The 72,089-nt window shown below is 35.9% G+C and overlaps 2 protein-coding genes across 4 annotated transcripts in view; both read right to left on the bottom strand.

Annotated features, from left to right (window-relative positions):
* Positions 1–12,295: 12,295 nt before the first annotated feature.
* HELLS (helicase, lymphoid specific) lies at positions 12,296–53,130 on the bottom strand. 2 transcript variants are annotated; one of them, XM_046655325.1, is made up of 22 exons: positions 52,987–53,130; positions 52,452–52,573; positions 48,533–48,655; positions 45,502–45,558; positions 43,006–43,042; positions 42,855–42,919; positions 39,850–39,891; positions 36,760–36,984; positions 36,206–36,388; positions 35,364–35,507; positions 32,630–32,826; positions 30,463–30,559; positions 28,712–28,873; positions 27,479–27,618; positions 27,252–27,393; positions 25,813–25,896; positions 25,613–25,732; positions 23,353–23,469; positions 22,892–23,051; positions 20,987–21,083; positions 20,589–20,665; positions 12,296–15,053 (listed from the first exon to the last, which is right to left on the bottom strand). In XM_046655325.1, exons 1-22 carry the CDS (start codon positions 53,015–53,017, stop codon positions 14,959–14,961), a joined length of 2,517 nt encoding a protein of 838 aa, XP_046511281.1. In that variant the 5' UTR covers positions 53,018–53,130; the 3' UTR covers positions 12,296–14,958. The 2 variants fall into 2 exon arrangements, with proteins under 2 accessions (XP_046511281.1, XP_046511282.1); XM_046655326.1 differs by having other exon boundaries at positions 27,252–27,390.
* A 7,427-nt stretch (positions 53,131–60,557) lies between these two features.
* The window catches only part of TBC1D12 (TBC1 domain family member 12), an 80,472-nt gene continuing 68,940 nt past the window's right edge, over positions 60,558–72,089 (bottom strand). Inside the window, exons 9-13 of one of the 2 annotated variants that reach the window (XM_046654726.1) lie at positions 71,935–72,006; positions 67,604–67,732; positions 67,225–67,334; positions 63,216–63,474; positions 60,558–62,450 (exon numbers count right to left, since the gene is read on the bottom strand). In XM_046654726.1, coding sequence (XP_046510682.1) covers positions 62,382–62,450; positions 63,216–63,474; positions 67,225–67,334; positions 67,604–67,732; positions 71,935–72,006 — 639 coding nt within the window. In that variant the 3' untranslated portion in view covers positions 60,558–62,381. Of the gene's footprint in view, positions 62,451–63,215; positions 63,475–67,224; positions 67,335–67,603; positions 67,733–71,934; positions 72,007–72,089 lie in introns of those variants that run through there. The other variant, XM_046654727.1, reaches the window with a different exon arrangement.

The raw sequence follows: 72,089 nt of genomic DNA, 5'->3' as shown, positions 1-72,089 counted from the left end.
TCAAAACAGCATGCTACTCGTACAAAAATAGACACACAGAAGAACAGAACAGAATTGAAAACCCAGAAATAAAACCACGCATCTATGGACAGCTAATCTTCAACAAAGGAGTAAAGAACATACAATGGAGATAGGAAAGTCTGTTCAATAAATGGTGTGGGGGAAACTGGACAGCCACATGCAAAGGAATGAAAGTAGACCATTATTTTTTGTGATACACAAAAATTAACTCAAAATGGATAGAAGAACTCAAGGTAAGACCTGAAACCATAAAACTCCCAGAAGAAAATATAGGCAGTACACTCTTTGATATTGGTCTTAGAAGGATCTTTTGGAATACCATGTCTACTTGGACAAGGGAAACAGAAGAAAAAATAAACAAGTGGGACTTCATCAGACTAAAGAGCCTCTGCAAGGCAAAGGAAACCAGGGACAAAATGAAAAGACAACCCACCAACTGGGAGAAAATAGCTGCAAATCATATATCTGACAAGGGGTTCATCTCCAAAATATATAAAGAACTCACACAACTCAACAACAACAACAAAACAAACAAGCTGATCAAAAATATGGGTAGAGGATATGAACAGACAGTTTTACAAAAAAGATATACAGATAGCCAATAGGCACATGAAAAGATGATCAATATCACTAATCATCAGGGAAATTCAAATCAAGACTACACTAAGATATCACCTTACACCCGTTAGAATGGCTATAATCACCAAGACAAAAAATAAATGTGGGAGAGGATGTGGAGAAAAGGAAATGCTCATACAATGCCAGTGGGAATGCAAACTGATTCAGCCACTTGGAAAACACTATGGAGATTTCTCAAAAAATTAAAAATAGAAGTACCACGGGTCTGGCCCAGTGGTGCAGCGGTTAAGTTCGCACGTTCTGATTCTTGGCGGCCTGGGGTGCGCCAGTTTGGATCCCGGGTGCAGACATGGCACCACTTGGCAAAAGCCATGCTGTGGTAGGCGTCCCACATATAAAGTAGAGGAAGATGGGCATGGATGTTAGTTCAGGGCTAATCTTCCTCAAAGAAAAAAAAAGAAAGAAAAAGAAAGAAATACCATATGACCCAGCCATCCCACTACTGGGTATTTATCCAATCTTAACAATTCAAACATACGCACCTCTATGTTCATTACATTATTATTCACTATAGCCAAGAAGTGCAAGAAACCCAAGTGCCCATGGACTGATGATTGGATAAAGAAGATGTGGCATATATATACAAGGGAATACTGCTCAGCCAGAAAAAAAGATAAAATCACTCCATTCACAACAACATGGATGGACCTTGAGGGTATTATGTTAAGCAAAACAAGCCACACAGAGAAAGACAAACATCATATGATTTCACACACATGTGGAAGACAAACTCACACATGGACAAACAGAACAGTTTAGTGTTTACCAGAGGCAAAAGAGGTTCAGGGTGGGCACAAGGGGTGAAGGGGCACATATGTATGGTGACTGACAAAAAATAATGTAAAACTGAAATTTCATAATATTATAAACTATTATGACCTCAATAATGTAAAAAAAAAAAAGGATAGTTTCCTTGCACTTTTAGTCTGTTCTTTATAAAGAGATTATGGAAAGATTTGCTTTATCTTTGAATAAGTCTACCTAAAAGACAGAAATTTTACTTTTTGTCAAAATAATTTTGTATATTGTAAAGCTGAGATTTCTATTAAGAGAGGTAAGGGGATTTTCTTAACTGTTTAACTCTCTGTTTGCCTTTAACATCTTCTTTTGCCACTTTGGTTAAATGGATAACTAAGCATTGTTTCACAGTGACCTATGATCCTATTTGACCAAGTGTTTAAAAAACTTTTGATATTTTTGACAAACTTCCCAAAAATTCAAATCCTAAATAAAGTCTTTCTTTTGACGTGAAAGTAACTTTGAGAATTCCAGTGGCATCCTGGAACTTCTCAAAGAATTTGTTCTCTCCTCTTATAAAAAGGGAAATATTAAACTAATCAGGTTTATTTGGTATGTTAAAGTGCCTGGGAAGCGTTCTCAAGCAAGTGATGTTAAGCCTCCTTTATGGATATCCTTGCATGCACATATGTTATTAATATGTGTTTTAGAAATTATATGAAATTTTTAAAATTCTAATATGTTCTAGTATAATGTTATCCCTCGTGATTCTAGTTATTATCTTAAAACGTTGTATGTCATAAAAATAGCCAAGTTTGCCAATTGCATTATAATATTAAGTCTTTTGTCATCTACAAACAGTCACTGTTTTACTCTGATGCTTTTGCAAATATGTTTCATCTTCAGAGAGATTCATGGCAAGGCTTCTCACATTTATTCTAGAAGACAAATCTCTGATAAACTTTCAGATCATGAAACTGGACTGGGTAAGAAGTTACAGAACTTTAACGAAGAAACTGATGGCTTCATATAACTGTTAACACATTCTACGAGGCCAACATCACTCTGATACCAAAGCCTAAAAAGGACAACACAAAAAAGGAAAACTACAGGCCAATATCACTGATGAACACAGATGCAAAAATCCTCAACAAAATATAAGCTAGTTCGGTTCTTTTAGAGTTTAGAGCTAAGAGAGTTAGGCAGAAAATTACTGCTTCTCTTTTTCCTGGATAAAGGTTACACTGAGTCTTGAATTCACTCAAGTTTAAAGGTTACATAAGTAAATTTTATGACCCCCATTTTAATCAGCTGGTGATGTAATTATCAACTAAATTAGTATATTAGGTAAATCACTGATTGGGATGAACCAGGAAGTACTGAATCATAGTACCTATTCAGTAAGTGTGGTGAACCTAGTGAACTGAATATTGGCTTGAAGGGAAGCATGTATGACTCAGGAGATGTGAGTTGCAGTCTGAGCTCTACCACCTGCAGATACCAAGTCCTTGGCTCAAGTACTGAATCTCCAAGGCCCAGTTTCCTCATCCCTGAAATGGGAATAATTTTACCTTAGGCAAAGGTCATTGAGAGTATCAAGAGATATGATGGGTATGAAAACTCTCTATTAATTGTCAAATCCATGTAAACATGAGGAATAAAACATTTTGTAATTATATCTTGACAGACCTTATTTTTTCCTTACTAAAAGAGCTTAGAAATAACTGCACTAATCAATTTAGAATAAATATGATGGTATCTTTATAGAACGCATGTGTTTTGGAATAGCTTGAGAAGGATAGGTATTAAATCCTCTCTGAAAGTTTGGTAGAATTCCCCTGGGAAGTCTGGTCCCGGCGTTCTATTCTTTGGGATGCTTTTGATTACTCTTTCAATCTCTTTCCTTGTGATTGGTCTATTCAGATTTTCTGAATAAAAGTCCTCAGTCAAAGATCAAACCTCATACATAATGGAATTCAGAGTAGAGATAAACCCTATGAAAATAATGGACATGAAAAAACTTTCCATGATAGTTCATCCCTTACTCAAGAAGGGAAAACTTAGAGTAGCGAGAATCCCTATGAATGCCGTCAACGTGAAAAAGCCTATAGTCAGAAGTCATATCTCATTAGGCATCATAACATTCACACATTCACACAATTCTGGCTTTTTCTTTTGGTTTTGTTAGTCTGCTTCATTGACTTCTGCCCTTATTTTATTTTATTTTTTTTAAAGTTTGGCACCTGAGCTAACAACTGTTGTCAATATTCTTTTTTACTTCTTCTTCTCCCTAAAGCCCCCCAGCACGTGGTTGTATACTCTAGTTGTGAGTGCCTCTGGTTGTGCTATGTGGGATGGCGCCTCAGCATGGCCTGAGGAGCAGTGCCATGTCCACACCCAGGATCTGAACTGGCGAAACCCTGGGCCACCGAAGCAGAGCACGTGAACTTAATCGCTCTGCCACGGGGCCGGCCCCTATTTTTTTTTTTTTTTTATTAATGTTATGATAGATTACAACCTTGTGAGATTTCAGTTGTACATTTTTGTTAGTCATGTTGTGGGTACACCACTTCCCCCTCTGTGCCCTCCCCCCACCTCCCCTTTTCCCTGGTAACCACCGATCAGATCTCCTTATCAATATACTAACTTCCACCTGTGAGTGGAGTCATATAGAGTTCGTCTTTCTCTGACTGGCTTATTTCGCTTAACATAATACCCTCGAGGTCCATCCACGTTGTTGTGAATCGGCCCCTATTTTTATTATTGCTTTCCTTCCTATTTTTTTGGATTTATTCTCTTGCTCTTTTTCCAAATTCTTGACTTGAATGCTTAGGTTGTGTGCTTTAAGCCATTATTGTTTTTTATATAAGTATTATTAAAACTAAAAATTTCCATCAAAATTAAGATTTAACTCTAACATATTTTGACATAGTACATTTTAAAAACTATTTGTTAGGTATATATAGGACTTATTGTTTAATGATCTGATTCCTAACAAAAATCTATGGGGTGGAGTTTTTTTTGTTAAATCTTTTGTTGTTGGCTTCTAATTTATTCCACTATGGCCAGAAAACAGTCTTTTTGACATTGATCCTTTGTAAGTTATCAAGGCTTTCTTTTTCACCTATTACGTGACCTATTTTTGTAAATGTTCAGAACAGACTTGCAAAGAAAATGTTTTCTTAATTATTGGGTATAGACTTCATAACTAATGATTTAAGCTTATTGATTTATTCAGATTTCAGATACCTCTTTATATTTTTGCCTACTTGATTCGTTGGTCTTGGACAGGAGAACATTAAAATCTCCCATTGTAATTGTCAGTTGTTACGTTTATGATGGTTATATCTGCTCATTCTGTTGTTATTCCCAGTGTAATAACCATTGCTGTGAACATATCTTAGCCCAAAAGTCTATTTTATCAGATATTAAGCTGCTACTCCAGCTTTCTTTTTGTTCACACTTGCTAAGCATTTCCTTTTCGATCCTTTTTTCTTTTCTGCGACTTCTTGCTTTCAAGTTTATATCTTATAAACACCATATTGTTGGATTTTAAATATAAAATCTCTAATTTTCAAATTAAAAGCCTTTTAATTAGTGAGTTTAACCCATATGCAATTTTTACAATTATGGTTATATTAGGACATGCATTTTATATTTTCAATTTACTTTCATCTTTTTTTGTGAAATACTTTCCTCCTTTTTGTTGAATAAATTGAGTCCTCTTATGATTTAAGTTACACATTCTATTTTTGTTCTTATGGTGGTTTTCACTTTAGACTTATTTATTTCCTACTATTTGTTTCTGAAATTTAATGCTCCTTTGGTCTACACACACACATGCCACAACATATTAATATTTTCTAGAATTTAGTGCCAATTATAGATTTGCTTTCTTTTTTCTTTACTCCTTGTTTTTCTTAAGAATAATTTTATTATTGTACATTGTTATCCTTATATCTTTTATATCTTTCAGTATCACCTAGGTTTGTTTCTTTACATGAGAACTTTCTCTGTGATTGTTTTCAATATGGATCTACGTATGGCAAACATTCTGAGGCCTTACATGCATGAGGATATTTTTATGTTCTAACATTTGACAATTCGTCTGACATAATATTCTAGGTTAAAGTGCTTTTCCTTTAAACTATTATTCTATTATCCTCTTGAACTCAGTCTTGAAAAGTCTGATGTCAATATTATCTTATTCCTTTATAAGTTATCTGTTTTTTGTCCCTGAAAATTGTTAGAATTCTCTCTTTAGCTTTGCTATTCTTAAATTTCACTATAATGTGTCTAGTTTGGAGCTTTTCCTTGTCTCTCGTTTTGCACTCTGAGCCATTACATTCTGGGATTGTTTATCTTCCTTTAATTTTTGGAAATGTATCTTCATCCTTTCTTCAAATATTTTGTCCTATTTTCTTTTCTCTTTACTTCTGGAACCATTATCCAGATATTGGTAGTTTTAATTCCATCCATCATATCTCTTAAACATTTTTTTATATATCCTATCTCTTCACCCTTGCCTGCTGACTTCTGAAAGAGTTTCTCAATCTGATTTCACCAATCAAAAGACAGACTCCTAGATTGCATTGTAGAAAAAATCCAGAAATACAATTACTATGACGCATTACACAAAAGAATTCAGAAAAATTGAGCATAAAAGGATGGAATAATATGCCAGGAAAATACAAAGTTAAAGAATGCTAATATAGGGGCTGGCCCCGTGGCCGAGTGGTTAAGTTCTTGCACTTTGGCGGCCCAGATTTCACCTGTTCGGATCCTGGGCACGGACATGGCACTGCTCATCAGGCCATGTTGAGGCGGCATCCCACATGCCACAACTAGAAGGACCCACAACTAAAATATACAACTATGTACTGGGGGGATTTGGGGAGAAAAAGCAAAAAAAAAAAAAGAATGCTAATATAGCAATATTAATAACTGACAAATAGCATTCAAATGAAAAGCTGTCCTGGGGACATATTATATATTGACAAAAGGAATATACACGCATCTTACAATACAGTTCCAAAATATATAAAGCCCAAACTGACAAACTACAGAAACTATTAAATCCACAACTGTAATTGGAGATTTTAACATAGACTTCTCAGAAAATAACAAATCAAGCAGATCAAGCAGTCAAAAAATAAGCAAACATTTAAATGATTTATATAATACTAAAGAGGAATATTATAAAGAATTGTACCCTCAATAATCAGGAAATATACATTCTTTTCAAGTACAAGTGGAAACATTTGCAAAATTGACCATGTAGTAGGCCACATAGGAAGCATCAATACACAGTTACGCATGGCTTAATGATGGGGTCCATTCTGAGAAATGCATTTTTAGGCAATTTCATTGTTGTGTGAACATAGAGTATACTTATACAAACCTAGATGGTATAGCCTACTACACACCTAGGCTATATGAAAACATATTCAATATCATTAACTATCAGGGAAATGCAAATCAAAACTACAATGAGATATCATCTCACTCCAGTCAGAATGGCTATAATTAACAAGACAGGAAACCACAAGTGGGGGAGATGTGGAGAGAAGGGAAGCCTCCTGATACACTGCTGGTGGGAGTATAAACTGGTGCCGCCACTATGGAAAACAGTATGAAGTTTCCTCAGAAAATTAAGAATAGAACTACCAAACGATCCAGCTATTCCACTGCTAGGTATTTATCCAAAGAATGTGAAAACACTAATGCATAAAGATACATGCTCCCCTGCGTTCATCACAGCATTATTCACAATAGCCAGGACTTGGAAGCAACCCAGGTGCCTATCAAGGGACAAATAGATAAAGAAGATGTGGTATATATACACAATGGAATACTACTCAGCCATAAGAAATAATGAAATCTGGCCATTTGTGACAACATGGATGGACCTTGAGGGTATTATGCTAAGTGAAATAAGTCAGAGGGAGAAAGTCAAATACCGTACAATCTCACTCATAAGTAGAAAATAAAAACAACGACAAACAAACACATAGCAACAGAGATTGGATTGGTGGTTACCAGAGAGGGAGTGGGCAGAGAGAAGGGATGAGTATGCACACGTGTGTGGTGATGGCTTGTAATTAGTCTTTGGGTGGTGAACATGATGTAATCTACACAGAATTTGAAATATATTACGAAGTACATCTGAAAGTTATATAATGTTGTAATTCAATGTTACTGCAATAAAAAAAGTAAAATAAATATATAAATAAAAAAATACCTGCCATAATCTGAGATATAACTAAAACAGTATTTACAGAAAAAATTACATCATTACTTTATCAGAAAACAATAAACACTGAAAGCAAAATAATTAAGCATTCAAGATGTTGCTTATTTTACATCAAACACAAAGAACCCAGACAGAAAAAAAATTTAAGGATGAAAGCAAGAATCAATGATACACGGTAAAGAGAAGGACATTTTAAAAAATTAGAAGCTGATTCTTGGATTAATATGATAAGCAGAACTCTGGCAAGACCGATCAAAAGAAAAAGATCAAAAAAATAAAATGCGAGAAATGCAAAATTTGAACAGGAAGATGCCACTTTATGACAATCAGAATGGCAAAATCAGAAAGGTGAATGAAGTGTTGGTAAGGATGTGGAGAAATGGGTACTCACTAGGACTGCTGGTGAGGGTGTCAACTCATACAGCTATTCTGAGAAGTATTTATTCTGGAAGTATTTCATGAAATTACTCTAGAGAAATTCTTGCACAGAGCTATAAGAGACTAAGTAAAATGTGGTGGATAAATGTAGAACGAAATGTATGGACAGCAATATGGGGGATCTTTAAAATAGAGTGAAGAGTAAACAGCAGCATGGAACGTTGCAGAGGGAGCACACCCTACACACCAGCAGTTTTCAAGCATTTTGATCTTCGGACCCCGTTACATCCTTAAAAATTACTGAGGACCCCAATTTTGTTTATGAGGGTTAACTGATCAATATTATCATATTAAAAATTAAAGCTGAAAACTTCTAAAAATGTATACTAGCACAGATTCCATTAGCCATCTGAGCTATGATGTCATCACATCTTCATACTATGTAGCCTCTGGAAAACTCCACTGTAGACCAGTAAGAGAATGAGAGAAAAAGGCAAACAATGTCATAGTACTATTATGAAAATAGTTTTGATCTCCATTCTCCCTGAAAGGATTTTGTGCACTCCAGATCACATTTTGAGTTGTGCCCTATACTAATCCAAAGATGCATGAATCTCCTCTTTTTCCTCCAGTCTCTGTGATATTTGGTTACAGCAAATTTCAAATCCATTATAATGTATATTTTGTAGCAATATTTGAGTTTCTTATGTGATAGGCACTACACAAAGCATTTTGCACATACCATTTAATCCTCACAGCAATCTGAGGATTACTATTGTTTTCCCAGTTTACAATAAGGAAACTGAGGCTCAGAGAGGTTAAGTGATTTCCCAGAAGTCACAGAGCTAACTTGGAACAGAATGAGGATTTGATCCCAGTTCTGATTCTATGGCCCACACTCTTAATCACAAAACTACATTGCTTCTTGTGATTCATATTTCTATGATCTGCAGAGCTTCTGTCTACAAAGCTGACAGAAGAGCAGTTAAAGAGACACTGATATGTGAGGTCTATGGAGAGCACTAATTTGGGCTATAATCTGAAACTAAAACTTTCTTTTTCCAAACACAGGTTTGAGTTCCTGCTTGAGCCTTCACTGGTAAACACAGAATGGTCTCCTTTCCTTAGACGGGACTCTTGCTGTAATAAAACACAGTCTGCTCATACCTTGAAGCTATGCACTAGATAATTTGGAGTGCTTTTTCACATACTTTGTTTGATTTGCAAAAGAAACCTGTAAACTAGGCTGGGCAGGGACGATCAGCCCCACTGGTGTGAGAAAGTAGATTTACATAGGCTGCCTTTCCCAAGATGGTACACAGGACAGAGCAGTAACTGTAATCAGGTCTTCTCATTTCAAATCTGGTATTTTCTTATTATATGCTAAAATTAAAGATTGTTTTTGTCTTTTTTTCCCCTCAAAATTTCCACATCAATTGTCAAGAGCTTTTAGGAAGTTCTACTCACTCTGCACTAAGAGAATTGCTCTCCACTTAATGTGCTCAAGACAAACTTCTTTTTGGGTTCTGCAAGCCAAGAAAATGCCTCAGAATTGCAGCTACACATTTACAGTAGAAATGAAAGGAATGGAACTTGGTCAAAAAGAGGATTCTTTTCCCTTCAGAGAAATAATCAGATCTTTTTGTTCAAGGAATGGCAACTTTCTTTTGGTATTTGGAGAAGCATTACAGCACAGCAGAAAGATTCTGACTAGTTTGGATTTGGGCTCTTCCACTTGAATGCTGTTTCTTTGGTAGTTCACTAACTACCACTACGAAATTGCCATTAATAAAAATAGCATGTCATGGTCTTGGTGACAATAATGGTAGCTTTCATTTATTAAACATTAACCAGAAGACACTGAAGTACTTTATGTACACTGTATTATCTACCCATATCTTTGAGGTTACTATTAAGTATGTTCTTTTGTGCAAGATCCCACTTAAGCCCTACAACATCCTAAGGTAGGAGTTACTACTATTTCCCCCATTTTGCACAAGTTTCTAATTGCCAGAGCCAAGGCTTAACCACTATTCTGTACTACAGAACTAAGTTTACAAAAACATGAGGAAATCACAAAAGTACATTTTTCTGACAGCTAGAAAAGCATTTAGTTCTAATTATTCAGAGAAATACATATGTTAAAACTAAAGTGATAATAGCATCGTCATCTAAGGGAAGTGGTTCAAAAGCTGCACCCAGTTCAGGATAACATCAGACCTAATTCTGAAGGTGTGGCCGCTTGTTTAGTGACATCAGCTGCTGGCTTGAAATTCATCTGCATCTCCATCTGGCTGTTGGCTATTACAACTGCTTTGCCAATAGTACTGCGGCTTATTAGGAACGGCCTACATTTTGAAGTACTGAATCAGGAAGATCCTCAGCACGGTACTAAAGAGCCATGTCAGGACACGTGGATTCTGCATTAGGTTATTTCTAACATACTTCACAGAGGTGGTCAGTCACTTTACCTCCTTTCGCGTGGCAAAACTTCTAAGGCCTTGCTTGCCTGAAAATACCTTGATTATTCCCTCACATTAAAATACTATAGATGGATATAAAACTCTAGGTTGTAAATTTTTTTCATTCAACACATTGAAAATTTTACTGTTTTATTTTACTGAAAATAAAACATCTGCTATCTACTTGATCACTGTTCCTTTGTAAGTGATCTTTCTCTCTAGAAGTTTCATAAGATTCTCTTTGCCTTTGATGTTTTTATTTTATCTATAAGGCATCCAAGTATAGTTTTTCTTCAGTTTAGCACTTGATATACTAACCCAGTAAGAGGTCTTTCACCTTTCTCTAATCCTAGGAAACAGTCAGTATTTTTTGATCCAGTGTTCACTTGGTTCTTCTATGTAATTTTATTCGGGCTTCGTACTTCCAACACGCTCTATCACATAATGGACAAGACAGACAAGTGTCCAGTCTCACGAAGAGAATGAGATGCTGACAGACTGGAAAGAATGAGATCTTGGGGGGCCAGGGCTAGGGGTGATCAGGAACATTCAAGACACATGTATAACCAATCTGTTCTCATCAGAGGTTTTTTTACCATTTCACCTGTGCCAAGAAACGTTTTCATTAATTTAACGTTTCCCAAACTTCATTAATTCATGTACCTATCACAGATTTTGCTATGTAGAACTAGTCCATCATGATAAAGATCAGAAGAGTAGACATCTTGAGGGAGGCTTACTCATTAGAAAGGCGCAGGAGCCTTTGGAAATGCTAGAAACATTCCATCATAATCTGGATGATAGCTACACTGGATACATCTATATACACCAAACTGAGCAAATAAGATTTCTGCACTCCCGAGTATGTGATACCTCAATAAAAAGTAAAAAAAAGAAAAAAAAAAATTTGCATGTTTCTGTGATGACTATGCTATTTTTATACTTCAACTTTTTCTAGGAAAAAAGCTTTTCTTTAAAAGCTAAGAAATGACACTCTCATGTGACCACCTTAACTGTGTAGGTGGTGGTGGAGAGTACGGAGCATGAAGAGAGCCAAGCATACATTTTATAAATGTTCCAAAATACCTACGAGAAGAGCAACAGCCTGTCAACGATGGCCTCTTCAGGTGGTGATATTTAAGCAAGATAGTGAAGAATATAAAGGAATCTAAAAAGTAGTAAGACTCAGGAAGAAATAAAAAGACCCAGAGAGGTGACTTGGGGGTTATACATACACGTGGCTAGAAGAGACAGATTTGTGAAAGGAAAAATTATGAACAAGTTATTTTATCCTTTGGGGCTGCATTGCTCAAACTGGAACCTTTGGAGATAGCTCAGGAATGAGTTTTTATGTGTATTCATTTCAATTAAATCTACACAAAACTTATACAATACATTCTAGATCACATGAATGACCTTACAACCAAGTACAGCTTACCTGTAATTAACTGTTCATATTTTGAAATTATGTTGGTATCAAGTAACTCCTACAGAGTGACCACTTTTATTGTGTCTGTCTGACATTTGCATTGTTGTCGAACTCATGTCCTAGTCATGCACAATAAGACTACATTACAACATGTGGTATTTGAAGCTTAGTTCACCAATTATAAGCCAAAAATATATAAAATTCTGAGGAAAAGTAAATATTTGCTTTTATAATTCATTTTTTACAATCATTTTAATTTTTACTTAAACCTGTTTAGAGTTAACATTATGAGCTAAATTAGGGGTATAAAATGTGTATAATGGAAAGACAAGCTTCACTAAATTTTGACAAGTTACATCTTCTCCGAATGCAGCAGCAGTATATTAAACCACATGACGACAATAAATGATTCCAAAGAAGGAAGACCAAAATCTTTTAAATTTTACTCATAAGTATGATTCCCTGGGCTTGATTTTTCTAACAAAAATTGATGAAGTAATAAGAAACATAGTATGTTATTTGTGGAGATGTCCTGGCTGATAAAGCAAATACAATTGTAAAAACTGAAGTAGCAGTAACTTAAAAAGAAGCTCAAAACCAAAATAATTCTTTGAAATAAAGCACGGAATTTAAAACCAACAGAAGCACTTAATGTTTTGAATATAAACATTAGTTCTCTCCAGCCTACTCAAAATACTACTTCAAACTGCCAAGACTAAAAAGTCACATAAAATTGCTAAGACATTAGTGAAACATTACCAAATGTTTGCTTGGAAATGTTCAAGTGCCACTTTCATTCTACCTCTCCATACATTCAGGAACTGCCTAATAACATGGAAGAATGACTCACTGAACAAATAAAGTATTTTTCACAGCAACTTGATCAAGTGATGGAAGACAAGTCCTGGTTTGAGAACATATTTTATACAAGACAAAGCAGGGAGAACCTGCTTTGTTTCAATATCACAGAATGAGAAGATCTATTCCCCTCTGCCCCTTACTAGAATCTGGAAACTAAAATAACAGTAAAACGATGAAAGAGGCATTCAACTCTCAGATCAAGAGAAGAGATGAGATGACAAAATAAGATTTTGGAAGCTGAAAAATAAATGAATGAGTGGTAACAGTCTCAACAGGCTGGGGAAGTACAAGTTCTTAAGTTCAGATTTGGGATAGTTTGAGTTATCAGGCAATGAAGTAAAAATGTCAAGTAGGCAGCTGAATTGAGCTCAGGAGAAAGACTCTGGCTAGAGATATAAATTTGAGTCATCACTACCATCAAGGGAGCCCCAAGCCCTGCCTGGGACATTCTAATGTTTAGGGGTCAAAGACATGAAGAAACAGCAAAGGAGACTGAGAAAGCCAGAGAAGTAGGAAGGAAAACCAAACAAATGTGTTTGTTTAGAAACTGTTTAGTGGAGAAGATTAAACAATCGTATGAAATGCTGCTGAAAAATCAAGTAAAATGAAGTCAGAGGTCACTGGAGGTCTGAATAAGAACAGTTTCATGAGTGATGGGGATGAAAAACGGACTGGAATGGGTTCAGAAAAGAATGGAAAAGAGAAAGAAAAGTGAACATAGACAACTTTTCAAGGAGTTTGCTATAAAAGGAGACATTTCTGTTGGCTCTAGGCAGGACAGACAATATATATCCACAGTAACAGGAAAAAAAGATACATAGGGCACAGATGGTGGTAGATTTATACATGCAGTGGTGGCAACTTTTGCGAGTTTTTTTCTGATTGTTTCTAATTTCTCAGTGGCAACAGAGAGCAAGGTAAGGAAAGAGGTATTAGAGATGTGAGGACTGAGATGAACCCACAAAATATTCATTTGGGAGGATGTAAGAGACAACACAGTAGGAAAACTCAGTGAGACAACTAAGCAACCAAGGTTATGATGACAATTAGTCAGCAGGTGTGTGATGGGTAAACATTTCCACTCAAAAGAAAAAAAAACCTGCTCTGAAGACTTTCTTGTCTTTTGACTGAATATTCTCTCGTTTTTCTCTGAGCCCTAGCTACATTGCCCTAACGTAGAGATAATCTGATCTACAGTTAAATATGCACAGCAACAAGAATAACATTTTGACATGAGATAAACAACCTACACAGAAATGTAAGGTTCAGGGAGCATTCAAGATTTCTCTACCTCGTAGTCTGATAGACATACAGGGCCTAAACTGTTCCCATTTTGGCCTTTATGAGCCTCTATTATGGGTTCTGTATTACTTATATTCCTAGGTCTTGTTTCCTTCTCTCCAGTACTATTTACTCCTCCTATTATAAATTTTCAGGTCTCTTCTCTCTTCTATTCTTGTCTTGCATGATATACTACCACTTGCAATTTCTGGTCATTTGTAAAGACCTTACAGTTTCTTCCAGAGCCTTCTCTGCATTAATTAACCCAATGTTCAGCTGAAATCTGTATGTGACATATGTGCGTAGTAGTAGTGAATGAAACCACATCAGCATAAGAATGTTGAATTGTAACGCCAGTCAAGACTTTTACTATTATTTCACCTGATTCATTATTTTTCTGAAGAAATAATTTGATGAGATCATCTTATAATGAAGATTTATTTGGTAAACCATTTTATAGAAACAGACCCTAAATTCAAACAATTTCTTATTTAAACAACGGAAAGCATTATCTCAATCTTTCCCCCATCAAAAGCCTACTCCATAACTGAAGTACCAAAAGCCCATGAACTGTACTGCTAAACGGTGGGGAAAAGACATTAAACTTCCACAGGAAGACTGTATAAATCTGGCAGTGGTGAAGTACACATCAGCCTGTACCCAAGAGTACTACCGAGTCTGAAAAGTTAACCGAAAAATCTACACCTAATGTGAATACTTCTTTGTTCTGAATAAAGCTCAGAAAATTATCAACTATTAAGTATGCAATGGTACAGGTTACATTATGTAAACTGATATAATCAAAAAGTAAAGTGGATAATCTGGATTTCAACACCAATAAAAGTAAATCAGTGGATGTAAATAAGAATTTTTTAAAGACATTCTTTAGCTCCAATTTAAAACAAACATTCAGGACTGGAATCTTCAGAATTTTCTAGTATCTTGAAAATCCCCATCTTCTCTTTAATCGGTCCTGAGGCATTCATTTGATCTAAGAGAAAAATATTAAAACAAGTATTTATTTCTTAAAAAGTATAAGAACCTAAAAAGGAATTCTAAAAGAGATGTCCAATATATTATGAGAGGTGAGTCAGTCATCCGTGCAAAATTTAAAAATTCAGAAATGTGGGCCATTTTATTCCTTTATCATTAACAGTTAATAGCAGCAAAAGCAAGAAAGCGCATTCCTCTTATTACAACTAGAACTGGCCTCCAGGGAGCACAGAAACTGAAACATCAGTTTGCGAATCAAAATCACTTCTGCTGAATTTAAGATATATATAGAACAATAAACAGAATACCAATTTGAATTAATTCTCAGAGAAGGTAAAAAACAAACAAACAAAAAAAACCAAGCCCAACCATGGTTAGTTCAAAAGTTGGGAAGCACAACACCATGAAAATTTATCTTTATACACACTCCCATTGCCAATATGTGATCTTTTACATTTTTGTCAAAATGATAGTTATGGAATAAAATCTCTACTGGTTTTAATTTGCATTACTCTGATTTCCAGGGAAGTTAAAGAATCTCTTTATGTTCGCTGGCCATTTCTTTCTCTCCTGGTAATCACTTGCTCAAATGTTCATTTTTCTTACTGATTTTTAGCTATTTGTATATGATAAATACTTCCTGCTATGTGTTGCAAATATTTTTTGTGGTTTGTTATCTCTGTTTATGGTATCATCTGTTTTTACAGAAGTCTTTAAATTAATGTAATAAAATGTTTTCACATTAGTCTTTAAATTAATGTAATAAAATCTGTATCAATCTATTCATTTAGTTTGTGAGTTTTGTACCTTAGGAATTCTTTTCCTACTCTAAAGCCATACTTATGATATATTTTCATATCTGTTAAAAGTTTTGCTTTTAATATTTAGGTTTTGACTGGTTAGATTGTTAATTTATCTAGAATTTGTTTTCGAGGATGGTATGAGGTTGTCCCTGTTGATTACAAACTGTCCCAGCATCATATATTGCATAATAGGAATTTCTCCTCTCTGGTTTGAATTGCCCTTTCTGTCATTTATTGGTTTTCCACGGAAATATGGTTGACTTTCCAGATTAATCATACCACTAATCAATTTATTTTATCATATGCTAATTCAACAGTCTTGATTATTATGACTTTTTTAAATTAAATCTTAATTCTTGCTATGGAACATTTTGTTGTTCTTCAAAATTGTCTTTGCTCTTCACCTTTCACCCTTCATATAAATTTTAAAAACAGCCTGTGACAGTTCTTTAAAGTCCTATTGAGATTTTGGGGCTGGCCCTGTGGCATAGTGGTTAAGTTCATGCACTCTGCTTGAGCAGCCGGGGGATTCATGGGTTCGGATCTTGGACATGGACCTACACACTGCTCATTAAGCTGTGCTGTGGCGGCATCCCATACACAAAATGGAGGAAGATTGGAACAGATGTTAGCTAAGGGACAATCTTCCTCAAGCAAAACAAAAGAGGAAGATTAGAAACAGATGTTAACTCAGGGACAATCCATCTCACCAAAAAGTCATATTGACATTTTAATTAGAAGATCAATGTAAGGAATATAAGTTAATTTGGGGAATACTGACGTTTTTTAATATTAAACATTCATATCCGTGAATGTAGTTTAATCTGTACATTTACTCAGTCCTTCTGTTACTGTCCAATGTTTCATAATTTTCTTCACAAAGGCCTTAAAGAAATTGTTATAATTAATCCTAGGTATGTTATAGTTTTGTAGCTGCTGTAAATAACTTATTTTTTAAATAATTATTGCTGATCCACATACTATTAATTTATACCAACATTCTTGAATTCCATTCTAAAAACTTCTAGAGTCCCTTGGACTTTCTATGGAGACAACTGCACCACCTGCAAATATAAGCAATTTCAATTCTCTCTCACTACACAATAGTCCCCTCTTTTTTGCTTTCTGTGGTTTCAGTTACCTGTGGTCAACCACAGCCCAAAAATATCAAATGGAAAATTCCAGAAATAAACAATTCACAAGTTTTAAATTGCACTCCATACTGAGTAGTGTGATAAAATCTCACTCCATCCACTCAGTCCACTCAATCCTGCCTAGGACGTGAATATCCCTCTGTCCAGCGTATTCACGCTGTATACACTACCCGCCCTTTAGTCACTTAGTAGCTGTCTCTGTTATCAGATCGACTGTTGCAGTATTGCGGTGCTTGTGTTCCAGTAACCCTTATTTTACTTAATAACAGCCCCAAAGTGCAAGAGTAGCGATGCTGGCAATCAGAATATGCCAAAGAGAAGCTGTAAAGTACTTCCCTTAAATGAAAAGGTAAAAGTTCTCAACTTAACAAGGAAATAAAAAAATTGTATGCTCAAGTTGCTAAGATCTGTGGTAACTTTTAACTACAGCGTATTGTTCTAATTGTTCTGTTTTGTTATTAGTTATTGTTGTTAATCTCTTACTGTGCCTAATTTATAAATTAAACTTTATCATAGGTATGTATGGATAGAAAAAAACAGGATATATAAGGTTCAGTATTATCCGTAGTTTCAGGCACCCACTAGGGGTCTTGCAATGTATCCCCCAAGGATAAGGGTGGGTTACTGTAATTATTATTCTTCTAATCTATTTTATCTTATAGCATTAATTAGGACTTCCTTGTACAGTGAACAATGTTGTATACTAAACAGTGTGAGTGAGAGCTGGTATCTTTGTTCTTCATTTTAGCAGTAATTTACTAGATGGATACATTTTATCAAATTAAGAATATTCTTCTCTATGTCTAGTTTAAGAATTATGAGGGTGATTATGTTGTATCAAGTGGCTTTTCAGTATCTAGGAATCCTTTATTCATTATAATGTGAGTTAGTATCTTCAGGTATTGCACTATTCTTGTATACCTTCTATACTGCTGCATTTTATTTGATAATGTATTTAAGATTTGGCCACAAAGCTTTATCTTTCTCATATTTTTTCCTGAACTATTTAAAAATTAAAATTCATATAAACATGCAAAGAACCCAGAATAGCTGAAACCAATGTGATAAAGAACAAAATTGGAGGATTCACTTTTCACAATTTCAAAGCTCACTACAAAGCTACAATAATCAAGACAGTGTAGTACTGGCAGAGAACTGACAAACAGATCAATGGGACAGAATTGAGAACAAAGAAATAAACCCTTACATTTACAATCAAATGATTTTCAACAAAGGTGCCACAGTAATTCAATAGGGAAAGAATAATCTTTTAAACAAATGGTGCTGAGACAATTAGATGATAACATGAAAAATAAATATTTAGATCTTTCCCTCATACTGTACACAAAAATTAACTCAAATGTAAGAACTAAAACCACGAAACGCTTCAAAGAAAAAAAAGATCATGACCTTAGGTTAGGCAAAGATAACCTACCAACATGATAGCAAAATCACGAGTGCTAAGAACAAACACAAGAAAAACTGGACTTCATCAAAATAAAAAATCTTTGCCCTTCAAAAGACACTAATTAAGAAAGTGCAAAGATAAGCCACAGATTGAGAAAAAATAGCTGCAAAACATATATCTGATAAAAAACCTGTATGTAGAATTTAGAAAGAATTCTTTTGGAGGCAGTCCCGTGGCCTAGTGATATGTTTGGGACACTCAACTTCAACAGCCCAGGTTCAGTTTCCAGGTGCAGACCTACACCACTCATTGATAGCCATGCTGTGGCGGTGACCCACATACAAAACAGAGGAAGATAGGCACAGATATTAGCTCAGGGCGAATCTTCTGCAAGCAGAGGAAAAAAAAAGAGGAAGGGGCCAGCCTGGTGGTGTAGCAGTTAAGTTCGTGCGGTCCGCTTCAGTGGCCCAGTGTTTGCCAGTTCAGGTCCCGAGCATGGACGTATGCACCACTTATCAAGGCATGCTGTGGTGGCTTCCTACATATAAAAAAAGAGGAAGATGGGCACAGACGTTCGTTTAGGGCCAATCTTCCTCAGCAAAAAGAGGAAGATTGGCAGATGTTAGCTCAGGGCTAATCTTCCTCAAAAAAAGAGTAAGGTTGGCAACAGATGTTAGCCCAGGGTGAATATTCCTCAGCAAAAAACCAAAAGATAAAGCTTTCAATTCAAGGATAAGACAAAGACAATTTTATTATGTTTTTTTCTTTCCATTTTTTTTTTTTTTTTTTTGAGGAAGATTAGCCCTGAGCTAACTACTGCCAGTCCTCCTCTTTTTTGCTGAGGAAGCCCGGCCCTGAGCTAACATCCATGCCCATCTTCCTCTACTTTCTATGTGGACGCCTACCACAGCATGGTGTGCCAAGCGGTGCCATGTCCACACCCGGGATCCGAATCGGTGAACCCTGGGCCACCAAGAAGTGGAACATACGCACTTAACCGCTGCACCACTGGGCCAGCCCTACAAAGACAATTTTAAAACGAGCTATTTGAAACTAAGTTGAAGACATTACAACACTATACACGGTGGTGTACTGGTAAATGTTTAAGAAAACTCTTCCCCCTAGCCAAAAAAGGGCCCTGGTTTGTAGTTTTTCCCTATTTCCATAGTATCAAATATTCCTATCATCACCAATATCAAGCTGCCAACATAACTCTGCTGAACACAGAGCTGGGAAAAGATGCACAGTAATACATCATTTTATACTATTTCCACCATACAGATACAACACACATAAATAATCAAGAGCACACATACACACAAATTAGGAGATGAAGGGTTATATTTGTTTTCAAGATAATTTATGGTCACCACTGTAAGCATCAACTCCTCACTACAAAAATTGATAAATAAAAGAAGCAATTTATCCTGCCTCCCTATAGAGATTATATCTCAGAGTAACCAAAGAGTTGATATAGTAAAGTTAACAGACTAATTCCAGCTAATGAAGAAATGACAGAACAAGAAAATCATCATTTTGCAGTCCTTAAGGAAATAGTTTAAAACATCATCAATGGATGCTAAAACCATCAGCTTAAATAAAAGGCTGACAGGAAACAGCCTGAATTAGCTGATCACTCAGCTCACTAAAACTAAGAAACCCAGACATTTGTGCCTCCTGGCATGATTTACAACATGAGAACAAAGCACTGGTATTCCTAAGATATGGAATCTAAATCTAATTGAGCCTGTAGAGCTATTTACCACTTCACAGAAAACAAGTAGATTGAGGAACAAATCAAAGGACAACACAAGAAGAGAAAAAAAAAAAAAAATCAGCCGATTCCAGTCTAAGTCATTTTATAGGACAAATAACCCAGTTTCTCCAACAAATCAACAGTAAGGAAAAACAAAAGTGAGGAGGATGTTACAAAAGGAAAGAGACATAACTTAGATCCTGATTCAACCTATAAAAAAATTTAAGACAGCAGGGGAAACCTGGATATGGATTGGGTATTAAATGAATTAAGGTTTTAGTGCCAATTCTCCTAAATGTAATAGGAGAATGAATTATACATAGGGGTACACTATACTATTCTCTCTACTAAAGTGTATTTTTCAAAGTTTCCATAAAACAAATAAGTAAATACAAGCATGAGAGATACTTACCAATGAGATCACTTCGATCTAACAACAACTCTAAATCTTTATCGCTAATGACCTTCTCTCTTGATCCTTTGACTTCCCTATAAGAAAAGAAAATATTGAAATCTCTATGATAAATCAAAACTATGAATTACTTTTTTTTTTGCTGAGGAAGATTCACCCTGAGCTAATATCTGTTGCCAATCTTCCTATTTTTTTTGGCTTGAGGAAGATTCACTCTGAGCTAACAACTATGCCAATCTTCCTAATTTTGCATGTGGGTCGCTGTCACAACATGGCCACCAAAAAATGATACAGGTCCACGCACAGGAAGCGAACCTGGGATGCCTAAGAGGAGCACGCCAACTTAACCACTGAACCACTGGGCTGGCCCTGAATTACATTTTCTTAAAAAATCTTACCTTTCATAATCTCTAGATTTTAATAACTCCATTAACTCCTTAGGGTCTAAGAAGTTCTTAGACTGATTTAGCCCAGACTGACCACCTTTGAAATGATCTAGAAAAAATTTTCAAGAAATTAAAAACATTCAAAATTGCTTCTTAAACCAAAATACGATACATTACAAACCAATCAGAATAGCTTACATTAAAAAGGACATACAAAACCAAGTGTTGGTAAGGAAGAAAAACCATTGAAACTCTCATACTTTGCTGATGGGATATAGAAAGGTATGTCCACCTGGGGAAAAGTTTGGTAGTTTCCTTTAGGTATACACCCACTTTAAGAAGAAAAACAAATAAATCTATGTCCCCCAACACCTGTAAAAAAGCAACTTATTCATAAAAACCAAAATCTGGAAACAATTCAAACATCAATCAACAAAAGAATGGATAAACTATTTGGCAATTTAAAAAACAAAATCCCAAACTTCTAATATACACAACATAGATGGATCTCAAAATACTATGTTCAACAAAGTAGTTAGACAAAAGAGAATACAAACATACATATGAATCCACATATGAAGTTAAAGGAAAAACTAATCTGTGTGACAGAAATCAGAATATCAGTTGCCTCCTAGTGAGGGGACTAGGGAGCATGTGAAATGACTGGGAAGGATGCATGAAGAAACATTCTTGGATGATGGTAAGGTTCATTATCTTGATCTGGATGATAGTTATTTAAGTGTATATATTTGTCAGAATTCATCAAGCTGTACACTTAAGATCTGCGTATTTTATTGTATGTATGTTATACCTCAGTAAAACACTATCAGTATTTTAAAAATTCCTTTAAAATTGTTTTTTCAAATTGATCTCTCAAACTAGAACTTGGGAAAATAAAACTACAAATAAACTTTAACTAATTTATACTATCTTCAATAAACAAAATATAATTTATTTCCTCATTCAAATTCCTAAAGCTGCACAGGTGAAAATTTTATTTTGCACAAAATTTCATTAAGATTAAAATTCTTTTTTCCTCCAATGCAAACTCGAACTACAATCTGAATGCTCTATCAAGTCAAATTAAAGATGTCTAACACCTAATCCACATTTCCCTCAAAATCAGACACCTTGGAGAAAGTATTTCCAAGTAGAAAAGCAGCATAAAATAAATTGATAGTGATTTTCAACATTATTAAGATGTTCCCATTTCTTTAGGCTTCCCAACTTACATATATGATTTTCAACTTTTCTTAAGGTAGCCATCAAGCCATTTGTCCAAATAGAATTTTTTAGTGAATGAATAAAAGCAGAACTTCTCCAAGGAATTTCAGTCAACAGAACATAAAATGCCAATGCCTCGCCCATTTCACTTTCCTTACTCCTCAGAATCTTTTCTGGACTAAAGATGACTGTGTTTTTAAAATACAAGACCAAAAATATGAAAAGAGCATTCCAGAATCAAATATTTTTTGAAATAGTGGGTTCAATAAAATACATACATTTTTTTCATAGTACTATTTCAATATACCCTTTAATAATCTAATGTTTAATATAACGAAGTTACAAACAGAGGCTTGGAAGTTTTCTTAAAGCTTTGTGGCAGGTAAATCTCTTATGAAGAATAAGCATTAACATCATGTCATCCCCATGACAGAGTTTAGGACGTGGCACTTTAAAAGTATCCTTGATAATTCTCTCTGCTCCTTTGTTCCTCATCTAGACACTCACCAAAGTTTGTTTCTTTTATTTCTGTGGTCATCAACTTAGTTTAGGTCTCTACAGGTCCAAATTACCCACTCCCTATTTAAATCCTGCACTCATTAAACTGCACTAATTTCTTTCATAAAGAAAAAATACCAAATATTCACAATACACAATAGACAATCGAAACAAAAAAGTACTAGAAGGTGTTACTTTTGTGGATGATCAACTTTTCCAGTTTTCTTTTAGCAGCTGCTCTTTCCACAATTTTCTGATCAATAGTATTTGCTGTAACAAGACGATATACAACAACTGGCTTTGTCTGACCAATTCTATGACATCTATCCTGGGCCTGAAGATCAGACTGGGGGTTCTTAAAAGGAAAAACAACATTTAACAGTATAAGGTTAAAATTATTTAAACTCAAACTATGGGTAAAGTCAACATGCATGATCCAATCAGAAATTTAAATAGTGCCTTAATTCATTAAGACTTCTAGAGTGGCTTCATTGATAAAAACAGGTTCAAGTCTTTACACACAGGACACTTGATAAAGAAATGATTTCTATCTTAAATATCTTTTCAAAACATAAGTCAAATTGCAAAGTGTACAATGAAACATTAAAAATTCAGAATAGAAATATAATCAGCACACTGCCATACTTTCAACTTACCCAATCACTATCATAAATGATAACTGTATCTGCTGCAGTCAAATTAATGCCCAGGCCACCAGCTCGTGTACTCACTAAGAAGATAAATACATCTGGATCTGTGTTGAAGTTGTGCATCTAAAACCAAAAAGGATGTAAACACAGGAATTAAGAAAGAAACTGTTCCTGCCTAGAATGTGGATATGGTGCTGCATGTGGAGCAGTCATCTTATAACCAGGTGTCTGCCAGGAAAGGAAGGGGGCTGGCAGTGGTGTGCCAAGGGATATAATAAGCCAGCATTCTTCAAACTGGGTATGAGTTCTTCAGCATCCACAGGACTGCGGGGGTAAACAAATACTGAAAACCCCAGGGGCCAGCCCCGTGGCCCAGTGGTTAAGTTCCTGCGCTTTGCTTCAGTGGCCCAGGGTTTTGCCAGTTCAGATCCTGGGCACATGCTCATCAGGCCATGCTGAGGTGGCATCCCACAGAGCACAACCAGAAGGACCTATAACTAGAATATACAACTATGTACTAGGGGGCACAACCAGAAGGACCTATAACTAGAATATACAACTATGTACTAGGGGGCTTTGGGGAGAAGAAGGAAAAATAAATAAATAAATAAATAAAATCTCAAAAGAAAAAAAAGAAAACTCCAGCAGCCCTAAAAGTTCAGACAGACCAATTTGCTGGAAAGAGATAAAATTGTCAAAGACATGCATCACCTCCCATGGAACAAAATATCACAGGCACGTCTATTGCCCAGGCTGTAGCAATAAACCAGGGGCCTTGGGACACACTGTATCAATGTGACCTGCAGAGGGGCTTGAGATGAGTAGCTCAGGCCAGTCACACAGATGATCCACGCCTACATGACCGACTCTGAATAAAAACCCTAGACACCAAAGCTCAGGTTTGCTTCCCTGGCTTACTTCACATATGTTGTTAGAAATCGGTGCTGGGAGAATTAAGCACTGTCTGTGGGACTCCACTGGAGGCTCACATCTAGTTTCTTCTGGATTTCACCCCATGTGACTTTTCTCTTCGCTGATTTAAAACTGTATCTTTTCACTGTAATAAACCGTAATGGAGGGAGGAACTAACTTTTTAAAGACTGAGGAGGGAAATTGTTTTTAACTACAACTATTAAAAGTGTATCCAAGGGAGGCCAAATCAATCATTCAGATCTATAAAACAATTATGTTATACAGAGTATCTGTTCATGTTAACTTCATTTATTTTCCAAGCACTTTTTTAATTAAAGAGATTTTAACTTTGTTAAAAAACAAAACCAAAAAAACCCTCACATATCACAAGGGAAGTTTAAGTGAGGATATCTAACATTAGAGAAAAGTGTATGGGGGCAGCCTGGTGGCATAGCAGTTAAGTTCGAATGCTCTGCTTCGGCAGCGTGGAATTCACAGGTCCGGATCCCAGGCATGGGTCTATGCACCGCTTATCAAGCTATGCTTATCAAGGCAGGCATCCCACAGATAAAATAAGAGGAAGATAGGCACTGATGTTAGCTCAGGGTTAATCTTTCTCACCAAAAAAAAGTCTACGCCATACTCCCTCAAAAAGTGGTCACACACACACAAATAAATCAAGTGTTTACCTAGGAGACTGGATAGACAGGAAAAGTAGGTTGACTGGGAGGTGGCATGAGGGAACTTTCTGAGCTGATGGTAAAGTTCTTTATCTTGATAAGAGTTTGGGTGACACACATGCATTCATCAAAACTCAAAAAATGTACACTTTATTCAATTCTGGATACGTAAAACTTTTACTCCCAAAGACTTAATATGCTGAAGAAATTAAAAGGGAAATATCTTCTATAACTGGTTTTGAAATGCATGGATACAGTAATTCACAGGTATGTGGTAAAACAGGAATAGCAAAATTTTAATGGTAGATCTTAGGTGGATTTACAGGTGGTTACTGTAAAATTCTTTCAACTGCCATATGTTTGAAATTTTCATAGTAAAGTGTTGGGGTAGAGAGACCAGCCAAAAAGTCAGGAGAAAAACTTTTCTGTTATCTCAATATTCTTACAGTCATGGTTAAGTAGGATATTATTAAGTAAGGTTGTGTCAGAAGATATATAAAATTTGAGAAACAAGACTTATTAATACTAAATCAAAATGCTTATGTTTTAGATCCAGCTATAGGGTTTTTGTTCTTTCATATCTATCAATCTGTGAGTCAACTTTACATTACTTCAGAAATCAAGATAGGAGTTACAAAAAAAGAATCTGGTATGTATGACATAAGTAGTCTTACATTTTTTTCTCTCTCCGAGTAAGACATGGATCCATCAAGCCTGCTAAAGTTGAAATCTCTAAAGTGGCAGTAATCCATCAAAATGTCCAACATTCTTGTCATTTGTGAAAAAAGCAGCACCTGAAATTTAAATATATCTTAGTATTTGTACTGATCAGTGGAGAATAATTAAACACCAAAAATCAAATCAAAAGTACCACCTTGTGACCTCTAGTTTTCAGTTCTGGCAGCATTCGATCCAAAATTAAGAATTTCCCAGAATTTGTTACCAATTCTTCGTCAATCTTAAAAGTGGACAAAGACAGAAAAAACAGAAAAAAGTCACGATAACTACCAATAATTTGTTTTTTGTCAAAATAAAACCTATATAAACAGTTCAATGAAAAATTTTTCAATGAAATTTAAGTCCCTATAAAATTAAAATTTTTTTAAATTGACCGTGTTATTTGATCTTTTTTATCAGAAGATAGTTCCCCAGGAAAGACATACTCTAGAATTTAAAACCAATGATTTCACAAAAACAAAATCCAGTTCAAGTCTAACTGATCTATTCTTCCCCATTCCTCTCCCAAAATCTTTGTATAAGACATCAATAAGTTCAAACTTACTGCATATATGTTGAGGTTTATTGTATGTAACTGAGTACATTTTCAACAAAATAGGTATGAAAATTACAACTAGAATTCTCAGTAGAAATTCTAAAGAAAACACAGGAGCTTTAAACAACCTAAGTATTGAAGATAAAGAAAATTTTCACCTTCTGATGAATATCCATCATCTCATCAGAGATTATCTTCTTCCTTACTCAAATGAAAAACTGTAAAGCAGTGGTTCTCAAATGGGGGTAATTTTGCCCTCCCCCTGCAAGGTATATCCGGGAGTGTCTGGCGGCATTTTAGATTGTCACAACGGGGGGAGGGAGATATTGCTGACATCTAGTGATCAGAGACTGGGCATACAGCCAAGTGGCCTACAGTCCACAGGACAGCACCTCCTAAACAAAGAATTATGTGGCCCAAAATGTCAATATTGCCAGGCATGAGTAAACTAGTATGCTGTAAACTAGTATGAAACAGCGTTATTGAGGGTTACTGAAAACTGATGTATTTTAATACTATGTATACTATTTTTCCATCAAATGTCCAAGAAAGTAATTTCATTCACTGAATCTGAAAACCCATAACTCAGTATCAACTTTTTGGTTCTCATCTGAGGCTATCTGTCGAAACCAAGAGCTGCCAGACTGGTTTTGACAAGCAGAATACTAACTAAAAGGAATAGTGAAAAGGTGACAACGATTGCTAACTACAACAGCAAGTAAAACAGAGTGAAATCAATAGAATTACTAAAAAAATATATATTTTCAGTATCGCTCTAACTTTAGGATGATTCTTACTATTCATATATAATATGTAAATAAAAATATTAGTTAGCTTACATATAGAAAGTGACCTTCATTCAAACACTCAAAGTTCTCAATTTTGCAACAGAAGACTGTCTCCACTTACTGGAAGGATTACAATATTCATGACAAATACCACAGTATTTAAGTACAATAATCAAAAATACAAAATGAGACTTTTCCCCCACATAAAAAAGTTACAGAAATCAAAACAGTCCATTATTAAATGGTATTCACCTTAAACTCTTGTGTCACCGGGTCTATAGGGTACTCAATCAAATATGGATGATTACAGCATTTACGAAGTAGCATCATTATATTCTGCAGCTTCAGATTAACTTCAGATTCTATAGGGATATTCGCTTCCACAACAGCTCTACTGAAAGCATATAATCCATGAACAAAAGAAATACAAAAAAATACCACAGTTTAAAGGATACTTAAATTCATTTCTAAACTCACACCTTTCTCGGTCTACCTCTGGCTGCATTTGACTGATCAATTTTTCCAATTCATTAGGGAAATCATCTAGTTTGCTGTAATTTATTGACTTTCTAGTTCGCCGTTTTGGTCGTCCAGTGGGACTTAGCTCAACTGTTTCTTTCTAAAAAAGAACAAATTAAAGGAATATCTGTTTTAAAAGCTATATCCTTCAACTCTAAATATATACAAAAGGGGGGATAATATTTTTATGTACAAAATCTTTTAAGATATAAAGAAAAAAATTGTCTTTAATCATCAAGTTTCGTAATTTCTAAAGTCACAAAATCAAGGATTCATAAACTATAGCCAAATGCAAATGACGTCGTGAAATTTATTTGTTTTAACACTGATGACAATATGTGAGAATTAAATTGAATGCCTTCATATCTCATTGGAAAAAATTAACGGATATAACTGTTTTGAACTTATATAAAAGGATTTAATGGCTTACGGCTGATATAAAGCTCCACAAATCTGCATTAGAGCGTATTTCTTTGGATTGGTATAATATTACAACAAAATTCCTCACAATAGGCAACTACTGTAAGTTTCTAATAGCTAAAAACCAAATCTCCCCTTTATTAAAATGAAAATGGGAGAACAGAATCTAATGGCTGTACAAACCAGAAATACATAACCATAGTATTTTGAAAAGTAATACACAGGTCCATGGCATACAGAAAAAAATCTGGACAGTTAAACAAAATTTAAAGGTCTCCTAACTTTCAGTTATAAAATAATCACATTCCACTCAATCTCCTGTAATATGGTGAGTGACTAAAGAAGGTGTTTCTTTCAAATAGGACATTCTATTAAATTTTTTGGCTATCACTAACCTCCTGTGAAGGGATTATGTATTTTGGGGGGATTGGTCTAGTTGGCAAGCTGTTGGTATAGTATGTGCTTCCTGAAATATATTTCCAAGTCCATCCCCAGATAGCATGATTAGGGTTAATCTGGGCCAGTGATTAAACTTTTTAACAAGCACTCCCGATGACTATAAAGCAATTAATCCATGAGCCATCACTTGAATTTTAGTAGGACTACAGAATTACTAGGAGACAACTTTTGCTATTGGCCTTATGCCTTCTACTCCAGATAGAAATGCGCCCTCAAAAAGTCCCGCAAACAAGTGATAAGCATTAAACTGAAATCAACCAGGAAATTTTCTATGCTAACTGTCATTTACAGTATATTTCAAATCCACACTCTACCTCACTGGATCCAAACATGTTCGCAATTGTACGGTTCACAATGGCTGTATAAAAGATCTCTTGTTTCTTTGAAAGCGGTGCATAAACGACTACTTCTCGTTTAGGAGGAACTTCAAGAGCAACATCAGATTTTAGTCTTCTCAGTAAGAAAGGTGTTAGAATCTAAAATTTAAACATGAAAAAACATGTGAATATTAAACATTCGTATGTTTTCAGGGAATACTCTCTCCATGTACCCCTCAACCCCTTCTTTCTCTCATGTTTCCTATATAAATATCATCAAGTCTTGAAAGGTGAGATAAAACATCTCCTTGAAATTTTCCCAGACCAGACCACCACATAACACATAAAATTTATCCATAACATTTCACAATTTACTAATTTTTCAAAATCTCTAGGGGGACGGCCCTGTGGCTAAGTGGTTATTAAGACTGCATGCTCCGCTTAGGCAGCCCAGGGTTTTGCTGGTTCGCATCCTGGATGCGGACATGGCACCACTAATTAGGCCATGCTGAGGCGGCATCCCACATGCCACAACTAGAAGGACCCACAAATATACAACTACATACTGATAGGATTTGGGGAGAAAAAGCAGGAAAAAAAAGCAGATGGGCAACAGTTGTTAGCTTAGGTGTCAATCTTTAAGAAAAAAACAAACTAATATATCTTGAATATTTTAAAAAGCAGAAATAAGGTACTTTTAGGGTTAAACTTATAGCCTACCACTTCAGGCTCTGGACTAGTAGAAAAGCAATGAACCAACCAATCCAGAGATGTAGACATGAAAGGTTCTATAAGTTCTAAAACTTCAGACTTAAAATTACCCTCCTTCATTAGCTGTGTGATGACAAGTGATTTACACATTTATAAAACACAGAAGTAATAACTATATCATTATTAAACTGCTGAGGTCTTCAAAAGAAAACACAAACTTGTTTAAAATCACTTTATATCCTTTATAGCCATATCTCTAAATACAAACTGATAACTGATTTACAAATAGAAAGTTAATTTTTAGGGCTCTGTACTGAAATACCCCACAGGAATAGAGCCAAACATAGAGAAACTTGACCAAAGAAAGAGAGAACATTACGAATAGTTTAAGAAAAAAGTATCTGTAGACAGCAGCCCAGAAACAAACAGACCTATAGGCAATCATCAAGAAAAATATGGAAATAACTTGATAGCGGAAGTATGATTTGAGATATTTTTACTTTTGATTTCTTTACTCTTTCCTTTTTTATCATGGATATGTAGTATAAACTTTGAAGTAAAAAAAAATTACAAAAGACTGAATAAAATTGTCAAAGCATAACTGAGAAGCTTTTGGGGCCCAAATATGAAAATGACTAGGAGATCTCTGAAAGATTACGTTTCTCTAAAGTAAATATAGGAAAGATGGGTGGAGATTGCAGGAAACAGTAAGAACGGAGCATGCAAGTACAGAAATTATACAAATATTATTGACAAACATTGCATAAAAACCACTCATTTTCATTTTTAGGCTGACAAATATCAGTAACCATTAGGGATAAAATTAAAATACAGGAAAAGGGCAAAATTTTAAAAATCACTTCAGTTCTGCTATAAAGCCATGTGACTTGTGGGGTTGGGGAAGGGCAGCGGAATAAGTTAAATTTGGCCAGCCCTAATTTTTCTAAATCTACCACGAAGGGATGAACAGCTGATCACTAGGGTTCCTTTTTTATTCTCTGAGTCTATAGTAAACAGAATAAGAAAAAAGTCAAAACCTGGTGCAGCATATGCAATACATTCTGTTCTCTTTCTTTAGCAATAATATCTTCAGCAGTTTCAGAAAGACTAGTGATATCAAACCAAGACTCAAAGCTGTAAAAGAAAGAAATGATTAGAAGTTAACCTATCACACGAATCAATTATATTAACATTTTACATTCTTGATTAAGCAAATATTTTCTTAAAGTGGACATTTTTCCTGACTTATAAATACATTAACGTCTTACAATAATATGAAACTCAAACATTAAGGTACATTTTTTCCCTTCTTTTTTAAGTCAGACTGCTACATGCAGTCCCTCACTTGGATGTATCTGGAGTCTTGGAAGCTTGACTACCCTACATTCTCTTACGAATAGACCCTGACAGCTTGTCTGGAGGTTCTCGCAGAGTGCAGCTACTTGCATATCCTTGACCGAAGAAGGATCCTCCTCTACCAGGGAAGGTCATCCTCTTCGACCAAGCGTGTAGCTTCAGGAGGGATGAACATGGAGCAGTGAGGAAGGAAGGGGACACCCAACAGCAGCCTGACCAACAGATAAGCTGAATCAACCCTGGTGATCAATGGGTTGACAGATGTCCCAGCCAGATCGCCCTCACATCCTAGGGTACATATTTTATGAAACACTTTAATAAAGTTATAGAAATGAAAAGTATCTCTGAAAGCCAAGGCCATATGATCTCTCTCTTTCGGTATAAATATGACCCGCTAGAACCAATGTTTTAAAAATACAACATATACATACCTTGGCAGTGATTACCTAACATATAGCCTTAGTTCTTTACAATGTGAAAAAAAACTATTAAAATGAGCAATTAAATAGTTCTCACAGTCTATACTAAGTCAGGCTATAATGTTGGTTAAGTGCTATTGGCAAAAATGCTGATAACATTTAGGCGGTATTTAGACCAGGTAGTTACAAACTTTGGTCACCTGAAGCACGTTTTATAAATTCAGATTCCCAGCTCCTACCTTGATGTTGTAACTCAGTAGAAATGCACAGGACCTGGAAACCTTGTCCATCAATAATAAATGTTTCCTAGACATCCAATAAGACTGCCTGACCTTGGGCCAATATTTGATAACCAAAGGCAGAATATATTCTCAAAATAAAACATTAAAAGTTACTTTCTTGTATTAAGTGAACTTTCTTTCTTTAATGATGCCAAAATAAGTATAAATCAATTATTTTGCACTCCTGATTTTGGTATTTTCATCTTAATTATTTTTAACTTCTGTTAAGACTACTATCTCCTCTTCCATTCTGAGCATGCTAATTATTTTCTAAAAACTATTTTTATTTTGTGGTTATTATGATATAAGCCAAGACAGCTTCTAGAATAAAAAGCACTAGGTTTAAACCGGGAGAACCTGGTTTTACTTTTGCACTTGGCATTAACTAGTCTTATTTTTAATAACTTCATACCTGGATTTTCTTTTATGTGAGATAGGGGATATATTCAACTTCTCTATCTCCTGAATTGTCTTATGAGGATAAAATGAGAAAAACCCATCTCAAAGTGTTTCACAAAGTCAAGACAATAAAGAAAGAGCCTTATAAAAATAAAGGTAGCATTCAAGAGTTTTCTTTTAATTAATCAAAACAAACACTTTAAAATAATCTTTTATTTATCTGCTTTCACATCATTTCTGTCAAGAGTAAAACATCTAGGGGGAAGGGAAATTGGAGGAAGGTGGTCAAAAGGTACAAACTTTCAGTTACAATAAAAGTATTAAGGATGTAATTACAACATGATGACCAAAGTTAAGATTGCTGTACGATATATATGCAAGCTGTTAAGAGAACAGATTCTCTTAATAGTTATCACATGGAGGATTTTTTTTTCCTTTGCTTTTTATTGTATCTATGAGATGATGGATGTTAACTAAACCTATTATGGTAATTATTCCACAAAATATGTAAATGAAACCATCCTGCTGAACATCTTAAACTTGCATAGTGATGTAAATCAATTATTCCTCAAAGGTGGAAAACAAAAACACCACACAGAACATGTAATATATATACCACAAAGAACCTGCCAAAAAGCTACCATTTTAATTAACACAGCTAACAAGAAGAAAGGAATTAATTTTAACTAAAAGCACAGATTTTGAGGTTAGAAAAATACAGAAAATAGTTAAGTAAATGGCTCACCTACCTTTTCAAGTCATCAAATACATCTGGCAACAAAAAGTTTAGCAATGACCAAAGTTCTGATAAATTGTTTTGCAGGGGAGTACCAGTCAAAAGAAGTTTGTTATCCGCATTGAACCGTTTTAACTCCCTGATTAGACGGCAGTTCATGTTCTTAATCCTGTGTCCTTCATCTACTATCAAGTATTTCCAATAGCAATGCTAGAAAAGGAATTTAGTTAAATATTTTTAAATGATAATCTCATGATTTTTCCTACAAACAACTCTAAAAATAAAACTTTTTTAGGGAACGGATGTTCAATTTTATCAAATAGCATTTCTGTATCTATTGAGATGATCATGTTTGCCTTTGATCTACTAATAGGATAAATAAATTTCCTAAAATTGATGTATACTTGTGTTCCTGAAATAGACTTCACTTGTCCATGAATTAATAATTAAAGTCCACCTGCTATTATGTAATTAAGATTTCTCCATTCAGTCTTTAGTCAAAGCAGTCTGTAGTTTTCCTTCCTACGCTTTGTCAATTTTTGATTAGTCTTAAAAAGAACTGAGGGGCTGGCCCCGTGGCTGAGTAGTTAAGTTCGCGTGCTCCACTGCAGGCGGCCCAGTGTTTCATTGGTTCGAATCCTGGGCACGGACATGGCACTGCTCATCAAACCACGCTGAGGCAGCATCCCACATGCCACAACTAGAAGGACCCACAACGAAGAATATACAACTATGTACCGGGGGACTTTGGGGAGAAAAAGGAAAATATAAAAATCTTTAAAAAAAAAAAAAAGAACTGAAAGCTTTCATTAGTTCCATACACTCTGAAACATTAAATAGCATTAGAATTTTCATTGAGGCCTACATCTGAGATTGACACTCTTTTAGTCTGATGGTGTTCTCAATTTCTTATAAAGTTATTGGTTTAAGTTTTCCTTTTCTTCTGCAGCTAATTTTAACCACTTACATCTTCATAGAAAGGCATCCATTTACTTTCGTTGTCATGCAAATTGATTTAATTTCTCATATTTATTATCTGTGCTTTCTCTTTTATCTTGATCAGAGAAAATCTATTTTATTGTGTAAAAAATACAAAAACATGCAATATTTCTGGAAAATACAAATATCAAACTGACAAGTGTAGGTATCCTTGGATAACTGGGTTGGCAAATTGGATGAAGAGTATGAAACGGGACATCTTTTGCATTTTACTTTATACATTCATAGCAGAAAAAGAGACATTTTTTACATAATATCCTGACTTTATTTATTTATTTTGAGGAAGATTAGCCCTAAGCTAACTACTGCCAGTCCTCCTCTTTTTGCTGAGGAAGCCTGGCCCTGAACTAACATCTGTGCCCATCTCCTCTACTTTATACATGGGATGCCTACCACAGCATGGTGTGCCAAGCAGTGCCATGTCCACACTCGAGATCTGAACCGGCAAACCCCAGGCCACCAAGAATCGGAACATGCGAACTTAACCGCCGCGCCACCGGGGCAGCCTCTATGATTACTTTAATAAAAGCTTGGGACTTTTTTCTGGTGTTATAGCAAACCACATAACCTAAATAATCTCTCAGTATAAGACACCTACCTTAGTAAGCCCAACAAAATATAAAACAAACTTTATAAACAAAGAGACAAAAAAGAGAAGAGAAAATACAATGAAAAAGAAATGATGAGGAACCTGAAAAATGAATTAGGAAGTAGACTCAGACACCTCTGCTGCCACTCAGGAACAGGAGCCCTGCACCCCGAAATGCCATTAACCCTTAAAGTTAGGATGCTTGATATAATAACATAAGCTCAGTAAATGCCACTGGCAAATGGAATTGACCAGGACACTTAATGTTTCAATTTGGGCTTGGTAGGGACAGTATAAATAATTGGAAATGTCTTCATGTTATATTATTTAATAGAACACAGAAGTTTTAAGAAAGAACACATAGTATGTAAATTATATCTATTTATTAACAATAGTTATTTAATAGAGCAGTAGTAATTGTCTGGTAGAATTTTAAGTCTTTCTGCACACTACTTTTTTCTACAAGCAGTATACATTACTTTTACTGTGAAAAAACAATATAACTGCAAATCATATTCTAAAGTTCCTACATCACACAAGTAAAATTCCATGTACTGGTCAGAGAAAGGAAAAACAAAGCAGTAAAGAACCATATGTAAAATAGGTGGAACACTGAGGAAGAGGTTCAAAACACTAAAAAAATGAATTGACAGAAGCAACGAGAGAAGGTCAGTTTTCCAACTGCATTATAATAACTTGGGCACTAATAAATAAATACCTACAACATGAAGAAAAACAGTTACGGAAATGTTATACCATAAGATTCATAATACAGTCTAAAAATAACTTGTTTTCATATATCCTAATTTGATAAATTAAATGGATAAGAAAGCTCTATACACTTAAACCACAAGTCAGAGACATCTGTAATATATTCACAGATTAGGTCTATGTCTGGCTGATTCAAATACATTTAAAATGATATCATGGCTATAGGTTCAAGTGCCATAGGCTTTAATTTTCTTGTTAGAGACTACAACCTTCATCTCAATCTTTCTGTTAATATAAACCTCCAGTTTCCAAGGGAATATGCACAATACAATCTATTACTTCCATCAGAAAAAATAAAACAAAATGCTACTGGATGGCAAAAAGGTGTAATGAATTAAGAAAAATGTGATTTATGGATTATAAAGAATCCAATGAAGACCATCTATACCTGTAACGCATTTCGGTCTCTCATGGCTATTTCGAATGAAGTGATTACCACAGGATGAATCTGGAGTGTCCCTTTCCGTTTGTGAATATTCTTTACCAATTTTCGACGTTCCTCCTGGGTCCCATGATATAACATAGTAGGAATCTAAAAGATTTTACATTGATTTATAATAAACTTTAGAACAATGTAAATATCAACGATTTGGAAAATGTAAAATTAATCATTTTCCAAGAGAAAAAAGATAACTTAATCTTAGTTCTATTTTTCTACAACAAAATCAGTCAATTAATTCTAATAAATTATTAGACTCCTATCAGAAAATTAAAAACCCATGAAAACAAATCTAGAGTAAGGTGAGGTAGACAGCAAAGCTACTTCTGGAATATATACTACTCATAAATACAGGATGTGACTAAGGCAACCATATGTATGGAAGGAAAACACCATACATATATATATAAAATATATGTATCCAATATATGCCATATTATACCATAAGAAGTTTAATATAGAATACTACATATATATACTAATATAGAATACTACATACTAAGAATAAACAGAATTTAAAAATAAATTCTAACTAGGTCTCTGGTGAATCATATTATCCAGTGCACTGAAAATCATCCAGGGATATTTTTGGCAAGATGTCTGAGATTACTAATAACTGTTCAGCTATATAAACCTAAAGTAGGTATTGCTGAGATTTGAAGGATAAATCAAGTAATTGTGTTTATGCAGAAATCAATATAATTTTAGTAAGATCTACAATTTAATTCTGCCAACAAAACAGAATAAAACATTTGAAGTGGTAATATATTTAATGAAAGGAAATGCCTTACTTCTGGTGTAAATCTTTGGAATTCAGCCATCCAGTTAGGAAGCGTAGACAAAGGGCCACAGACAAGAAAAGGTCCAGGTACTCCTCTCTGAATCATCAACGCAATTGTAGCAATGCACTGAACTGTTTTTCCCAATCCCATTTCATCTGCTAAAATGCCATTAATTCCATTTTCCCAAAGCATCTGAGCAAAATAATATATGCTGCATTTAAACTCTGATATAAACACCTATTGAATTAGTTTATAGTTTATGTCTTATTTTCATCTAAAGATGGTAATTATGAGACTGATATATTCAACATACAATAAGTTATAATAACGACGGTGGGAAGCCATTTATCAAAGCCATAAATGTGTTGGTAGCCTTGAATAGGATAATTTTTACTTTTAAAAATTTACTCTAGGAAAATAAATTAGAAAATATTTACACACAAATGCCTGTTGTACTTATAACAGTAAAACACGGAAGGAATGACTCAAGTTGTGTTACACTACATTAATAGATCATAATAAAAATGAACGAGTATCTTGAATTAAAATTGAGAATTCATTACCCTAAGCCATTCCATGCCTTCCACTTGGTACCATCGCATCACCCCTCCTATAAAGTGTTTTGGTTGCTGAAAGGGTACTGGTTGTCCATTACATTTCCGAACTGGGTCAAAAAAGAATTTAGTATTCTGTCTAACCGTTTGAGACAATCTATCTTTAATTATACTATTTGAATCTTTGTTTCTCTGAAGATCTTCTACACAGAGATTAGATGAAGAGCTTTCATCCTATAAAGAAAAAAGTTTAATTAGAAGTTTGATACATAATGCTGCAACCCCCTATTGATCAGAAAATGTAACTACACGTCACAAGTTACCCAGTCCTATAACCATTAATTATGGAGAAATAAAACCATATGTTAAATAAAACCCTAAAGACAGTTACCTCCACACCCTCACAAATGCAATGTCATTGAAAAACGACTTCTGAAAACAACCCTTATAGATTATAGGCACACACTTTTGAAATGATCTTTACAATTGTACCAACCTTCCAAACCTCTAAAATATGCTACCCAAGAATTATTAAACTATTTTCTTTTTTTCTGTTTGTTTTTTGGAGGTTTTCGTTTTTGTTTTTTCTTTTTGAGGAAGATTAGCCCTGAGCTAACCTCTGTGCCCATCTTTCTCTACTTTATATGTGGGATGCCTGCCACAGCATGGCTTGACAAGCAGTGCATAGGTCTGCACCCAGGATCTGTACCAGCGAACCCAGGGCCGCCAAAGCAGAACATGCGAACTTAACCACTGCGCCACCAGGCTGGCCCTATTAAACTATTTTCTTAATAATTTCCTTCACCAATAACAAAGATAATGGAGAATGTCTGTTTTAAAAAAGAAATAACTTTCCTTTGAAGGAACATAGAAACATTTACTTCCATCTAAGTAACTACTCTCGTTGAAGGGAAAGGGGCAAAGTAGTTTAAAAACTTACTCTATCACACTTAGGACTGTCAGTTTATCTGTTTGTGACACTCAGGACCAACTTATGACCAATGATAGATTCTACTGGCTAGCAATGTCCACAACTCCATTTTAAGAATGTGAAAAAGAGTATTAAGTCAATTTAAAGGGAAAAGTCTTATAAATGATCAGTCTTATAAGTGATGCTACAAGTGCATATTCATGTGGAAAAATATGAACCTTGAGTTTCACCACTCCATATATAAAATTATTTTGTGATAAAGTTATACATTTAAACATCAAACCCAGAACCATAAAGCTTTTAGAAGAAAACAGAGACTATTTTGACAACCTTGTGATAGGCAATGATTTCTTATACAAGACCAAAAAAGTACCAATCACCCAAAGGAAAAAAAGTGATAAATTGAGCTATTACAAAATTTAAAATTTATGATTAAAAGATATCATTAAAAAAATGAGCAGGCAAGCCACAAACTGAAAGAAAATATAGTACATAAATCTGACAAAGAACATGTATCCAGAATACATAAAGAAATCTTACATATCAACAATAAAAAGACAACCCAATAAATGGGCAAAAGAAATAAAGAGAAACTTTATAAAAGAAAACATACAGGCATTAAGAATGTGAAAATATACTCTGCATCATTAGAAATTAAGAAAATGCAAAATAAAACCACACAAGACTCATTTCACATTCAGTAGAATGGCTAAAATTAAAAAGACTAACAACATGAAATACTAGCAATACTAAGAAAGGAAACTTTTCCACACTCCTGGTAAGAGTAAAACGATGTGTTCACTTTGGAAAAAGATACGCATTTTTATAAAGTTCAGCATACATTTACCATATGATCCAGCAGTTCCATTCCTAGGTACATACTCAAGAAATATGCAAACATGTCCATACAAAGACTTCTACACAAATTATCATAGCAGCCTTATTCATCATAGTCGCAAACTAGAAATAATCCAAATGCCCATCAAGAAAATGGATAAAGAAATTATAACATTCATTCAATGGAATACTACTCAGCAACAAAAAGAAACCAACTAGTAATAAACTCAACAACATAAATGTGCTTCAGTCATGTTGACTGAAAAGTAGAAGGAAATAAAATATTGTTATTTGGTTTGTATGAAAACTTGCTTGTGATGGAAGTTAAAAAATCAGGCAAAAGTAGTTTGTGATAGAAATCAAAAAGTAGCTGCCTCTAGGTTTGGGGTTAGGGAAATGACTGGAGATACAACGGATCCTTTTACCATAATGGAAAGGTTCTATACCTTGATTTGGATGATGACTACATAGATGGATACATTTGTCAAAATTCATCAGAATGAACACAAGAACAGCATATTTATTGTATATTATAAAATGAGGTGGAAATCCCACAGTAAATCTTGATATAAGATTAGATTATGCCTTTATCTTTAAAAATGCAACTAAATATTATTTAAAATATGCTCATGTAATCTTATTTACATTTAACATGGTTGGGTTATAATTCCATCATAAATTAACCCTTATGCTGAACAAAAATCAATGCACTTTTGTGGCATAAATAGTGGACAAAATTATGAAAGCCAAATGGATTCTCTCTGATTTTATAATTAATCATCAATTTTCCCAAGGGCCTATTAATCTTTGATAGGTAAATTAATTTACTTCATATCTCGTAGTAAACATTTTCATGTTATAATTATTTTTGCTTCCCTAAGAAATCCTGTACTTGTAGGGACTTGGATAGTAAATACTCAGATAAGAAGGAACCTCTCTATAAAATGGGAGTGGGGTGGGAATCAAGCCTTCCCAAACAGAACCAAAGAACATCTTTAAGGCCAGCAACCAGATTAACATCCCTGATAGTGTCCACAAGCTGTGGAACATATATATGCATACGGTTACAGGCACTTGTATCATTGCTAGACTCCCAAGGACCCATAATTTAATATTTACACATTAAGAAACATGCAATAGGACACCTAAAGTTGATACATAAGAAAGAATCATGTTAGGATAAAGAAGTGAATGGGTATTTTTTTTTTTAAGGCTATGAAATAGGGTAACTAGTGAGGAAAAAAATGTACATTGGTGATTAAAAGAAAGGGGCTAATAATTACGGAAGGAAATACGACTCCTTAATTTAGTATCTATTATAAATCTCTTACCTCATTCTCCTTTTTATTTTTTTTAGCCACAGACAAAATTTCCTAAAACATTAAGAAAACAAAAACAAAATAACAATATATGTAGTTCATTCAATTATTTACTCAACAAACATTTATTCTGTTCTGATTTTATGCCAGGAAATGGAGAGAAGGTTCTCAAAGTAATTAAAATACAGACGACTCAAACTGGTGGACCCTAAGCAAAATTAAGCCAACGGTGTCTTATAAAATTCTGAATTACTCAGCAACACTTAAAAATTGGGATATTTATTCATGAATTTTCCAGTTGTCTTTTTTTAATCAAAGTTTACCTGAATAGACTAAGTCCCAATTCACACATGGCAACACTCCTAGTACAGAGTGGCAAATCACAGCCTGTGGACCAAATCTAGTTGGCAACTTGATTTTATAAATAATTGGAATAAGTCAATTTCCAATTATAATTATAAATTAAATTATATTATTATAATTATATATTTAATATTTTAATATACTTAATTTAAATATATTATATTTAATATAATATTATTTATTATTATTGTAATTTCCAATTATAAATAGCTGGAAAAAGTCAGGCTTATTTGTTTAGTTTGTCTCTGGCTGCTTTCAGGCTACAATGGCAAAGTTCAGGCCTGATTAAGTTACCCACAAAACTACTCAAAGCCAAAAATATATACCATCCAACCCTTTAGAGAAAAAGCTTTCCAAACACTGCTCTAGAGTCAAGGTGTGGGCTCTCCCGTTATTCAAGGATTCACTCCCAAATGTCCCAACTCCAGCCCACTTTACAATTTAGGCCTCTGTGAATAGATGTATGAGTTTGCAATCTGGAGCATGATGAAAAGACAAATAAATTAAAAATACAGAATAAAAGTGTTTTGATTTTGAAGTTATCTACTTGATGCTAAGGGTGTGGAGATAAGCAACGTCTGAGCGCCACCTGGTGACGTAGGAGAGTATTATGTTATATCAAATTACCTAAAAAACTGTCATAAGGCGCATAAACATTAAAGACCGAGTATGGGGACATTTCAGGCAGAGAGAATACCACGTGCAGAGGACAAAGAGGATAAAATAATATGATACATTCAAGAAACTTTAAGCGTACCTCAAATTTAAGATGAGCAGGAAAAGCACTTGACATGTCAGTAAGTGGCTGAGAGACACATACATGTGTCATGCGTGTATGTAAAGTATTAGGGAAATACAGATTATTCATATTCTAAGGCTCAAGGTACTTCATATAGGGAACTGCTAGAAGAGTTGTTTTTAAGTGACTAAATAAGGTGAAGCTTTTTGGAGAACAATTTGTAATGAATCAAAACATAAGCACACCACCACCTATGAAGTATTATAAAAAATTAAACCTCATAATTAAACTCCTCACTCTGCTTACCTCTAACAGCTTCATCCTTCACCACCCTTTCGTTTACATACAAACCAGAGCCAAATATACTTTTTTGAGCTTGCCAGGATCTCTCCTGCCTCTGGAAGTTTGTCAAAAGTTATCTCTTCCTAAAATACTTTCCTACTGCTTTCCCTGTTCCTAACTCTTTCCCTATTAACCTCCCTGCCATCTTTAAAGGATTTAACTTTTACCCCTCAAGTTTCAACTTAGATGTCACTTCCCAGAAGAAAACTATGAACCTCATGCCTGATTTAAGAGCCTCACTATATGCTCTATAGCGTCCAATTTTCCAATTATAATTGACTACTTACTTCTATATATTTCTCACTGGATGTGGGCTAAGGCAAAGACAGTGTTTACCTTTCTTTCTAACTGATCTTATCCACTTAGGACAGAGTTTGCCCACAGCAGATATGCCACAAACATTTCATGAGTCATATTAAGAGCTACACTTAAGTGATTGCATTTAGTGATAAAGCAATCAACTAAACTTCAATAAATCTCATTAATAAACTGCAGGCTGAGTATGTTCCATAATCAATTAAATGGGTCCTGGGGCCCGCCTGTGGCTGAGTGGTTAAGCTTACATGCTCCACTTCGGCAGCCCAGGGTTTCACTGGTTCAAATCCTGGGCACCTACATGGCACCAGGCATCAGGCCATGCTGAGGCAGTATCCCACATAGCACAACCAGAGGCACATCACAACTAGAACATACAACTATATACTGAGGGGCTGTGGGGAGAAGAATTCAAAAAATTAAATTAAATTAAAAAAAAGAAAAAGATTGGCAACAGTCGTTAGCTCAGGTGCCAGTCCTTAAAAAGAAAAGGGTCCTGATTATTATTTTTAAATGAAAACAAAAAAAAAATCAGAGCACATCCCTAAAGACAAATATTATGTGAAATTTTATATTTTATTAAGACCTAAAGAGCCTGAATTTCAGCTAGAATAAAAATGCAGTAGGTAATAAGTTTAGTTTTTTTGGGTTTTTTGCTGAGCAAGATTCCCCCTGAGCGAACACCCATGCCAATCTTCCTCTAATTTTTAGTATGTGGGCTGGCAGCACAGCACGGCCGCTAAGAGAGTGGTGTAGGTCCACACAAGGGAATTGAACCTGGGCCACCAAAGCACAGTGAACTGAACTTAACCACTAGGCCACCAGGGCTGGCCTCAGGATAGAATTTTTTTAAATATAAGAATGTAATGAATTAAAATATGCTTAAGGAATATTTAAGGTTTGTCATAATTGAAGATGCTCTTTAATTTCTATTTTATGAGGTAACAAGTGAGAAGGTGGAAAAGCAATCTGGTTTTAGAAATGAATATATGATTTTAGCTCCTTAAAGGTCTTCAACAAGAAACAAGATCAAACTGCTAAAGGTAAGGCTTTGAGGTTACAAGAAATTATAATTTCTGATTAGCCAAGCTCATGCTCCTTTAACAAACAGGAAGACAAGACCATCTTCTTCCCTAAAACGCTTAACAGGCTCAAAAGCAAGTAAGAGCGATCCATGCAGCTTTAATGTGGTTCAAAACCCACAGTAGGTGTTACTCAACATGGAATCTTATGTACCCTTCCCCCTTGTTTTTTTTACCTCTTTTGACATGACCTCTGAAATATTGTATGATTCATCTTCTCTTCCTCTTTTCTTTCTCATAACTATAAAAAAAATCATTTTATGTTTGACAGTAATTAAAGCAAAAATACAAACACATATTCTTCAAAACTAGAACAAGGATATTTACCTGGATTCTCCTCATTTACATCAATGGAATTTTTACCCTATAAAACAAGGATTTAGAATATTATTTTTCTAAGGACTTCTATGGTATTACATATTAAAAGGTACTGATTAAGTAAATGTTCCTTGGAGTTGAACCACATCCACAACTCTTTTGTGCATATTATACCATTATACCTACCAACATGTAATCTTTTTCTGTATTTCCCTACAATAACTTCTTTGTAACCATATCCCTCTACTTTTTCCCAAAGACTCTATTTTCCTCAATATTCTTCCATTTAAGAAGACAAATTTCAAAATTAAACATAGAAGGCATTTTTATTTTGAAATTACCATGCACATCTTCTGTAACTGTCCGTTTATGCTCAAAGATATTCAATGCGTATGGTATGGAAGAAGCACTGATTTTCAGTAAAATTTATAAGTTAAATACAACTAAAAAGAGAAATAAAAGAGAATACTGACTAAAAAATTTTAGGGGAAATAAGGAAAAGGAAGAGATGTTAAAAAACAAAGTTTCAAAGCAAGAGTTGGAAAAGATGATTAAGAACAGGTAGACAGCATGTATATGAAATCAAAATGACAAAGAAATAAGAAAAAAAATGAAGTAAAAAAGGTAACAGATTAAGAGAAAACACCAAAAGGGACTAGCGAGATGGGAGTAGGTAGAATTTAATGGTTGGCACCTTTAGAACAAAAGCGAAAAAAAGCAAAACCCTGGTATATAGTTAGCTGGACAAAAGTGAAAGATGGTTTGAATGTACAGGTTGAAGAACAGGGAGTAAACGGTTAAGCCAGTAAAATTATATGTTCTTCAAAAGCCCAAAATAAGTCCTTAGAACTAGCAACCGAGTCAAATATTAGTTTTCAAGAATTGCTTTTGTTGCAAAATTACCTACCATGTACTTTAACATCACCTCTAACCACACTAAGAATCAAGGTAATTGTACTTAAAGATACCCTATCTATTTTGCCTATTAGCATTTTCATATTTCCTAATAAAGTCAGTTTAGTATAGAAGTTAAGTGTGGGGTCTGAAACTAACCCTGGGTTCAAATTCTGGCATTATTATTTACTAGATATGTGACCTTCAGCAAGTTACAGCCAATTCTCATTCACACTAATTATATTCTATAACGTTGCTGCAAATACTTAATTAGTGACCAGTGAATCACTGCCTCTAGGAGAAATACAAGTTTAGGTTCCTGTAAGCCTCTGGTCACATTTTCATCAATCAAAACATAATCCTGTTTTTCATGTGTGTTGCTGTTTAGAGACATCTTAGTTAATATACACGTTGATTAACATTGAACCCAGGGCCAACAGCACTGTAACTCACACCTGAAGGAAGCTTATCTAACATGGATTTCCTTCATGAGGCACATCACAGCCCTTCTGCATTACAAACACTAGACAGCACTTCAGTACAATGTGGCTAGGGCCACTTTAAACAGCAAAATCAACAAAAAGCACAAATGCAAAAATCGTGGCGTTAAACAGACCACAAAAAGGATACTTCTTTGCAGTGTGACCGCTTAAATAAAGCAGATCACTACTGTGAGCTCAGCTGGAAATGTTGTGTACTGGGAGACTCAATTTCTTTGCCATTCTGCACATGCACATGTCTGTGTACAACCACAAAAACAGGAGTATTGATTCTGAAGTTCAAATAAATTTTAGCAAGTGTTAACTGGTAGATATGGAATCTACAAATAATGATGAAGTGTATCTCCTTCATCAGCTTCTTTATATGTGAAATGGGGATAATAAAAATACCTCTACCTAGGAGGGCTGTTTTGAGAATAAAGAAAAACAAGTAAAACTTATTTACTTTATTTATTATTGTTCTAATACCTGACACACAGTAAGTACTCAATAAATGTTGCCTTTATTATTTCTCTTTTCACTAGCACAATTGTTCTTTATACAATTCCCATTAATACGGCATTAAACAGCCTCATGTTAAAACATATTCCCCAAAAAGATTACATTTAAAATTCAGGCTATTTGAATTCAGTCTAAATGAATGCTCTATTATCTGAAATGATATCAGCAGATACACTCTCTGCTCTAACTTTGGCTCCACTGCTGAGCTATGCACAAGACACAAATTTAGATTATTGTCATAGCTGCAAGTTGACATGAGGTTGGAGGCATGAAGGAGAAAGAGTAATCATTACAAGCTCCAAGAGAGCTGGCCACTAATAAAATGCTATGAGGTATAAAACAGTTGCAGATTTTTTCCAGTTCAGAAAGTAAAATTTTGCTATTACCAAAAACAGTCCACAGAATAAGAAACTGAAAGGGGTCATTCTTTAGCTCTCCTTTCATATCTAAAAGACTGAGAAACAGATCTTACATTTCTATGCAACCTGAAACAAAGATAGGTTATCAGATAAAGAAGGTTGAAATTAAATAGATGATCAATAAAGTCAAAAACAATCTCTTTAATATTTAAGGTAACATATACAAAATATTCCAGCTTACTACATATTACCTTTGTAACTTTTAAAGATTCCTTTTTTCTCTCCAATTTCTCTTTCTTCTTCTGTTCCTGTAAAATAATTTTTTCTTAATGTCACAAATGGAAAATGCAAAGTATAAAACACATCTCAAATAACTTATATTCACAAACAAACTATATAAAAATTAAAACAATGGAGAACTTCCACTTCAAGCCTTTGGAGAGCAAGAAGAAACAGATTTACCCTCCTGCCTTAAACAACTAAAATCCAGGTAAAATAATTAAACCATGGTTTTCAAACAACATACAGCAAAAGACAGTAACAGTGACAAAGGAAACAAATGAGGGCAATCTTCTGATTGCCCAGGTTAAAGGCAATTTCCAAGTGCAAATAATAGAGGGAGAATCCAAACAGAGTTCAACCGTCTCCCTGAGTTGAGACAGAGCACAAAACTTAGAGCAGCTAGCATATCCAGGATGAAGCACCAGAGAAGGAGAGCTGCGCACAAAGAAAGCTCTGAAGATCTGAGGCCGAGTCTTCAGGCTAAGTACCCATCAGTGCATGAGTGTAGCAACACCAAGGCCAGGAAAAGAGCCACTAGAAAGAAGACGGAACAATCCCCTGTGCTCATAAGGGATCAGGAACAGTTCACACTCCTGTCATCCAAAGCAGAAAGGCCTCCTAACACACAGGGCATCAAAAAGAGTGCTCTGTACAGGGACCGGGTTATTCCTAGACTAAAAGCTGTTCCATATGCACCCTAACAAAGCTTTAAAAGCAAGACACAAAAGGATTCAAATCATTTCTAAGAGGAGGTCAAAAGGGTATATGCCTTATAATAACTCACTAAGCTTGATATTTGTTTTGTTTTTCTACATCTGTGTTTCTTTTTACTATACAAAGCTTTAAAAGGGGATTTCAACAAAGGAAAAAAACTTAGCAAATGGAGCAAAATCTTGATTGATAATTGTTACATGTGAATGATGGGGACACAGGGATTTATTGTAGTCTCGAAATTTGCACAAGTTTTTAAATTTTCATACGTTCTAGTAGATAATAAATTATATAGTATTCTAGATAAGTGCAATGGGAAGAACAGAGCAAGGTAAAGGGGATCAGGAGTGTGAGAGCGGAGGTGGTGTCAGGTAGCAACTTTATTTAAGGTTGTCAGGGCAGGCCTCACTGAGAAAATGTTTAAGCCAAGGCTTGAAGATGATGAAGCAAGCAATGCTGCTATCCTGCGAGAAGAGGGTTCCAAACAGAACAGCCATGGCAAAGACCCAAAGGCAGGAAACACTCTTAGAACGAAGCGTGAAAGTTAATGGTGTTGAGGGAGGCAGCCACATTGCTTACAGTCTTGTAAGGCCTTGGTAAGGACTTTAGCTTTGTCAGAAACAATGTAAGCTGGAAAGCAGTGAAACATCATTAGAGTAGTGAGTGGGGGCAGGGCAGGGGGTGGAGGACGGCGGAAAGGAAAAGGAAGCAGTGAAGAAAAACAATTCTTTACCCAGTAGAAACATCTTTCAAAAAATGAAGACAAACGAAGACTTTTTCAGACATATAAAAGCTGAAAGAACATATCATCAACAGAAAATGTAAATGAAATCTTTAACAGAAAGCAGGTCAGTGGCTATCTGGAAATGAGGGAAGACAGGAATAAGGGATGGGAGTGAATTAAACAGGGGCAGGAGGGGCTGACCCCATGGCCTAGTGGTTTAGTGTTTAAGCTCAGCACACTCTGATTCAGCAGCCAGGGTTCGGTTTCAGGGGTCAGACCCACACCACTTGGCAGCCATGCTGTAGCAGCAACCCACATGCAAAACAGAGGAAGACTGGCCAGTATGTTAGCTCAGGGTGAATCTTCCTCAGGAAAAAAACAGGGAAGAGGGCAGGAAATTAGCCATTAAAAAAAGGAATGAAATCATGCCATTTAAGACAACGTGGATGGACTTAAGGGCATTATGCTAAGTGAAGTAAGTCAGAGAAAAACAAATACCACATGATCTCACTCATATGTGGAGTCTTAAAAAAAAAACAAAACACAAACTCTTACATACAGAGAACAGATTGGTGGTTGGGGGGCGGGCAGTGAAGGGGATCAAAAGGTACAAATTTCCAGTTATAAAATAAATCAGTCATGGGAATGTAACGTACAGCATGGCAACTGTTGTTAATAATACTATATTGCATATTTGAAAGTTGCTGAGGGTAAATCTTAAAAGTTCTCATAAAAAAACAATTTGTAATCATGTATGGTGATGAATGTTAACTAAACTTATTGTGGTATCATTTTGCAATATATACAAATATCAAATCATTACATTGTACACCTGAAACTAATACGTCAATTATACCTCAATAAAAAAGGGGGGGCAGGAAGAATTTTTTCGAGTTGATGATGATGTTCATTATATCTGATTGTAGTGGCTTCATGGGTGTATGTATGTCAATACTTACAAAACTGTACATTTTAAATGTATGTAGTTTATGTCAATCATATTTCAATAAGCAATTTAGGAAAAAAAAGACTAAGAAAAATAAAATTCACAATTTCCAGCATCCAAAAGAAAAAAAAAAACACTAGACAGGATAAAAATCAGTCAATAGGTAAAAAGAAAAATAAATGGTGGGACATTCATACAATGGAATGCTTCTCAGGGATAAAAAGAATGACCCATTGAATAGACACAACATAAGTAAATCTCAAAAACATGCTGAGCTAAAGAAGCAAGACACAAGAATACTTACCATATGATTCCATTTATATAATATTCTAGAAAAAGCAATACCAATCTGCTGTGACAGAAAACAGATTATCAGTGGTTGCCGGGGTCCAGGCATGGGGATCACTGAGACAAGGGAACTTTTTGGGGTGATGAAAATGTTCTTCATCTTGATTGTGCTGATGGTTATTTATACAGGTCTATACATTGGTCAAAACTCATCAAATAGTACATTTTAAAATGTGTTCATTTTATTGTATGTAATTTATATTTCAACAAAACTTTTTAAAAAATTTAAGCTACTGGTTGTAATCAATTGATTACAATCACCTATACATACCTCTAATTGTTGCTGTTCCATTTTAGTCAATAAAAATTTGGAGTAGATATTGCTTTTTTCAAGCAAATGTTGAAGTCTACGGTACCGAATGTCCATGGATTCTCTATCCCAAGACATGCGAGCCTATCCAAAGAGAAAATTTCCCCGTAATTAAGTTATCTTGATGTACACTGACTTTTTTTGCATAAGGTGTAACAAAAATGGCTAGATAAGTGCTCTCTAGGTTTAATATATTTCCTGTAGTTAAAAAAAAAGTTTACAATATTAAATTCATTTACTAAAAATAGTTTATTTTCCAAACCAAAAACTAGAACAAATAGCTGAAAAATATGATTCTTGGGTTCAACAGGCAATCTGGTAAGATGTAGTTTGGATACCAAAATACTGAAATTTAGGACAGTGGACATATGGTTACCGGCATCTACTGAGCTGAGGATCCATTTTTAAAATATTGAAATTAAAGTTAGAAAGTAAATATTTAATTCAAGGTGGATTTATGTTTTTAAACAAGCAAACGATTTCAGAAAAGAAAATTCTTATATACCAGTTTTATTCAAAAGAGCATTAGAATGAAAAAACCTCAGTGGCTAGGGATTAGAACATCTATTTGTAGAACTTAAAAAGTGTATTGTCAAAACACTTCAACATGCTAAATCTATGGATGATTTCTTACAAGCATCTCTTTCCACCTCAGTATTGTGTTCCCCTCACCTTTTTGCTTTCTTACTGTCATACTGCCATACTCTTAGCTTTATCTTTCACCTCTGTATACCTTCCAATTACAAACCGTTGCTTTTCATGTTACTTTTACACACGATTTATTTACTGAGTGATTTCTAAGAGTCTACAATAGTCTAGTGGCTGAGGAGGAATCCTCTCTTAATTCACATTGCTAAAAGTTAAATATTTTAAAAGAAAAATACCAGAGAGTACAAGATAGAAAAAATAAAAGCAACAAATAAATAATATAGTTCAGTGGTCCACAAACTTTTTCTGTAAAGGGCCAAAGGGTAAATATTTAAGCATCATATGGTTTGTACTGCAAATATACAATTCTGCTTTTTTTCTTGGATAAGAGGGGTCATAGACAATATGTAAACAAATGGGCGTCGTTGTGTTCCAATGACATTTTACTTACATAACTAAGCACAGGCCAACTCCAGTTCATAATTTGCCAACCTAGTATAATCTGAATTCAAAGGAAAGCATCAAGTGGGTTGAAGAGAGTCAAGTGAGAGCTAAATTCATCTACTAAAGCCAAATACATGCAAACCTCACCAACCAGCAACGCCACTCCTGAGACAGAGTAAGGGTGTGCGTGTGTGTGTCCATGCACACACTCGCATGGGCTAAAGTTAGCATAATCTAATTAAGTTTAATTTAGTGGTTAAGGACTGACTTTGCAACTCAGACACCATTGTATGTTGGCTTCTATTTCCTAGATCTTATGTCCTCTCTCTAGTTTTTCTTCCAAAATAAACTGCTTTTCTATTACAAAACACTGACAATAAGATGTCTAAGAATAAGTCTAAAGTGACACATGTGCATTACAGAAAAATTAAATATTAAAAAAAAATCACCCATAATCCTACTGTGCAGATAATCTGTTAACATCTTATCAGACTGTATTTTCAGTTCTTTTAGGACAGCCTTTCTTTTATCATTACCACTATACTTCTGCGATTATACCTGGCAGTCAACGAATGAGGCAGATATTATAAATGGGGATATAAAATTAGACTTCATAAAGATGAATTCTTAAGTTTTTCTTTTTTAAGTTTTTTTTATTTTTTCCTTTTTCTCCCCAAAGCCCCCAGGTACATAGTTGTATATTCTTTGCTATGGGTCCTTCCAGTTGTGGCATGTGGGAGTTGTGGCATGTGGGACGCTGCCTCAGCGTGGTTTGATGAGCAGTGCCATGTTCGCGCCCAGGATTCGAACCAACGAAACACTGGGCCGCCTGTAGCGGAGAGCGCGAACTTAACCACTCGGCCACGGGGCCAGCCCCTTGAATTCTTAAATTTTTAACTTTCTTAATCTGTTTAAAACTTTAGCTAAAATATTCTGGACTTAATTTAGATATATCTGCTACCTTAAATTCTGTTCAGGATAAATTAGCATAATTTTTTAAGTAATTAAAGTTTTAAGATGCCATCATGGAACAATAATTTATAATTAACATAATTAATACTATGCTAATGTTTAACCTTTAAACCCAATCTTCCCTATTTCAAAATAATTTTGTAGTAAATCTTATTTATCATTACTCTTTCTTGACTTAACAATTTTATTGTTTGTTTTATTAAGGTAAATTGTAGCTCCATCTGTGGAAAGCACTGAGTGCCTGGCAAGGAGCATCTCTTGACGACTAGAGTGAAAGAGTATGCCAATGGACACCAACAGCACCAATTCCCCACTGTCTACCCCATTATCTCTCCCATCACCAACTCTAAGATTTAGGCGATGAGGAGGAGGGGAGTTATATTTCAGTCTACACAATATGAACTATTTTCCTTTTACCTCTCCAAGAAATCTCCCAACTCTTACCTTTTCCCCTCCCCCACTACATATACACGAATGCTACTCTTCTAGACTAACAATGACTTCTTTCAAAAGCAAATGCAGGTAAAAAGCCAAAGAAGATAACTGCAGCAAATGAATGTCAAAGTAGTTCTCCAGGCTCTTCACAAAACTTAAAGTCTCCTAAAGGAAAGTAAATGCTTCCCATTAAGGAACTTAAGCTGGCTCTACCTCTCTTAAGTACTTCTAAATATATGCCCATAAATACAGTATTCTCCCAAAAAGAAAAGGAATCTTTACTTTTGCATAGTGAGTTTTTGGCCTCCAAAGACAGGTAGGAAGAGACTTAACTCTTAGAATTCTCTCCAGTCACCTAGGGAATAACTAAAAGTGTCAAGGGCAAAAATTAATAAATTCTTTTAATACCTCTACAAAAAAGCAATGTAACGACAACAGATGACAATACTACCAGATTTTTAGCATATTACACCTTTGTGTCAGAAGGACTGAAAAGAGCTCTACGCTTTATTCACGGAAGGACTGAAAATGAATTAGAAATGGCTATTTTAAGTTCTAGGATATGTAACTGCATCATATTATTCAATGTATATTTCCTTAGAGAGGTATAGGGTTAAGGACAAGAACTCTGGCGACCGGTGGAGTTCAAATTTGAGTTCATTAGCGTGTGACCCCCAACTGCCTCAGTTTCCTCATATGTAAAAGATTTCAAAAGTACCTATGTCATCATAATATTGAGGATAAATATATTATCAAAAAAAAGTCACTTAGTAGGTAGTACCTACTAGCCGATGGCATCATTCTTTCTCTTTTACACCCAATAATTAAGCAGCAGGGTAGGACTTGATTACTGAGGTGAAGTATACTTAAGAATTGAATTTTCAAGCAGTTAAAAATTACTTTTAGTAATCTACAAACTAGATACTCTGTGCAAGAAAACCACAATAACTTATCATCAAAAAAAGTACACCAAGTTTTACCTAAAGGAATCTTATTTAGCATTAGCCCAAGAAACCAAGAAAACAAAAAGCAAGTTGATCACTTAGGTGGAAAACACCACTGAGAGAATTTACTAGAGAGGATTCACTACCGACATTGGAAGAATTATAATAGCTGAACAAGCAATTTGAGATGCTCACTTAAAAGAGAGATGAGGCCACTTTATAGAGTTAAGACTCCATCTCCTAGAGGCATCACTCAAAGCACGTGCGAAGGTTTCTCAAAGATAGCATCTGTAAACACACAGACAGATAAAAAAGAAAGCCCGTTTCCAGGTTTATGAAAACACCAGACTAGTCAACCTAGGAACACAAACCACACCTCCCAGGAAGCAGCAGGTTACTCCCGGCTCTAACGACGATGAACTTGATTCCTAAATTACCTTTTCTAGCATCTTCCGCTCCCTCTCAAGTCCGGCAGCCTCAAGCTGTTCCTCCTCTTCTAGCATGGCTGGGGTAATCACGGCGGGCTCCACTCGCTCAGCCACATCTGGAGCCAGGGACCCTAAGAGGGCAGAAGGCTTTTAAACTGCACTTTTAGAAAACTGCCAATTACTCAACTCCCACATTAAACAATCTTCCTCCTCTTCCCACATGCATCTGAGGCAAAAGACCCACGGAGACGCCAGCATCACCTCTCAGAAGACATCCTAGGTCTTCCCAACGTCACTAAGCTGCCTGGACCCGTTCACAAACCGGGATGCTGAGGAAAATGCAGCTCCCCTGAGTAAAATCTCTTCCATCACGCACGTATGTGCCATTCCGGGAGTCCTCCACGCCCTCTCCACAGCTTCCTTCCCTCCTCAGGCTCTGCCCGGGGTCGGCTCTTCCCCTGAAGCTCGGCTGCAGCCTCCATGCTGCACCCCCCCGGCCCGGGACGCCGCCGCCCGTGCCCGGAAGAAGGTTCTTGTCACTCACCGCCGCTGCTCGCGGGCCGCTGTGCCGGCATGGCTAAACACACACTCTAGAACCAGGTCCCTTGGTCTCAGCGCCTGCAACACCGCGCGCGATATCCTCACAGCGGCTGCCGGTCCGAGTCTTCTCACCAAATCCCCGGCCAGAGAAAAACGCGCGCTTCTCTTTCGCGGGAAAACGCCGTCATCTCGCGATACTTCGTGCTACCCGCCCCGCCCCCGAGTCCCGGAGGCGCGAGATTTGGCGCAGTTTGGTGCTCGTCCGAAACGGTGAGCTTTCACCTGGGCTTGTGTTTCGGGGTTGCGCTGCAGAAGTCGGCCTTTAACCAGCGCTGGGATACCGGGCGAGCCTGCCTGCCGTGGAGGGCCCCGTTTCCTCGCGTGTTGGATGATAGGTCCGAACTACGAAATACTGTAGGAGCGCTCTTAAGAGTTTGCAGGGCACCTTCACGCACTGGCTGATGTGATTAAATCCGCCAAGCGATGATCCTTTAGGTAGAAAGATGTATGAGTATCCAGGTGAGGATGTCGGAAGCGAATACTGCCAGCCTCGCCTGCGAGCCGCAGTGCGTAGCTCACGTTTTGAGTGAATATTCCCCGAAATGACCCAGAAGAGGGCTTTTTTTATGGGTGGAATGAGAGAGAGAGAAATATTAAGATTATGATAGAGTTTTAAAAAGTTGAGGATAAGGGAAAACCGAATGCAGTTTTAAAGGAGCGGAATGGCCAGTAGAAGGGAGGTAAGATTGAGGAATTCCGCAGACCAGTAAAGTGGGCACCTGAAGGAAGAGGCAGGGCTTTTCTTGTCTCTAGTTTTCCCTTCAGCCTTCAATTCCACCCTTTCTTGTCTTGCAGTCCCTTTCAAAAAGTTCCTGTGTCGTCCCCCCACCTCAGAATTTATGGTGTACCTGCCATGTAACCACCTATTTCCCTCATTTCTGACTCCAACAACTTTAATAATTGTATTTGTACAAAATCTTAAGGGTTTACATTGCACATGCATCATAACCGTCTTCAGCAACCTTCATTACAACACCGAGATTAGCAGAGCAGATTTTTATTCCTGCACTATAGTGAGAAAACATGCTCAGAAAGGATAAATTGACTTGCTCAGAAGCCAACAGTCACTGTGATAGAACAGGAGTCAAACCTAAGTCTTTTGACTCCTAGTTCAGTATTATTTTGAGATAAAGTGTAGTCTCAGCTCTTAAATCATACCTCTTTCTAATCAAAGACAATAGCTATCAGTCTCACTATACGTAAAATTTTTAACCTTCACGAAACTATCCTCCAAAATTTTTCTCTTTAACGTTTGAAACACGGCTTTTTACAGGTTTTCCCCCAAATGTATTGAAAAACTTCCCTCTTCCTTCTTTTGAACTCAATTGTGGCCCACCTCCCAAAATCTTTCCTCCATCTGTTGCTTTTCTCTGTGCACTTTGTTTCTTGTAGCATCTGCTCTACAGCCTTCGATGATCAGCTTAAGGCTGACAACTTCCCTTCTAAATCCTCAGTGATGAAGATTTGTCCAACACACACGAGATGGAGTTCAAGGCAATTTCATCTGATTCGCAAGGAACAGACATCTCATCTAACATCTGGCCCCATACTTGTTAATATAAGTACACTGGTGCATTTCCTGACCCATGTCTTCCATTGGGCAGACCTTCCCTCAGAATGGCTGTGAAAAGTTTTGTTCATTCATTCTTATTTAAGGGCCTACATTTAAATGTCTTCTGGGTACGGGGAACTTTTCTATGAGCTGTACAGCAATAGACAAGACAGACAAGATCCCTGTTGATATGGAACTTAAATTCCAGGGGTTGTGGCAAATAAGTGTGTGTGGGAGGGGGATGTGAGAAGTAATTTGCAAAATATTAGAATAGAGTCGTGTGAGAGGAACTGACTAGTTATAGACTGGGTAGTCAGGTATCGGAGGAAGTGACACATTTAAGCAGTGAAGCAGCCAGCTTGCCCAGGGGAAGAATATTCCAAGCAGAAGCTAGAGCTAGTGCAAAGAGACTAAGGCAGGAATAAACTTGGGCATGTCTGAGTATCAGAAGGCCAGTATGATTGAAGCAGAGCTGGCAAGGGGTGTGACAAAGTCAGAAGTAGTCCGTCCAGATGAGGCACTGATTTCTTTTTTTTTGAGGAAGATTAGCCCTGAGCTAACATCTGCTGCCAATCCTCTTTTTTTTTAGCTGAGGAAGACTGGCCCTGAGCTAACATCTGTGCCCATCTTTCTCTACTTCATATGTGGGACGCCTACCACAGCATGGCTTACCAAGCGGTGCCATGTCCTCACCCAGGATCCGAACCAGCAAACCTCAGGCCACCGAAGTGGAACGTGCCAATTTAACGGCTGCAACACCGCCAGCCCCTGATATTTTCTTCTAAGTAAGATGTCACAAGTCATTCTTTTGTTTCCTTACCCACACAAAATGTCTTCTTCTTCTAGAATCCTTTTCATATTAATGGATTCACCATCTACCCAATCATAGAAGTAAACAAAAAACAAACAAAAATCAAAAAACAAAATCAGTGTTCCCTCTTGCTTACACTTAGATGGCCCCACTTCCTGCCTACCTCACAAAGTAAACAAGAGCTACAAAACAGAACTCCCCTTTCAGATTCCCAAGACCATATTTACACAAACCTACCTGCAGCTGAACACCTTTTCCACCTTACCTCGTGCTATACTCTGGATCCAACTCCTGGCAGCCTATTCGGGAATCTTAGATTACACATTATCCCATTCTTTCTTACACCTCTACTGAAAACTTTCCATTAGTACTTACTTACATCTCTCCCATCTTAAAAGGAAGGAGGCAATCTCTTTTTTTACAACCATTATCTATTCTCTCTTTCCCTTTATAGCTAACTTAGCTATCTTTAATTTCCTTGCCTCCCACTGATTCTTCAACCATTTGTCTGGCTACTGCACTCAGCCCACACTAAAGTGAGGAAATCAATGACCTACATGTTGCTAAATTTAGTGGACATCTCAGTCCTCATCTCAACCTCACTGCCACATGACACTATCAATCACTCTTTTATGGTCCCTTATTTTTTCTGACCCCCAATATTCCTATTTCTGACCTCTACTAGTTCATTATCTTCTACTCAACATTTAAATGGTGAACTTTCTGAGTAAGCCAGAAATAATTTGAGTTGTTTCTAGCTAATTGCATAATCTAATAGAAATATTTTAAATGAAAGATAAGTTCACTGAGGAATGGCCCCATATAAAAGTAATCTACTCATCCATATATATCACAGGTAGTGCTAAGCACTATTTTGGGCACTAGCAATCAGTGGTAAAAAAAAAAAAAAAAAGACAATGTTTCTGACCTCAGAGTTTACACTGTAGTGGAAACAATAGACAAACAACTATATAAAACAATGTGAGCCAGTGATAAGTAATAGGTACTATAAAGAAATATGAGGGGCCGGCCGCGTGGCCAAGTGGTTAAGTTCGCGCACTCCGCTGCAGGCGGCCCAGTGATTCCTCGGTTCCGATCCTGGGCGCAGACATGGCACTGCTCATCAAGTGACGCTGAGGCGACGTCCCACATGCCACAACTAGAAGGACCCACAACTAAGAATATACAACTATGTACCAGGCGGCTTTGGGGAGAAAAAGGAAAAAATAAAATCTTTAAAAAAAAAAAAAAAGAAATACGAAGCAGAGTAAGGTCCCGAGAATGACAGAGGATGGATATTTAGAGAAAAGTCCGATTCTGAGGAAGTGACATTGAGCAGGGATCTGAATGAAAAGCTAATATAAGCCATACAAAGACTGAGGCAAGGAACATTTCAGAGGGAACAGCAAGAGGAAAAGCCCTTAGGTAGATAGCAGTTTGGCAGATTGAGAAATGGCAAGAAATCCATTAGGTCTACAGTGGCGTTAATGAGGCTTAGTGGTTGAAATTGTAGATAGGCAGAGACCACAACACACAGGACCTTGTAGAGCAGGGTAAAGAGTTTGGGATTTTTCTTTTTTTTTAGGGAGATTAGCCCTGAACTAACATCTGCCACCAATCCTCCTCTTTTTGCTGAGGAAGACTGGCCCTGAGCTAACATCCATGCTCTTCTTTCTCCAGTTTATATGTGGACGCCTGCCACAGCACGGCTTGACAGGTGGTGCATAGGTCCACACCAGGGATCCAAACTGGTGAACCCCCAGCTGCCAAAGTGGAACATGTGAACTTAACCACTGTGCCAACAGGCTGGCCCCAGAGTTTGGATTTTATTATGAGGAATGCCACTAGAGGGTCTTGAGCAAGGAAATGATAGGATTTGCTTTACACATAGTCTAATCAAAGGGATGAGAATTATTTACTTTTTCAAGGGCTCACATAAGTGGGTTTAAAAATCAAATCAGAAGAAATATTATAACAAAGTAACGAGAAATTACCTTATTGCACCACAATTTATTTAAAAATCACTTGGTTTAATTATAGAACAAACCCTATCATTCACTTTCCAATTTATCTTCTTACTTTAAAGTCCAAACACAACATTCAAAGCCTTGTACAATCTACAAGGTTTTAATCAATACTTCCCTTTCAAAATTTCTTAAGAATTTAGATGCTAAAATTAAAAGCCTTTGGATTTATGTGATAATCAAAATACATTATCTACTTACAACACTGGTTATCGATATTGCCTAGACCAAGAAAATTGGAAACTTCACTTTCTGCCTTTATAATACCATTGTGTATATCATTTCATCGTATGCCTGAAGATGAAAAATGAGAACATATATATTCCCATTGTTGTCAATTTTGTATACTCCAAGTCTATATTAATCATTTACATTTTATTACAAAAATAATTTTCCAAGTACACTGCAATAGTACAAAAGTGATTTTACCTTAAATAAAATAATGAAAGTGTTAGTGCCTACAAACATAGGTTCCCTACCCGCCACAGAAGAGGGGCCAAATAAAACTGGAACACCAGGCTTATGGCAAGAAAAGGGTTTTTATTTCGGATGGTATCAGCCAGGACACGAGAGTGAGTCCTCAAATTTGTCTTGTTTTGTCTTGTCTTCCCAAAAGATGGGAGGCAAGGTTTGTGAGAAATGTGGCTGTTTGTAGACAGGGGCAGGGAGTCAGTGACCTTGCTGGTCAGAGCCTTCCCACCAGCCTGCTTTTGGCCTTGGGAGGCTGCTTACAGGAAGAAGGATGATAAGGGAATTTGCAGGTGGGCCACGTTGGCTGTTTGTCTCCATGGCAGATAGTGGGGATAGTGGATTCTGGAACCAGGAAGCCAGGGGGTAAACAGGGAATGAGTGTTTTGGCTTCAGCCCCATATGTGCTGGGTTTAATGTGGAGGAACTGCTATCAGGGCCAGTATCAAAGTTTTTTTTTACTTAAGGGACCGCCTGGTGGCGCAGCAGTTAAGTTCCCACGTTCCGCTTCTTGGCAGCCCCGGGTTCGCGGGTTCAGATCCCGGTGCGGACATGGCACCGCTTGGCAAAAGCCATGCTGTGATAGGCGTCCCACGTATAAAGTAGAGAAAGATGGGCATGGATGTTAGCTCAGGGCCAATCTTCCTCAGCAAAAAGAGGAGGATTGGCAGTAGTTAGCTCAGGGCTAATCTTCCTCAAAAAAAAAAAAAGTATTGTTTACTTAAATATTTAACAGATTAAAAAAAATTGTATTGCAAAAGTGTCTAAAGTCAAATTTCCTCCTGGTGTTTATTAGAAAATAAACCCAACCCAAAAAACAAAATGCACATGATAAAACCTCATTAATTGGAACTGAGGGAAGATCAATGTGAATGGTAGAATGTTTGGAAAGAAATGCAATTTTGCTAATTTAGCAAGACTTGTAAATTGAGGTAATCTATCAAAATGTTAAGAGGCAGTGCTTGGCTCATAATCACAGCTTAACAAGTGTTGCTGCATTCATTCAAAGTACCAAGTAGCTCACTTCTACTGCAATTACACTGTTAGTAAGCAAACAATATTTTTAAAGGGCAAGGCTTCGTTCTCTCTCTGAAGTGGCTAATTTTCCTGAAATCTTTCTAAAACTTCCATTTAATTTTCATTTTTACATGTTATGAAAGCAGTGAAGTTCTAATTAATGTAGTTTTACTACATTTGGGAATTCATATTTTGGACACTGCTTTGACAATATCAAAGTAATATGAATTCAATACAAAAATCACTTTCTCTGCCAGAGGGAAGACTTTGTTTTCTGATTCTATAGATGTTAACTAGTCAAGGCAAATTAAAACCTGAGTTTCCAATGCTACCTCACATGTGTTTTGCCTCTTTTATACCAATCTCTGCTGTCTGAATATGCTCATGGAATACAAAATAATTTTCTTATCCAAACGAAAATAGGAAATGAAAAATCAAAATAAGCCATATGGCATCATAAAGTAACATAAATTATTCCATGATCATAAGCTTTAGAATTATACCCTCCAACAGTGTAGACTCTAAAAAGTTGTAAAAATAACATTAATTCCTAAGCTACAATGAAAACTGTTATCCTGAAGTCAAAGGCTTTGAAAATCTCAATGCCCTTTTGCAAATGCCACTAACTTTTGTAAAGTCAAACAAATATGCTCAAACCAATAACATCATATGAAGGTCATCGATGTAAAAAGAATCAGCAAAAACTATGACTATATTCTATGACTTTAGGAAAATTATGCTAGTTACTGGAGTCTTCTAGTAGCATTTAAATAAGACAATGTAGACCTGGGCTAAAAGGACAATGAAGTGAGATATATATAAGGTAGACAAACAAATGAAACACCATATTATTTCACATTTATCTTGAAGATTTTAGGAAAAGTTACTTTTTGTTTTTTGAGAAAGGTTAGTCCTGAGCTAACATCTGCTGCAAATCCTCCTCTTTTTTTTCTGATGAGGAAGACTGGCCCTGAGCTAACATTCGTGCCCATCCCATCTTCCTCTACTTTATATGTGAGATGCTTGCCACAGCATGGCTTGACCAAGCAGTGCGTGGGTCTGCACCCAAGATCTGAAGTGGTGAACCACCAAAGCAGAGTGTGCAAACTTAACTGCTGTGCCACTGGGCTGGCCCCTAGGAAAAGTTATTTTATTTTTGAGGAAGATTAGCCCTGAGCTAACTACTGCCAATCCTCCTCTTTTTGCTGAAGACGACTGTCCCTGAGCTAACATCCATGCCCATCTTCCTCTACTTTATACATGGGATGCCTACCATAGCATGGTTTTTGCCAAACGGTGCCATGTCTGCACCCGAGATCCGAACCAATGAACCCCAGGCCGCCGAGAAGCAGAACATGCAAACTTAACCGCTGTGCCACTGGGCCGGCCCCAGGAAAAATTATTTTTTAATTGACCAAATAAATTGTCATACACTGACCATGTGAATAACCCCGTATTGCCTGTATAGGAGGTTCAAGGGAAGATACAATATTTTAGCTGCCAGTTGTTAGTCTCAAGAGACTGAAGGCCTAGTGCATCCCTTGGAAGAGAAATTTGGCAAAAAAAAAACGTTTATTCCTTTTTTCTTCTAAATGTGGTTAAATAAACCAGATATCCCCAAAGTAAGGAAGACTCATTTCAAGTAATTACTCTGCTTACAAGTTTTATTTACACAATAACTGTTAACAGTGGTTTTTAGTGAATTCCTTGTATTTACATTTTATATACACAATCATACTTGAAAAGTAAAGAAACTGTACAATAATAAAAGTAAGAAAAAGAAATACAGTAACTTAGATTCAACTCAGGAAACAAATACACAAAGGTAAGATTAAATTTAGGCCAGTAGTATAACCTCAGTGAGATTACTGCCAGGTGTTACATTCCCTCTATCAGGGCCACCAATACCAAGGAAGTAGCTACCAGAGTTAAAATGTCATTCTAAAACCGATTAAGACCCTGGGTGCTCCTTCAATATTTTACTATACTACCAGTTTCCACTAAGCAAGCTCCTATGACAGGAGTTAACTTCAAAGGGTTCCACTAGTGGTCCCTAGGCTAGAATGACCCATGGGGTAAAAATATATGGGTACCATCTGGTCCCATACTTCTAAAGAGGCAGTCACTATACTAACAAGGTTCTGAGGCTTGTTAGTTTGAAGACTATATACCACTAACACAAATAGTGTGCTTAAGTGTTGTTTCAAACCAAACTGCAACAAAAAAGCACACTATAAATCTAATTACTAACCAAATAACATGTTATACAGATACCACTCATAATACTCAAGTGATTTATTTTAGGTTAAAGAATTAAACATATTATAATAAATTTAATGTCAATTTATCAATAATTAATAATTACTTTATCCACTATATCATCAAAATTAGGCTCATTAGAAAAAAGTTAATTTCATCTTTTTCTTTTACTCTTATTTCCATTGATTAGAAAATTATACACAGTGTTTTTAACAAATCATGGACTTTGCTACATATTAAGATTTCAAATTTCAAACTGGAATTAACAAATTTTGTTTCTACAGACAGTAAAGGAATTTTAACTAAAAAATTTAGTCTTGCCAAGTAGCACGCTATTTAAGAACTCTTAGAATTCATAACTTTTTACCCTTATCAGTGAAAAATCTCATTTATATTTATGGACTTACTCCCAAAATCAAGTCATCAGTCTACTAAAGTGCAAAGAACTCTCCTTCTACCAGTTAGAGTCTTAAATTACTAGATGAACCATTTCTTAGACAAGAAACAGAAAGGCTAAAATTCTTTCAGGGATAGGAATTCCTTAAGGAAAAGAAATAATTTCTCTTCAAAAACAAATAGACATGATACTGTAGAAAAACACCTAAACAAATGCTAAACAATCTTCCACCAATATTTCCAGTTCCCAGATAACCCAAACTTGCCCCAGTCTGTGAATGAAGATCAACAACAACTTCAGTGACTTAAATAATTTACAATCAAAGTTACTTATTCTTGGTCTACAATATCTTCAAAAGGTTGGAACTGGAGATAATACCTGTATGTACTAAGGTGTTTATTTCAAACAGTATTTTGGAACTTAAAGTAGTATTTAACAATCATTCTCTGACCTCCAAAGTGCCTTTATGGTAACTGTTAAAAAAGAAAAGATGTTGTAAAAATCCGAAGTATCTCCAAAGCTGTTAAAAAAATTTATTGCATTAAACTTGTTTACTCCAAATTATGGAGTATGTACTAGCCATTTAAACTTTTTCTTTTTTAAAATGGCTCTCCCTACAAAATACTTTTTTATTAATACTGTCAGTAGGTTATTCATTTCATTTACTTCAGCCATGGAATTCAAAATCAGTAGTTTTCCATGTCTTGATTCTTTTAGATTTCTCCATTTTCTTCCATGCTTTTTACATAGGAAAAAAAAACATTTATCAAAAAAATTTTTTATATTTCAATTAGTCTGTTAATTTTGAAGATTAGCTTTTCAGAGCAGGACTATTATTCTTGTCTCCTTCTTTAATATCCTTCATTACAGATGAAAAGACCTGGAAATTATATAAAGTAAAGATTAATCTTCAAAAAACTACTGCACAGATTAAAGAGATTTAAATAACTATAGTTTATTAATATGAAACAGCTTTAGTATACTTAACTCTGTCCCCTGAAAGACTGCCATTCTCAAATCCTCTTGTTTGTTTCAACCCAATTTTATGGTATGTAATTACATTCCAGTTTTCATCACTTGCCAAATATTCTGAAATTACTATTTGGTAACAGAATATTTTCTGGACCAATATTCTTACATTTTCATTTTCATAAGCAATAAAACTGTGAGCTTTTAATGCCTACTGTCTATTTATTCATGGAGCAAGAGGTAATGCCATCTTTTATGTCACTTAACTTTAGACTGCCAATACGTTTGCCTCCCTAATAAGACTAAGCATCGAAAAAGCCAGGATCATACATTATAATCTTTCTATTGCAAACCTTCAATATACAGCAGGTGTTAAATACAACTGTTGTCTATCTGAAAGACCAAAATAATTATATAATGGATCTGGCAAATACACGACAATTGTAGGTTGTACTTCACTAAGCTCATTAACTACTCTGGACTCACATAAAAATACAGCCATGGATCTAGATCAGTCAGAGAGGAACAATCTGGTTTTCTTTTCAAAGTCAAAAATTATTTTTTAAATATATTTTTTAAATTTAAGCGTTAACATTTGAGAAATTCATAACTTTTTTTTACAAGTCAACTGATTGTTTTAACACATTTGTTAAGAGGGAAGAAAATGTCACTCTACCTGAGTCCATTTTTTGGTGCTATTCTGCATCTGAATGGCTGCAATACAGCTGAACAGCTTTTCTGATGTGATATCTTCTGGCAATTTAGTTAGAAACTGTGCTATATGAATAAAGTCCATCTGCAGAAGAATATCTTCATATAATCGGAGGATTCCTAATCCAGTCCTAAATAAAAATTCCTCCCCATCTCTGCAAAATACATCCCAGACTCGACAGGCCAGATCAAGTGGTAGTGATTTGCTATATAGTGTGAAGATCCTAAAATTAGGGGGGAAAATACTCATTGAAACTTTTCATTCATTGATTCATTTACTCATTAAGCATTTCTAGAAAAGAATAGTGTTTAATTAGGGATAAAAGGCCAATAAAATATAGTTTCTTCCCTCAAAGAACTTGAGTAATGGGAAATTAAGTCATAAATAACATCATTATGTTAATTTACAACCTTACATAGAGATACAGCCTACTACAAACTAGAGTAGCAAAAGAGCCTCTGGTTCAGGGTATGCGCTGTGAAACCAGAATGCCTGAGTCTGATTCTTAAGATTTGCAACTTATTAGTTTTGTTACCTTGAGCAAGATATTTATCTTTGCCATACTTCAGCTTCATTAGTAAACAAAAGATAATAATACTACCTACCTCTCAAGATTGTTCTGAAAATTAAAGAAGTTAATAAATGTAAAGTGTTTAGAACAGTGCCCGGCACATAAGAAATGCTCAATGAAAGTTACCTATTATTATTGTATGAGGAACCCAAGTACCATCTTTTAGTAACCTAAACACAAACCAGAAAGTCTGACTTCTCTCTTTTCTCTTCTCTTTCCACAAACATCCAGTTTTTTTTTTCCCTTCACCAAACTTTACTTAATACTTCTCCTGCAACAGAATCACCAAAAGGTTTCCCATCCTTTCTGACAATGTCTGATCATGTAATTCCTTACCCAGTGGTGCTTCGGGGTGGCATTCTGGTTGGGGAAGTAGGGAGAGCAGGTGCTAGAAAACTTCTCTTGAAGTTGCCTTGGCACAGAAAGTACAGACTTTTTACACAGACTGTGTTTACTTGAGGTAGTGCTGATGAAACTTGAGGAAGGGAACTAAAGACTTTCCCACCAAAAAAAAAAAAAAAATACCCTTTAGCACTGCCATTTATTTATTCCTCTTTTTTCTTGCATAACTGATTCTGGGATTTGTATGTAATAAGCTAATAAGCTCAAAAGGCAGTGAAACAAAAATCCATGTCTACTTCTTAAATTATAAACACATATTTAATTGCATAACAAAAAGCATACTCTTGGCAGTACAGAGAATATTAATTCAGTGTTCAAAATGAGAAAGGGATAAATCAATGTTACCTCAATAAAAAAAATTAAAAATTGAAAAATTATAAAATGAGAAAGGGTACCAGCAATGCCTAGGCAATTTCTTATACACAGTACTCATTATTAGTTCCAACCTGTTCCCTATATCAATTGTGATCCAGATTTGCCTCATGTTCACAATCCTCAAGACTGACAATTGGGGTTTTTTCTCCCTTCTTTACAGATTTAGTATTTGATTTTGGTCCCCTGGGTCCTATGATAGAAAACCCTTCTTCTCCCTTTTATCTTGGGTCCTTCCCAAAGGAACTCTAATGTTCCTAGTGAGAATGGAAGAGAATACATTGAAAAATGACTTAGTTTTTTGAAAAGTCCAAACAAAAGAGCCCCAAACAACTGAGAAGATATCACATTTGATCAATGCCATTATTTATTTTTCTATATTAAAATTTAATCATTTATACTAAACCCACTGATTTTGAATGATTAGGATTTAAGGTTTAAGTATTTCATATTACACTTAACAACCTATCTTAAGAACAATTCTCTACCTCTTCCGCAAAATTAACTCCCCATTCTATAATCAACTGGCTACTGTTCGCAGAGCCCTAGGCAAACCCTCCAAGTTAAAACACAAGAGCTGGAATCAGAAAGTTGAAAAAAGACATTTGCACCTAAATAAGGCATCATTCCTCTGCCAGAAAGCTGGATAAAGCCTTAGGGGAAAAAAGCCCTCAGTAAAAAACACTATCATAACTATCATAGGCCCTTGTGTTAAGAATAATAAAGGAATAGCAATTAATTATTTCTGAGAGCTTAGTATGTACCAGGCATTGAATGAGATAATCCATGTAAAATACCTCCACTGCAACTCAAGATATAGATATTGATACCAGGCTCCACACAAGGTTGACATAAGTGAAGCCATATTGTAGAAAAGACATCATATTGTAACTTTCAATGACTTCTGACTAACTAACCTATGCATGCTCTGTAGATTTTATGGATCCTCCCAGCTACTATAAATTGATAATTTTGTTCTTTTGAATTCCTTAGGAATGTGATGACCCCCAGGCAGAGAGTCTGTGCTGACAGCCATCATCAATGACAACTGAAAGATCAGGGTATAGGACGTTGCTGTGGTCTCTGCATATCCAGTAAAACAAAAGACTATCAGGAACTGAGACCAGATGTCTGCCCCCAGCTGGAGATCAGATGGAGGCCCCACTGGGATTAGGTCTGTTTTTCAGGGACTGTTGAAATTTGGGTTTTCTATACTTCTTATCCTTCTGGTCAGACACCTGATTATAAAATGTGCTTTCATATGTTCCAAAACTGTTGAGCAAGATACAAAATTCTAATACAAAAATGTCAACATGAAGCCGGCAACAAGGGAATATTTCCAAATGAGTGCTTAAACAGTTTCATTCCTCTAACCCAAATCTATGCCCCAATTCAGTAGGAAGTAGCTAGACTGGTCATAGCCCCAAATCCCTCAAGAATGAGGAATACCAAAGAATATGAAGGACTAAAACTAGCAAAGAGTTAGCCACTGATGATTAAGTAGCTAGGAACTAAAGGTTTTTTTTTTTCCTTTTTGCAATTACTGATTATAGTTTTTAGCTGTTTTACCCACCCATTGTTAACTGTGCTGTTTAGGCAATATGCTATCAGACTCCCACTAGGTTCCTATAGATAACATCTCCCTGGAGCCTGGGTCACCATGGTATTGGATGTTTGAGCTGCTTTTCAGGAAAAACCGCTTTGTCCACTCCATGCTGGTTTAGATCACCAACTCATCAACTGGGCCCATGCAGATGTACAAGAGGCAACCTTTTGATGTCAAGAGGATAAAAACTCCACCTTAGATCATGTTCACACCACCATCTTGTGAGCATGCATCCTATGAAGAGGCATGGAGTCTGACTACACTTGCACACATCATCAATTACCTCACCTCTCCTCACCTCCAATCACCTATCTCCCACCTCTCCTCACCTCCAACCGCTTATCTCCACATTTCAGTCCACTTGCCCCCCCATCCTATAAATATCCCTGGGTCCCTATTTTCGGAGAAGCTGATTTGAGACTCATGCTCTCACTTCCTCACATGGCTGCCTTGTGATTAAACTCTCTCTGCCACAATCTCATCATCCTGGTGTTTGGCTTTCTAGGCAGCGGGCAAAAACAAGCCTGGTGCAGAAACAATATTATCATTTCCATTTTATAGATAAGAGTCTTGGGGGCCGGCCCCGTGGCCGAGTGGTTAAGTTCATGTGCTCTGCCTTGGCGGTCCAGGGTTTCGCCAGTTCAAATCCTGGGCATGGACATGGCGCTGCTCATCTAAGCCATGCTGAGGCAGCATCCCACATGCCACAACTAGAAGGACCCACAACTAAAAATACACAACTATGTACGGGGGGCTTTGGGGAGTAAAAGGAAAAATAAAAGCTTTAAAAAAAAAAAAAAAGATAAGAGTTAAAACACAAACTGAGGGATTCTGATTTCAACCCAGAGTCCATACTCTTAATCAAATGCTTCCCCACAGAAATGTGAGAGTTTCTATTTGTAAAGAAAGTTTTTTTATATGTATAATCCTGTGCATGAGGTTTACTCTAGTTCCTAAAACACATGCAAAGTTATACTTTGTTTTCCTTTTAATTATTATATTTTATGTATGTTATGACTTACCAGTCTATCAAGTATATGTCTGGTGTAAGACTATAAGATTTGAAATGAAGAAATAGTTTGGAGAGATTTTCTTCAAAAAATACTTCAAATGTTGCAAAATATTTCAACATCTAAAGACAGAAATATCAATAAAATTATTAAAGAGTATACTCTGTAAATAGAGAAATTAAATCCTTAATCATAAATTAACAGAAAATCTTGCTTCGCACACCTTTCCGAGTCTTTTCGTCAAGTGTTCATAAAAGTAAAATTCAGCAAAAAGTTTATTTTAGGTCAGATTACCTTAGTGTTCTAATTATTGTTTTTGACTCTAAAAGGGCATTCAGACCACAGAAACTGACAGTCAAAGGAAAATACAATCCTTTCCAAATGTCCATACCATGCTGTGATCCACACGAAAAAAGGCCAGCTGGCATGGTTTATTCAGGAGATTTGCAAATGCAATGAAGGCATCCGCCTCTTCCAAATTGAGAATGAGAACTGCTGCTATGAAGGACATCCCTTGGACCTTCAAAGAGAAAAGCAATTAATTAAAATGTGCTTACAATAATAATTCTATAGTTTATTGCATTCCTGAAAAATTACAAAGTGATATTACAAAGTAGAAATAACCAAGATTTCTCCTTACTTCCAAACAAAGGTAAACAGAGAGAACCTACTAATAATTATGAGTCCTCCCTAATTTTATATTTTTTGTTCATGTGGTGTGGTTTAAAAAGTATTAGGGAAAATTTTGGAAAAAAGAAAAAAGTATCAGCTTTCACTTGCTACAAAAGCCTATTCTCAGCGTACTACCTAGTTTTCATTTTCTTTCAATCTGAAGTCTTTCAAAGTAAAGTACAGAATCACCAAGTTTAATGACAATCAGGTGATTGTCTTCATTCTTATAACACATCTGTCGGAGGTAGAAAGTGAGGAACTAAGAATAAAAGCGATCTATGAGAAGTGCTGCTGAAATTCCAAAAAAGAAGAGTTTGTGGGGCTTGAGATAGTAAGGCTGACTTCCTGGAAAAAGAGGAGGAAGAAATGTGGAAAAACCATTCCAAGATGGAAAAGATGTATGAGCAAATACATACAGGACCAGCCCAGTTGGAGCACAAGATTTACAAGGGGAACAATGGGAGAAATTAGGAAAAGTAGGATGTATTTACGAATTGTGAAAGGTCTTGAGTAAAAAGCTAAACCAAACAGATGTTTGCTTGTGAGTTATGGGTAGCTATTTTACATTTTTGAGCAGATAAGTAATATGGAACTACTATTATAAAAAATATTCATTCTTACATTAAAAAAAAGTTTATCAAGAACTTCTGGTAGAGATTTGTATAACAGACTTACACAGAGAGACCACTAAGAATATTTGCAATGATACCCCTCTGTTCCCAGTCAAATGTTTTGAAAGGGCTGCCTAAAATCGCTATTTCTACTTTCTCAGCTCTATTTAAACTCTAGTACACTTTAATCTGAATTCCCACTCTGTTACTTTTACTGCACAAATGGGGTTCTTCTATCTGATGCACATATGCACATAAAAAGCTAATTATTACAGAATCAGCTTTTCAGAGAAGCAAGTTATTTGAAGTCTTTTTCTCTTCCCCTATGCCTAGCTAGTACATGGGAGGAGGTCATTTACTCAGATTACCCATTCTCTATTATCTTTGCAGACATGCAAACAGATCTTTCTTATTTTAGGGGATATTTTCTTATTTTATAGATAATCACTATAAAGAAACAGCTTTAATGAAAAATAAATGTGGGAAAGTTACAAAGCTTACAAAGTTCTTATGGTTGAATCTGAGTCCTGGTCTACAGTTTCTGACTCCTCCTGAGATACTGGGAAATTTAGTTTCTCTTCTCACTTCCACTTTTATGGTATGGCCCCCTTAGAGTCCCACCATACTACAGACCCAGTTCACTATACATGCCAGTAGATACAATCCAGGCAAAATAATAGCTACCTACGACCTTGCTTCAAAGGCTACAGCTTGTAGCAGAGGACCTACCAACAGGTGACACTCAAGACTCAAGAGGTTTACTCTACTCAAAAGTAATCCATAACCATTTCCTCACAATGGAAAACTAATACAATTCAACAATCTAAACAAGAGTGGTCTTAAATAGTGGGATAAGCATACCCTGGAGATACAGACTTTCCAAACAGTACACTATACACTGTCATGGATTATTTTAAGGGAATCCATTCCCACATCCTCAATTTACACATGTTTTCTTTTCTTAACATGGTCTAAGAATGTCACTACATGCACAGTAGAAAGTGAAAATCACAGTTCTCATCCATTGTAAAACTTACTATGGTGAATTGCTCAGAGGCACGAATTGTGAAACCAAGGGGTAGCTCTAAATACTGTTTGGGAAAAGTCTCTGGCTTTCTGTCATGTATATGAATAGAAATATGACTGAATTCCATTATATGGTAGAATAGAGATAAGTAATAACAATTTTCACTTAGTGACCTCATCTCTTCCATACCACACCTTTTATCAAAGAATACATAACTCTTGAGGGAGAGTCCCAGGAGAACCAATAAAGAAAATAGCAATAGAGATTGATGCCTTTGGATCTTTTAAATATAACTGGAATGTGAACCATTACCAAATCTTTTCAAGACTGAACAAATTACAGATAAGACTTTTACATGATTTATTCACAGATTCAGCATGTTATTCATTAATGCAGTTAAAAACCTGTTTTGTTAAATCACATCATGAAATACGTATTCCAATGTAGTTTATTCTATTCTTTTTAAAGATTTTTTTTTCCTGTTTCTCCCCAAAGCCTGGTATATAGTTGTATATTTTTAGTTGTAGGTCCTTCTAGTTGTGGCATGTGGGATGCTGCCTCAGCGTGGCTTGATGAGCGGTGCCATGTCTGCGCCCAGGATCCGAAGTGGTGAAACCCTGGGCCGCGGAAGCAGAGCGTGCGAACTTAACCACTCGGCAATGGGGCCAGCCCGTATACTATTCTTATCTCATATTATAAAATAAGTTTGATTTGGCTGACTGGTTTGTCACTGAGGCTTGGCATTACCCATTAGGTTATAAGGTGGTCATTTTACATAAATTCAAAGAGCTAAAAAATCTGTGTGCTCTGTAAAATAAAATGAAGAGCTTGCTCATATATTTTTCTTTAAATGGATGATGATATACATAAAATCATTATAGTGTTTAAACTCCAATGGCTACACTTTTTAAAAGACATATGAGTTTTATTTTTTGTTTTTTTGTTGGTGTTTTTTTTTTTTTGTCAGGAAGATTGGCCCTGAGTTAACATCTGTACCAATTTTCCTCTATTTTTTGTATGTGGGACACAGCTACAGCATGCCTTGATGAGCGGTGTGTAGGTCTGCACCCAGGATCCAAACCCACAAAGCCCAGGCTGCTGAAGTGGAGCACATGAACTTAACCACTATGCCACCGGGCCAGCCCCAAATACGTCAACATTTAACAAGTGAAAAAATTAAGTTCTTTACAATTAAACTTATGATGAAAAAATTTAAATGTCAACTTAAAAATGTGAAGGGGTTACATAATGTTTTACAATTCTATTACAGAACACACAAGCAAGACAGTTGAGACTCTGTTCAAATTTCACTTTCTCCATAAGGACTATTGGACCATCTTTAATAACTACACCCTGTCCCATCCCCAAACCTGGCACTTCACCCCTATACTGTGCCATATTTTTCCATAGCACTTATCACCTTGTAACACACATACAATTTACTTATTTGTTGGTTGTTTATTGTCTGTCTCCTCCTTCTAAATCCCAAGTGTCAGAAAGGGAGAAATCTTTCTTTTGTTCACTGAGGTATCTCAAGTGCCTAGAACAATGCCTGGCATATAGCAATAAGCATGCAATAAATATTTGAGTGAATGAATGAACAAATGTACAAATGAACATGCAAGAAAACAGAGTAAGTTGTACCAGTCACCCTGTTGTGAGGTCTCTAAAATTCTTCTAGTTTAAGACAAAAGTGAAGAGATGAAGGTTTAACGACTTCTAGTTAAACATGGCAAATTTAACACTCACATTTTACCTTGTTCCCTCCTAAATCCAACTAAAATAACAGTTAAAAAAAATAAATATTAACCTAGGAGGACAAAGAGAATGGAAAATAATATAAACAGCAGATAAAAGATGTGAATAGCATTTTAGAAACTGTAGCTTAACTAAATGGAGAATGTTGAGAGGGAAGCCAATAAGCAGCAAGCCAATTCAGCCACAAAATCTGGAAGGTTCAGGAATTGAAGTTATCAGATACCTCTGAAATCAAGGAGTAGGGCTAAAACTAGGATTGGCTGAAAATGTGTAACAAGAGCAAATCTCCTCCCCTATCCTGTATGGACAGGTGCCTATCCTGTCCTCAACCTGGCAAAACATAAGAGATTTGTTTCTGAAGGCACAATCAGGAAAAGGAGGGCTGGGGAGAAGGGGACAAGGCACCACACCAACAACAGGGGCAAAAATAAAAGTTTACAAATTGAATGGTGAAACCCCCGGCTGCTGTCCAGAAAGTTAGCAGCCAGTCTCATAAGTCCCTGGTAGAAAATGGGAAGATTCCTCTCTGGGTAAGTTGATAGGCCTGAGAAAAAAAAGACATAGAGATACAGACAATTGGGAGCCAATAAAGGACACTTTGATAAGATAGATTAAATATTTATATTTAAAAAAAAGACTGAAACAAATACTTACATAACCAACATCAGGTCTGTAACATGTATACGCCCCTAAGATACTATGTAAGACATCATGATATGGGCCACCCTTAGGAAAGAAAAACGAAATGTCAAACTATCCAAATAACTGTCTCTAAGTTAATTCTCAAATAACATGTTAACAAACTTTAG

The sequence above is a fragment of the Equus quagga genome, chromosome 2, assembly GCF_021613505.1.
Source record: "Equus quagga isolate Etosha38 chromosome 2, UCLA_HA_Equagga_1.0, whole genome shotgun sequence".
Classification (NCBI taxonomy): Eukaryota; Metazoa; Chordata; class Mammalia; order Perissodactyla; family Equidae; genus Equus; species Equus quagga.
This window is presented reverse-complemented; position numbering and strand designations above follow the sequence as displayed.

Coding starts and splice junctions, on each gene's coding strand:
- HELLS (XM_046655325.1), bottom strand. CDS start 53,017: ATGCCGGCACAGCGGCCCGCGAGCAGCGGCG. Junction 36,389..36,759: donor AAGGCATGGAATGGCTTAGG/GTAATGAATTCT, acceptor TATTTTGCTCAG/ATGCTTTGGGAAAATGGAAT. Junction 28,874..30,462: donor TATTGCATATGCTGCACCAG/GTTTTGACTTTT, acceptor TTTAAATTTTAG/ATTCTAACACCTTTCTTACT.